The sequence below is a fragment of the Synchiropus splendidus genome, chromosome 2 (assembly GCF_027744825.2).
Source record: "Synchiropus splendidus isolate RoL2022-P1 chromosome 2, RoL_Sspl_1.0, whole genome shotgun sequence".
NCBI lineage: Eukaryota > Metazoa > Chordata > Actinopteri > Syngnathiformes > Callionymidae > Synchiropus > Synchiropus splendidus.
In genome coordinates, this window is record NC_071335.1 from 20,849,225 (window position 1) to 20,921,313 (window position 72,089).

The window sequence follows — 72,089 nt, forward strand, 5'->3', positions numbered from 1 at the left end:
TTGATCCTGCCAGCACTTTTGGTATAATCCACTCTGAAAGTTGTAACGGAGTTAGAAACTAACAAGACGTGACACAAATCCATTCCGGTTGGAGAAACTTGCTCAAGAGCGCTTGGCTTCATGATGTCAGCTCAAGAATGCGGTGTTCTGTTCTTGAACTTGCAGGAGCTTGTAATATCTCACTCTTTTCTTTTTAAATTCTCAAATATGAGCGCGTGGAAAGGGCGGGGGAGTGAGACATGAGCAAGCGGGATCAGATCACGCTCAGTCAAACCCTATGACAATGGACGTCAGTGTCGGTTTCAAAGAGCTCCTCCCAACATATAGCTGTCAGCTGATCCACAGTCACAAGACGACTCAACGACATACAGGCCACTGTGCTGCTGCCCATCTGAGTAAAAACCATCTGGATGATTGATGTAAATATCACACACTATTTATAGATGCCAAACTTTGCATATGTGTGTGAGCGTTCGTTGGATGACGTCGCTGTTGTGGCAGGACAAAAAGGTCCGGAGCCTCACGTTAGGAGCGTGACGTTTATTCTTCTTCTTGACACAATCTTCCAACACGTTTCCCCACACAGCCTCTATATATATACCCTGGGTCAGGTCCCTACCCATCATACCTCTGGGTGAGAGGCCACACCTCCCACCACCAGTGCCCACCACACAGTTTTCATTTTGACGTAATGTAATAAGTATGTTTTTTGATGTGTGAAGTTCGTCGAAATTCCTGCCGTTGCTGTTGGCCATCTATTTTTATTTTGGGGAACTTCATGTTTATACACTAGGCGCAATTTGATTTTGTTCTTGGACTTTTATTTTGAAGGGCGATGCCCTTCAGTTCGCACTCTTTCCCGCTGGAGTCAGTCAGTCGATAGTTGAACTTTGTTTTGGGACCAACAATTCTATATATATATATATATATACAATTTATATATATATATATATATATATATATATATATATATATATATATATATATATATATATATATATATATATATATATATATATATATATATATATATATAAAATCATGTTTTATTTTACTGCTAAATTTGATTAAAAATATTTTTCATCCGCAGTCACCATCATGTTGTTTATTTCTACAAGCATTTAAACGTGGTTAATGAATACTTGTATTGCTTTTTGCTTGAATCTTAATTATTCGTCCTAAAGCAGAGTTCACTCACGTTTAGCAGCAAATTTGTCACACTTATTAAATTTGTTCTTAATGTCACTAGAAGACAGACTTTATCGACATAATATTGCTTTCCTTATGCAAACATTGGTTCACCTCAACAGCCTAACATGACAGATACAGAACATATTTTGAATAACCTCAGAGACAGAAAGCTCTTAGAACCGATACAAAAATCACAATTAATTTGTGATTAACCTTTAGTTTGTCAGCATTTTCTGTCATGATTTTTTTCAATAATTCAGTGGTACCTCAGTTTTCGAACGTCCCGGACTTTGAACAAAAATTTTGAGATTTTTTTGCTCAGATTGCGAACGAAAATTCAGAACTCAAACGCCCCCGAAATAAGCCGGAAAAAACCATAACGTGCGCGGACCGATCAGCTGACCCATGACGCGCTTTGTTATTGTGTATAGCGCAGCCTCTGTATGCAGACGTGTCTTGTTAGCTACATTTACTGGCTGTTTTTTCTTCACACTGAGGTGTAAAACCTTTCCTGTCTCCACACTGGACCGTGGTAGAGTGTCACAGGGGAGGTGCTGGAGCGCTCACTCCAGGGTTTGATGTCCTGTTGTGGGCTGGAGCTGGGACAGGGATGAGGCCAGTCTGGGACAGAGCGTGACTTGGTTTATGACTTTGTCACAGCCAAACTGCACAGAAGCGCACATTCAGAGCTGGACACGCACCGGGCACCTCTTCACTTCTGGAGAGACCTCACTCACTCGGCAACCCCTCCCACATGCAGCGGCCACACACATAGAGGAACAGCCACCTGCAGCACACACTCTACATTCACTCCTACAAAAGCCTATTTTAAGGCTTGGAACGCATTATTGCTTTTTCCATTCATTGTAATGGGAAAAATCAATTCAGATTTCGTCGAGAACCGAGGTACCACTGTACATACCTGTTGCTCACATATTAACATTAGCATTGCAGCTGGCCTCCTCAAAAACAGTGGCTTCTGCCAGGAAATCCTCATGAGTCAACATTTCTTTGATACAGCACCACACACACACCACTTAAGAACCGTACCATAAACCAACCGTGGAGCGCTGAAATGTTTTAATGGTGTTTTTCTGCCTGAGTGGACGTGTAACTGCTGCACTTTTTACCGTCTATCACCTCGATTTTCCTCCCAGCCCACATTGACCCGCCGGCCGCTCTGGAGCCACTAAATCAGCAAGGTTATTGATGAGAAAGCTCTCTGTCCGCCTCCATAAAACACAGGAACACCAGGGAAAGCGCCTCATGACTCACAGCTAAGTGATCTCCTCAGTAATTACATCACACTTCCTGGAAGCCTCTTGTCCAGAACACTGATCTGATTATTTATTTTAAATGTAAACAAAAAAATGTTCAACATACAGACATAAACTTTTAATTCCGTCCAGATCAGAATTGGGGAAAATGTGCGGCCCGGGGGCCATATGCGGCCCGATGCCTGTATTTTCGTGGCCCTTTTGATGTCACATTAAATCTATCACTGATATGTTCTCATTTTTCTGCCTTTTTTTGTTTTTTTTTTCTCTTTCAGTCACCACCACCAGATCAGCAATAAATATAGCAAGTTCTTGTTTAAAGACTTCACATTAAAGACTTATCATTTTTATGTGTTTTTCATGTTCCTCAAAATACATTGAAAGAATACTGAAAATAAATTTTCAAATATTATTTCAATAATTTGAAATAAAAAAGCCTTTTTATCTTGAACGTCTGGTCCGTAGTTATGTTGATTTGTATTCAAATTAAATGCATATAAAAATATTTAAACAGGCTTCATGGCATATTTACACTTCTTAATATCCTTATTTACATTTAATATTTTAGGTTCATTTTGCCCTTGTTACTTATACTTAAGTATATATTTAGGATATTTTTCTGCCATGTTTTCTGTCATGTCTTTCTTTTGATGATGGCCCCTCACAACAGTTACAGTTTCTCATGGGGCTTTTTAAGAAACTGAATTTCTGGTCTAGATTTTTTTTTAAATTTCACTCTCATTTCTGAGTATTATTTTGGGATGCGTGCAGTTATGATGACAAGTGAGCCCCTCTTAAACTTACTGGAGCGTCTCAAAATAAATTTTAAATGAATATTACGTAGGCAGATCTTTTGCTCTCTGTTCAATTATTTAAAACATGAGCACATTCCTCAGAATGACTGGATCACATTTCATAATTTGCAAGAGAAATGCATCATTTTGTACAGTTTATTTCCCGCTGTCCGACTGGTTTGTGTCCCTCCCCCACAGACCTGCCTTTAAGTGCAGCGTGTGCTGATTCAGCCAGGGAAACATGAGCGTGTGAATGTGTGTCAAATGATTGACTAATGTAGACTTCACTATACACCCATCTGCCTCCTCAGCAGCTCGGAGATGCACCGGAGAAGGTGAGGAGGAAAGCGTAAAGTGACATCAGTCATTGATGATGATGATTTCCAGCGAAGGGTTAAGTGCAACGGACTGTGAGAGTTGTTTTAAACTGCGACAATAAATTTAGTTTCACATTCCTGCTAGTCATGTAAACAAATAGGTGCGTGACACCTCAATGAATTGTTGCTCCACTCTCCATTTACAATATCAAACAATGACCACTAAAAAAACGTTGCGTCGTAGCATCCAAATCCAGCGGATGTTACCCTAGTGCCCACTGTCTTCATGGGCATGTGAGTTTCCTCAAATTTCAAACTTCCAAAACCTTCTTTAGTGATTCTCTGGTGGGTTGCAACCTAGACGTGGGAAGGTCGGGAAGCCATTCTTCAGTGGGTCGCCGGCCTTAGTCTGGGGAAAAAAAAATCTGCTGCAGGAATGTTTTATTGATTGATTTATTTATTTCATGGAGTGAGTGAAGTCAGGCGGACAAATCTATAAACAAACAAAGCAGTCTCACTCGATGACTTGGCGATAGTGTTAGGTGGAGGAGGTTTCATAACACCGTACTGAAGGGTCGATGACGTTTCATGAAACAGCGTCCTGATTTCCATGGGCCACCAGATGGCACTGTCAACAACTAATCCTATGAAACCTCACATCATTTCTAAACCAAGAGCGCAATCTAGTGGGCTCGGAAATTGGGACGCTGTTTCATCAGCCCTGCAAAACTGTTTCATGATACCTCATCGACCCATCACTAGGTGCCACCATCCTCCCCAGCACCAGTGGACCATAGGTCTCTTCGATGCCTGAGATTCCTGATGCAGGCAAGACTGCTTGCCCAGGTAAGTTAAATTGAAATTAAGTTAACCCATGATTTAAAATAATTTTACAGGATTTCCACCAAAAAAACTTTCAAAAATAAAAATAAAAATAGTTTTTTCCCCACCTCTGGTAAACTGGGGTTGATTCCAGAATTGAACCATTAATGTTGAGGAAACACAATAGCTTCCTTCCAATCTGTTTTTTCTCCTGGCAAACAGAAGTATATGCAAGAGAAAAGTTGCTGGTTGTTCCTGGCTCACTTTAAACAGGGATCCAAAAAACAGCTACACACCGATATGACGCTGCTGCTGGGTATCTGCAACGGTGTCCGCGCCTTATTAAAATTTTGTTTTTCTTTGGCGCGCACACACCCATTGTATCCGGCAGGATGGCTTATCCAAGAAACCTGATTTCCCAACATGAAAAGTGCTTCCTGCTATTCAGCAATTCCTCACCAAAGCGTCGTCATTCTGTCTCCTCGCACGCCGGCCGGCCTGTTTATGTGTATATGGGGTGGAAATGAGCCTCAGATTGTATCAACCCTGTTCCACGTGTTGTGGTTTGGCGTGTATGGAAATGACTTCTTATGATGTTTAACTCCAGTGGAGACTTCCCCACCTGATCATGAGGCTGTGGTGCCAAGCAAAACTGACTTTATTACAGGTCAGTGATTGCGCCTTTTTTCTTGTGTGTAGCCATTTTTCCTCCGATGTCTACAGCCCATATGTTACCTATGCTTGTGTCGAGTTGGTGGGTCATGAAGTATTCATTTGTTTTTCTCCTGAATAATGCACAAATGTTCCTGTACGCAGAGCTCATGGCCCTCAAGCACAGGCAGCATGGAGCTCATCTCTTTAGAACAAGTTAATGTTAAAGCAAATCTGTAAAAATTCTGGACTCAATTTGCTCCCTGCAGTTAGCTCATGAAAGACAGGCAGTGACGGCGGGAGCCAATGTAAACACGGGAAATCCTGATAAGTGAAGTTAGTAAGTCGCATTCACAGCTTTAAGCTCCGACTGGCTTCCTAGTCCTCACAGCTTTAATGGATGGCGACAGTGTCGGGAAATTGAGAGCCTAACGAGTCAACAGATAACATAATAACTAAATGTTGGGCAATAAAATTAAAGGGAAAAAAATCATGATGTATTTGGAAATGAACGACTGAGGTTCTTCACCTGTAACTAGGGCCGGGACAATATGCATTCAGGCCGATTCATTTTCCCAATTCTTAGTTGCAGATTCAATTCAGGTTTATATTATGATTTTTTTTTCCCAGTTCAATTTTATTTATATCACGATTGTGATTTCTTCATTTAAAAATAAATGATAATAAAAAGCACGTCACAGTTTCCTGCAGAGATTTAGTCAACATGGTGATTGTATTTGTGTGTTTATATTATTTACTGTCACGTTACTTTTAAGTTACTTTTGAATGAAAGTAATCTGTGAAGTAACTCAGTTACTTTTTAAGGGAGTAATCTGTAGTCAGTAGTTATAGGCCTACTTTTATCTAAGTAACTGTGGCAACACTCTTCACTCTTTCTAAATGTACAGAGCAGTTGTTGTGCAATAACAAGGTGCTAGTCTGACAGTAATATTTTGGAGGCTAAACTGTTTCAGCAATTGAGAACCTGCACTATCACAGAGCAAAACGCAGGTGCAGCAGGTGAGAGAGACGCTGTGGGGGCTGGATAAAATAACCAATATCCACCTTCTTGATCCGCAGTTTTACAGACCAGGATGACCATCGCATGGTTAGTGTTATTCCAGTTGCCACAATCCTCCAGAGCAGGGCTGCCGCTTCTCTTGTAACCACTGTAAAACTTTGGCAAAAGAGACTTTAGTCAGGCCAGACTTCCCATTGCATTTCTAGCCAAGTGACGTATATATATATATATATATATATATATATATATATATATATATATATATATATATATATATATATATATATATATATATACACAATGGCGCTGTGGAGTGACAGTTGACAAGCATCAGCTACGTGAATCCTGAAACAAGTCCTTGGTCTACATTTGACAAATGTATAAACCAATTAAAAGTATCGTATTAAAGTAAATAGCATTAAATAAAGTCAATAGTATAAAAGTAAAGTATTAAACTTCTGAGTTTGATCGACTGCTCTGTCGAGTGGGAGAAGTGCTTGAACTCGGCTTCTGTTTAACAGGAAATGAATATGATGTGGCGTCTTGCCGCCGTCATAATGTGGGAAAAAATCGATTCTGGGCAGAAAAAATGAATAAATATTGTCACAAAAAAATCTTGATATATTTGAAAACCGTTCTTTTGGGGGGACTGAATGGAAACAGGTGGGATGAGACAGAGAAGGCACTTGAATGAGGCCGACTAAACGGAGCACTTGCGAATGCCAGAAGACAAATCAATGTCTCGACTGTTTCATGGATCCACACTGACCTTGTGAGCCCCAGATGAATACTAATGGATTTTAATCTGTTTTTAAACCGTCTGTTCCTAGCTGTTCCTCCAACGCAGAGTGGGTGAAAGCATGCAGACACACAAACGTTGGTCAATATAGCTTTTATTTCAGCAAATTATACATACACTGTAAAAAATGCATCAGTATCATAACCTTTGAGCACGATCAGAGGTGTGATGACTGTGGGGTCGGTTCAGAGAGCGGCTACAGTGTCAGAGGTCTTCAAAACAACGTACATCACGCTCATGAAGCAAAACAGATTGAAGAGCTTCAGAAAGCTCAAGTTTGAAAAAGAAAGTAAAAATCCATGGCGAAAAGAAACTATGGAGAATAAAAGTGTTATTGAAGAAGATGGCACTTTTTACATGGATTTTCAAGTGATGTTTAAAAAAAAAGTAAAGCCCAGCAAAGAGACTGTCAAAGAGTGAGCAAATCTGGTCCCAGGTCTGCATGTAAAGTCACAAAAACGCTACAGAATCCACAAATGTGCAACTGAGCTAAAATCCAGGTATAAACCTTATGCAGATCGGGTACAGGCCGACCGAGCAAAATCTCTCACAGCTTTTCTTATTTCCACAGATGGCTGACCAAACCAAAGCCAGTACCCAAACTAGCGACTTGTTTTGCCTCGAGTTTTTCTGTGCTTCTCTACATTCTATGCAACAAATAGGTTTGAACTATAGAACAGTTTTATAAGAGGAACACACAAGCCAAAACAAACCACCCAAGCCTAAAAATACAGCGTGGTGTTTATTCAATTGAGAACCAGCCTTTTTCTTATGAGATAAAAACATGTTTGGACTAAACTCACATTGTTTTTTGCCTATCAGTGCTGTATTAGCTGTTTCTAGTGATGGGTCGACGAGGTTTCACGACACACTATTGAAGGGTCGATGAGGTTTCATGAAACAGTGTCCTGATTTTCAGAGGCCACCAGATGGCGCTGTCTGCTTTAAAATATTTGGACTTGTACAACTAATCCAGTGAAACCTCACATCATTTTGTCTAAACAAAGAGCGCCAACTTGTGGCCTCTGAAAATAAGGACACTGTTTCATCAACCCTGCAGTACTGTTTCATGACGCCTCATCTGCCCATCACTACTGTATCTTTTAAACCCTGCTTTGATACACCTTAACTCAGAGGCTAGAAGCTGCTAAAATGGTGATTCAGGACCAGTTGCACTTGCGTTGGATTCCTCAGGTGATGGAAGTCGCTCTTGATAGGACGCACCTCTCTGAGCACTGATTCTCAATTGCATTTTGAAACCAAACACTGTCCAGCCACCGCGAACAGCCCTGTTTTGTCCAGTTACTGTGCTACTTCCTCTGTGCTCACAATAAAAGGCACACCTTATAACCTCCACCTTTTCCACTGGACCTTCCGAAAAAATTCATGACAGTGCGAGAGGTTTGCTCTGTTCCACTCTGTGCCTCGGTCACGCTAAGCCACCCCGAACACAAGCCTTAACATTTAACTACTCTGCTGATGATGAGGCTTTCTTTAATCTCTCTGACACTGTCAACATCGGTATATATTTTTTTTAGATCACACACATCATGTGGCTCGAGCAGTTTATAGCGATGCAGTTTAAGATTATCTGTACATGCCTGCGGCCGTTGTCGACCTCAAGCTACAATGTTTTTTTTTTTTTTTCAGTTCCACAAGAGTGAAACAACAGCGTTAGACATGCTGCACCCAATCTGTTTCATCGTCCACGTTCGCCCAACAATGGATTAAAATGGAGATAATAATCCGCTCCTGCTATATTTATATATTTGTGCATGAGGAATAATCTGTCGTCTTATCTTTAATAAAAATGCAATCTTGTCGGACTGGAATGTAATCCAACCGTGTAGCATTAATCCTCCTAATGAAGCATGTCTAACTCTTATCTTGTTCGTACACACAATTTTAGTTACAGTAAAAACCTCAGCTCAAACAAAAGCGTGAAATATCGTCTTATCTACATGGCCGGCATCCCACCTATGCAGCGGGCAAGTAGCTGAGGAGCAGGGGACGGGGAGGACGACGGAAGGAGGAGCGGGTCTCTTTAAACTCTTCGCCTCAGGCATCAACATACTCAAGCATCAGAACGCTGCACAAAGACAGGATACTAGGACACATGGGCTGTCCGATGAAAATGTTTGAGACCGTCGGGTCCTTTTCATGTCCTAGATGTTGGGACATGACTCCAAAACTTTTGCCAGGAATATTTTCTTCTTCTTCTTGTTTTAAACTGATGAACAAAGACACAGAGAGTCCGTGGGCTTCAGGTGGAACGGTCGGCCCGGGGAGTCACCTAGAAACGTGCACTTTGAACAAAACAAAGAGTTTCTGCTTTTTTTTTTTTTCCTTTTGTTTTCAAATTATGACAGATATTCATCGTCATCGTCGTCCTCCTCGTCTTCATCGTCCTCATCATCCAGTCCAGCTTGATCGTTAATGACGAAGGAATCCTCATCATCGTCGGTGAAAACGGAGTCGCCGCTAGCCATGTCGCCAGACGACTCCAAAATCACACCTAGAAGCAGAAAAAAACGTCATTTTCTACTTTTGTGCTGTTTATTTTTTCTAGTGAACATCTTTCTGATAAAATAACAGAAGCGCTGACATGGCAGAATTGTATCTTTGGACGGTAAAGACGGCAATACATTATTCACTTTCCATCATACGTGGGTCTCGCTGACACACCACCTTCAGCATTACATCAGCGTGCGTCTCAGTGATGAAGAGGCTGTTAGGCCCGGACAAAACACGCAAGTCAGAAACCCTTCATATTCAAGTCGTGTACAGCCACGTTGCATAAGACAGCAACAGTGATTTAAGTATCCCACTAGACAACAGGAGTAAATTGGAGCTAATTTACAAAGACCCCTGGCTGTGTTACTCAGTGAAATCAGCTCTTCTTCAAGAGCTGCTGCAGACTTCTGTCGGGTTGTTTTCTTCCAAAATACCGTTTAAACAACTTATTTATTGGCCATGGACTGTGGGCGAACACTGTCAACTGAGGCTCACTTTCTTTTAAATAGTGAACTACGCTCTTCAGCAAACAGGTTTCCATTAGTTTCCATAGATGCAAAACCCTATATCTGGTAATAATGGTGTAATTTAAAAATAAATAATATGTTACTACTAAGTTACTTTTATCGAAGTAACTGTGGCAACACCGCTCACTCTTTCTAAATGTACAAAGCAGTTAATGCAATAACAAGGTGCCAGAACAGGTTCTGACAGTAATATTTTGAAGGCTAAACTGTTTCAGAAATTGCGAGCCTGCATTATCACAGACCAAAACGCAGATGCAGCAGGGGAGAGAGACGCCGTGGGAGCTGTGAAACGCGGCTCACTTTCTTTTAAATAGCGAACTACGCTCTTCAGCAAACAGGTTTCCATTAGTTTCCATAGATGCAAAACCATATGTCTGCCTCATGATGTGGAATCCCGCTTGTTTTACACAGTTTTACAAGGATATTTAACAGAATCCTGCTCACCACAGTCGGCCGGTCCGTGGGTACGAGAGCCAGCCACCTCGTTGCCATAGCGATCCACGCACCAGCACTGGCCGCTGCTGCTGTGGCACTGATGGGACCTGTAGAAGCCGTCTTCATCGCATGACGGCAAATACTGACCTGCGCACAGACAGAAGGACGCGATCAGACATGGAGATGTCGAGCAACCATCTGAGGCTCTTACCGAGCAGCTTCTTCCCTGCCTGCTTTCTGTTGATGCTGGAGAGCTCTGCTTTACAAGGGGAGTCTGATGATGAAGCAAAACAGATCGATAGAGATAAACAGAACGTTTTTTGGTTTTGATATTCAATTTTATTTCAGCAAGAAACATTTTAATCTTTCCACTGAAATTCTGAATATGTCACGTGCCGTGCATTGAATGGCAAATCTGCTCAAGATCAAATGTATCTAGATGGAATCAGACACGACTAAAAAGTCTCAGTTATACCTCTGGATAATACTACGCACCTGCGTATCTCTGGAAGCATGTGCACCATTCAGAGCTGCTGATCACTTTGTCGCCGTGTGTGTCACAGGATTTGAAGAAGGCATCCGAACATGGCTCGTTCCGGTCCAGGTAAAGACTCTTGAGTTCTGATTGGTCCAGCTGAAGGTCAAAGTTGGTGTCCAGGCGGGAAAACATCCACCCCAGAGGATCCTTGCACAGCGGTGAGGCGAGCATCTCGAACTCTGGGTGGGAAGATTACGGATCTGTGCTTTAGGATTTGTTGTCATACTTACGGAGAAGGTTGCCGTAACTTACTGTTCTTCTCTGTTTTTTGGATCTTCACCCTCTTGTGGTTGCCGTTCTCATGCAAGACTCGGAACCAGTCTCTCAGTCGGCTCACCACCTCCTTGAGCTCTAACTCGGAGCACACTGCAACAAACAATCGACAGTTATTCACCTTTTTCACAGTCTTCATGATGTCATGCAACCCAAGCCACTGTCACACCTAACATCTCAAATAGCAACGATTTTCATGGCCAACCTTCACCTCAACCTCCATCTTTTTTGCTTCAACAGAGCAAGAATGTGGTAGAGGAAGTACTAAAGTACTGACATAACTACTCTCACAAACACATCGCCTCGCAGTGAAAGTGCAACTTGGCAACAGACTCGTTCTTGAGTGGTTGGTAGTTTCCAGATACTGATGCAAATTCCCCTGCCTCTGAATTCGCAATAAAAAAATCTGGTCTTAAGTTACCGAAAAGTTACCATGGCGGGTCGAAGAGACAGCAAAAGAAGATTCGGACGTTGCTGTCTCTGGGTCCATTAGATACTTCAGAGGTGCTCATAGCTCTTGTCTTGTCAATGAATATTTCCTCTCATCAAATGTCATCGTAACTTCAAACGCGACATGAGTAATGCGTTAAAGCTGCGATCTTGTCGCCCCAAACATGTCGCAACACCTGCTACCATATTCTATATTAATCCCGCATAAACTTTACCTGGAAATCAGTTGCTTTTGTTGCAATTTAATCGCTGCCTTTATCTTTTTAAGCTCCTTCATTTCCATCGCTGACAAGGTTTTTGCTCTCCGCTGATGGATTTTCTATTTTTATTCTCAAACTTTCCCACATGAAAAAAAAAACAAATTGTGAGCTCCCATTTCATCACGCCGTGTAACTCACCTCTCTTTTCTGCACTCCTGTCTTTAGAGCGAGTGGGACAAGGACACATGCCGGGACATTTCACAGCAATCTTCTTTCCGCTGATGCAGGCTTGGTAATCCAACTTGCACTGTGACGGAACGTTGAAGTGAAATTTAAAACGCCGCTGTATCAGGCTGTGGCTTCACTGTTTTCACTGCATCTACCTTGGTGGAGTAGGTGTGGCTGTCGGTTCCACACACGGGAGACGGGTGAACCACCGGGCAGGGGGTGCACCGGGACCTGGGGTTCTGGTACAAGTTGTCGTCTTTAAAACTGCAAAACAAAAACACAATGATACTAATAACAACGAAAGTGAAACACCGTTTCACTGTGCGTATTATCTGCATCGCAATTACGGAAATGAAACCAGGATTTCGGATTTGAAAGTGATTGTTTCCTGATTTGACAGCAACTGTCTATGTGTGAAATGAGGTCAGGCAACAGTTTTCATCGCAACCTCCTTTAAACACACGCACACATACAGGCCCCATTCATTCCAGTTGGCAGGTCTCTGCGAGTCCACTGGAGAGAAGCACCAGTGCTTCTGGTAATTGGACCACACCACAATGTCAAATACAAATCACATGAGTGCCGAGAAACACAAACAGAGCAGCTGGAAACGAGAAAAGATTCCCCGCCAATGATTTAATGTGGCCGCGAGCGACGCAGACCTCATAATTCAGTGGAAAAAAAACAGGACGGAAGGCGATGATATTAGATTGAGCTCCAATGCCTTTCATTTCTGGTGATATTCGAAGGAATGCCAATGAAAAACCAGACAAAAAACACATCCGCTCAGTGTCCAATTTGCACCCAACAGGGAGGCACTGGGATCTTTTTTTTTTTTTGGCGGCAGACTGCTTGAGTTCATTTTGTGTGTTCTCACCCCAAAAACTGAAGCAGTTTGACTTTAACAGTGTTGACCTTTAGCTGTAAATTAAAACAAGTGCATGTTGAAGGAGTGCTAGATCTTGAACAGAACAAAAAAAACGTTGCCCCTTTCCGACCATGACGGAGGTGAGGTTGTCACATTAAAAGTGACCTTTAAAGTTGGGTTGTGCAGATTTTCACAGGTTCAGGTGACAGCCATGAGTGAGAGTTTCAGGTGCTCAGGTCGGATATAAAGTCATTTTAATCCGCAGAAGCAACTATGTTTATTAAACCTGAGAGTAACTTTAAAGGTAGATGTAGTTGTTGATGGCGTGTGTCAAATGTGTGCGTGTGTAATCGCGACAGTCATGAAGGAGGCATCCATCGATGACAGAGGACAACTAGAGTGCATCCATTGATTTTCCACCACAGACAGATCTTTGACACAAAACGGATGTGAAGCTCATCGAGGCACTTCAACTGTCTCTTGTTTGTGATGACAGTAGTCAGAACAGTCCGCCAAAGTGGCAGGTGTTGTAATAAGGATGGACCATTGGCTGACATCTAGTGTCATGTGAACATGAAATATTTATTTATTTATGTTTAACTTCAATTATCTGATGCATTTTTGTTGATGTGAAATTGACCTGCATCGTTCAGCATCCATTGATTTTAGGACTGTGTTGTCAGTGGTGCTTAAGCTAGCCCTGTTAGCTCACGCACTTTATTCTGGACACCAACCATGAAATAGAAATCTGATTCCAACACGTCATTTATAACAAAAACACAACTAAATGACCCCTTTACTTGTTATTTAGCTGAAAAATCATGATAAAAATATTGTGGAATAAAAATACAATTCAATAATCTTAAGAAATCTTCTAAGTATGTACAGTGATACCTGGGTCCTCGACCACAATCCGTTCCAGAAAGCCATTCGAGAAGTGATTTGTTTTTTCCCATTAGACTTAATGGGAAAAGAAACAATGCGTTCCAAGCCTTAAAATAGTCTTTTGTAGGAGTGAATGTAGAGTGTGTGCTGCAGGTGGCTGTTCCTCTATGTGTGTGGCCGCTGCATGTGGGAGGGGTTGCCGAGTGAGTGAGGTCTCTCCAGAAGTGAAGAGGTGCCCGGTGCGTGTCCAGCTCTGAATGTGCGCTTCTGTGCAGTTTGGCTGTGACAAAGTCATAAACCAAGTCACGCTCTGTCCCAGACTCGCCTCATCCCTGTCCCAGCTCCAGCCCACAACAGGACATCAAACCCTGGAGTGAGCGCTCCAGCACCTCCCCTGTGACACTCTACCACGGTCCAGTGTGGAGACAGGAAAGGTTTTACACCTCAATATGAAGAAAAAACAGTCAGTAAATGTAGCAACGGGGTAGTAACGGGACACGTCTGCGTACAGAGGCTGCGTTATACACAATAACAAAGCGCCTCGTGGGTCAGCTGATTGGTCCGCGCACATTTTTTTCCGGCTTTTTTTCGGGGGGGTTCGAGTTCTGGATTTTAGTTCGAAATCCGAAGCAAAAAAATCTCAAAAATTTTTGTTCGAACTCTGATTTGTTCGGAGTCCGGGACATTCTAAAACCGAGGTAGCACTGTACTTACATTCATTTAGCTCTTGTTACAATAGGATGTAAATCCCACAACACGAGGCCAGACATAGAGTCAAAGACAAGATGACAAGATTTATTTGAATTGAATTTGAATTTGAAAAATGATGTTGTGTGATGGAAGTGATGGATGCTGATGCAAAACATGGATAGTATTTAAGTTTGCTGTGACGAATCCTGCATTAATAATGCAGCTAACCAAGTATATTTAGCTAAATAAAAAATAATAATTTAGGAAAAATTCAAGGACAAAATAAAAAACAAAATAAATGGCTTCATTTGTTCACAAAATGAGGAGGTGTTTTTAAAACTAGGGTTGATCTCGTGCCAGTTATATTGCTGTTATATTGCTGTGTACTGTATAACTAGGAACTTCCAGCAGGTGCTTATCAACATATTTGGGATTTGGGGGGATTAGTGTTTCATTTAAACACACAATGGATGCACATTCAACCAGGAAGGAGTCGCACAATGGAACAATTAGAGATTGGGTTTGGAAAATAAAATGCAAACATCAGGGCCAAAAAGGAGACCAGCATGTTGAGTGGGTTAAAAAAAAGCATCGTGTTTCCAGTGAGGCTGAACACTGAAACGGTGACTGTGGCCTTTCAAGGGCTGAGTGTGATTCTTACCTAACTCTCCTCTGGCTGACGCAAGTGGCCGTCTTGTAATCCTCGGACACACACACCTTGTGGCGACTGCATTTGATCTTCTGACAAGGGTCTTTGGTTGGATCGAGGCCTGAAAACACAAGAGAACAAATGACATCCTGCGCGACCCTGAATTCAGCCACTCTGGTCAGAGATTGCAAACACTAATCCACCTCAGTATAAACACAGATTCCATGCTCTTTTCTCTGTTGGCTCGTAGAGAGTTGGGTGTTTTGGTCTGATGTACCTGAGCGACATGTGAGACATATGTCACCATGATGTCAGCTATCTCCTTACAGCACGTTGACAGTCTCACGACAAACTCCAAGCCGTAATACTGCTAAGGACTCTTACAGCTAAAAACAGATGGATCTACTTATAGACCTCTGACTTGACATCAGCCTCAGCCAGGTCTCAGCACGCGGTCTGCACCCGCACACTGCTCTGGGATCAGTGCTACAGATCCCACCGGCCATAAATATAATCCCAATCTGAAGGTGTGATCTGTATATAATCTATAGACTCTTCATCTGTTGTTGGTGTTAAGTCTGTGGCTTGGTCGCTCCACACTCATCTGATGTGAGAACAGTTTCCCAATGACCTCTCCTCCAAAGAACCTTACTGTAATCCCAGAGCAGCTTTGGCAGATTATCCATCCTCCATCCTCCAACGTGCTATCTAATGCTATTGTTTCCCTGACATGTCTGCGTGGGCGTGTGTGTGTGTGTGACTGTGTCCTCGGGTGCCACTAACTGTAACGCAAAAAGGAAATGAAAACGGACTCACAATTTGTCGATGCTATCTATAGGGAATTCAGAAAGCACAATGTTTAGATGTTGCTTCGCACGACAGAGGCAACCTGCCCGTGCTGCTGTTAGAAGCTGCAACAATGTGGAGAATAGCTTGAAATGAAATTCAGCAGAATAATTTCAGGTGATTTTTATTTGTTTACTTATTTTCTAATTCATAACTTAATGTCAACATCAGTGAATAAAAAATAAATTTCATATTACTGAATAACATGGATACTTATAGTTGTGTTTAAGATAATAATATATTGTTTTTATATTGTTTGGTTTTTTTAAACATAGATTGAATGGATAATAATAATAATAATAATAATAATAATAATAATAATAATAATAATAATAATAATAAAACCACCAGGTCATGTAGCGCTTTTATTAGCATTATTTATGAGCATCTTTGCAGTATATCAACATGTGTATATTATCATACTGTGCTCAGATAAGAATTCCTTATCCCTATTAAATATTTTTTGCCTCCTGAGATTTGCTTTCATTTTATTTTTTTTAATTTAATGACTAAAGTTATTGTAGATAAATCAAAGTGAGCAAATTATTTTGATGATTACATTTTACTTGCTATACTATAGATTCTAATTTTTATTTTTCATTCGAGGATGTTCATAATTAATAACCACCACTTCACAGGAAACTATTACATCTCCTTGTTAAACCATGAAGAGTTAAACCGTGAAATGAAAGGAATTTAAGTTCACGACGTCCAGAGCATCTCTGCCTCTTGTCCAATGCACAGGAGGGAACAAGCTTTCTATTCTCTGGCAGCTCACTTTGAAACTTTATTGACAGTCGTAAACTGTCAAAGTTTGCTTCGTTGTTTAAAAGTTGGCTGAAAACTAAAAACAGAACCAAACAAAGTTGCTCAAAAATGTGAAGAGAGAAAGAATAATTGTAGTTTTGAAGCTGGCGGAGGCAAAGAAGAAGGATTTGGCTGGAAATTACCGAAGTTATTTGGCCCAAAATTGTGAGATTTTTGTTTTTCCTTTAGGACTGACACAGACCACAAACTTGTAATTTAGTCTCAGAAATACATGTGAGATTGTGATAATATTTAAATCTACATTTTAAATCAATAAATATGTATATTTTTGTCATATTGTCCACCCATTTCTGGAGACATTTTTAAACAGATACATTTTCTGGTGCAATATGCACCTGCAAATAACATGCCAAAACAGCTGAGTGCCAGTATCTAAACCTTTTCACAAATTAAAATGGATTTGAGAGGAATGAAGGTTAGCCGCAGTAAGACGGAATACATGTGTGTGACCCAAAACAGTGGTGAGGCCAGCAATGTTGTATGGTTTGGTGGCAGTGGCACTGAGGAAAAGACAGGAGGCAGAGCTGGAGGTAGCAGAGATGAAGATGCTGAGCTTCTCTCTGGGAGTGAGCAGGATGATGATAGGATCAGAGGGACAGCACATGTGCTCAGGTGTTTAGGAGGCAAAGTCAGAGACCACACCACACTAGATGGAGATGGTTTGGACATGTACAGAGGAGAGAGAGAGAGCCAGTACATTGGTAGATGAAGATGTTGAGGTTGGAACTGAAGGTGGAGAGGAAGGCCACAGAGGAGATTGATGGAGGTGGTGAAGGAGGACATGAGGTTTGTAGGTTTGAGAGAAGAGGAAGCAGAGGACAGGGTGAGATGGAGGAAGAGGATCCACTGTGGCCACCCCTGAAGGGAGAAGCCAGAAGAGAAAGAAGAAGAAGAAGAAAGGGGATTTTCTACAGGTCTCTTGACAAAGCACAATTGTGCTTTGGCTGAGGTTCCTTTGGTTGTGTGTCTTGAGATTTTTCCAGTGAACCAAGTGTGTCGTGGCTTAAAAAAGTTGAAAAACATGGGCCCTAAACAAACATATAAACAAACTACAAACTTGTTCATAAAAAAAAAAAAAATCCCAGCCAATAGCGTGATATTTAGGTCCGATTTTCCGACCATTGTCTGCCACAGCAAGTCATTTACTGTCAGCTTTTAGTGTCACATAATATGAATGTACACCAAAGAATGAATCCCAGTTTGTCCGCAACAGTGTAAATAAATCCCACGAACAAGTCAGATTAATCCTTCTGTTTGACATCTTCTTAGAAATGACTTTGCTTTCTCTCTTTCACCACAGCGATAGTGAGCTCCGAATCATTCCAAGACAACATTCTGATCTCAGCTGTCATTCATCGCCGCTTATTATCTGTTTCACGCATTGTGTAACTGCAGCCAAATGTCACGCACAGATTGATTCTGAGCCGTCAGTCATTTGACTCATGGGTAGATCTGGTGACCCAATCCATTCATGCACTCATAACCCCGTGAACGCCAGCGGCAGAAGTGGTCAAATACACTGGTTTAACAGGAACCGATGCCCTGTCAAAAGTGAAGCCGGGTGAAGGGAGAACGCACCTTGATCAAAGCTTTTGGTGGGAGTCCATGTTCCGGGCTCCTGGGGGAAACAGAACCTTCGATTAGAGGACAGAGCTCCAGCAAAATAAATGGCAATGAAGCTGTCATACAAACCTCCACTTCCTTTGGCAGAAAGCAAAACAGAGACAGAGAAAAAAAATTGGAAATTAAGAGGTGTTCAAGTACGAGGCTGAGGTCAAACATGTCAAACATTCCATGCTTCTCTTTAGTTTCAGCTGCTTTTGAACAACCATTTCAAAGACGGTTTAAGGACATTCATGGAAATAACATCCAGGAATGATGAGTGATTTTTTTTTTTTATATTATTTGCCCTTGTTCCGTCCGTCTTGGTTGGCCTTTATCAATCGCTTCACTTCCTCTGCACTTTCTGGACTCTCCTCTTAAAGGTCACCGTCTGGGGAAATGTGAACGTAAAGCTACGCTTTCTTTTCTAAAGGAATACCAAACAAGGAAACACATATTTGAGGATTTAATGAAGGCGACGGAGACAAAGTGGGATCACACATGCGAAAGATCGGCCGGTTTGTCGGTGCACTCTGAATAATGAGAACGCTGTTACCGGGACTCCACACACTGGACCCGACAAGACCACAACAGCGCTTGCGGCCTGATTCCTTAATGGACTCAGCACAGACCAGCGCTGCCTAAGCCACATGAGCACACACATTACACTCTACCAACAAACAGACCCAACGTTGGCTGCCAGATTCCAAACAAACATCAAATATCTCGACGAGAGACTGCACACCAAACGGGCCACCCACTCACCGAAACCAGAGGACACCCAATAGTAGGCCGAAAGGCAGCGTGAGCTATTAAAAATAGCAGCTATTCAGTTCATTCCACGAGTCTTTTTACATTCTTGTGAACAAATCGAGGATGAAGATGCCATTCATGATCCATTCCTCTGTTCCTTTAATACGATGACCCAATTTCCACCCTCCACTGACCAGGAGAGGGACTCTCTCTCTCTCTCTCTCTATATATATATATATATATATACCTGTTCTCTCTGTTGCAGCTCCTGCTCAAGCTTGTCACACACCAGAACATACAAAACCACAGTGAGATGCTTTGAAGTGGAAGAAGCCCCAGGCTCTCTACCTCCACATCGCTCGCTCTCCGTGACACAAACAGCACAGGGCGGACGTGCACAATGAAACAGAAGAAAACCGGAGGGATGAGCGGGAAAGAGGTGTAATCTGTGCCGGAAAGTGTTTGTCGGAGCAAAGCGTGATTTCACAGTTCGCTTTCTCGACCGCTAATCATTTGAATGCCGCTGAAAAGCAGCCAGGTCCAGTTGGCAAACAGCCTGCGGATTGAGACGCACCAGCCAAGGGCCCGGGGGCTGTTCCGGCCATTATGGTGGCACGTACAGTAAATCACTGTCAAATGGGTCCGGAGCGCAACATGACAGGACACGACTGCGTACAAATGTCAGATTAAACCAACGCCGCCACTTATGATGGACGAGCAGAGGGAGGCTCGTAAATCAGCGGTTTAGAAAAAACAAAAAACAAAAAGGGATGGAACATGAAAAAACAGTTGGGTTTTTTTTTTTCACAAAGTTCACATAAGAAAATCATTAAGTTGCTCTAAATATCTATCTATCTATCTATCTATCTATCTATCTATCTATCTATCTATCTATCTATCTATCTATCTATCTATCTATCTATATATATACATATATATATATATATATATATATATTCTCCTTTGTGTACCAAGGTGTTTTCACAAATATGCTGTCAATCTACATGTTCTTCAAGATCAACAACCAACTTTTGTTATTTAAATAACAAAAAATTCAGTTTGATGATGGAGGCTCACTCCAACACTAACAATTACACGACCAACACATTAAGGATTCACCCTCACTTCACAGAAAAACAGCGAGAAACAGGAGCTGTTTAGACCTGCGCTGCATGCTGGGACAATCTTAAGAATCAAGGTAGAGGAAAATCAAGTTGTTTGTTTATATGTCGAGATTGTGTGGCTGTTTTTTTTCCTCTTTACTGAGGTAATGAATTTATATTATATTATATTATATTATATTATAGTGGGGAAAATCAACAGGACACTAAGTCTAACTCTATTTAAGCTACTCCAACAGAAGTTTAAATCCAAAACAAAAAAAAAAAAATCAGATTATTAATGTTGATCTACAACATTTCACTGTCCACACAACTCAATAAAAATGCCTGCAACGGAAAATATATTGCACTATTGAAGAGGACAACTTTCCATGTTGAAACAACTCTTACTATTGAGTTCCCCATCGCCGTATTAGTGATTTCATTTCTTCTCACATTGGACTCTCCATCTCTTCAAGTTACCACTTTACTAGCCAGTTCTTGATCGTCACTTGTTTCGCTTAATGATTTAACTTGCTCTTCATTTCAGCCATTTTATAAGTCTGTCGTATGTAAGATGGAAGAGTGCTCATTTTGATAATATAATCCTTTCTGTGCTGCCTCCTCACATGGGTCCCACACGGGGCTATTTTCCAGGGGCCTGTGGAGCAGCACTGGTTCAATGGTCAAAGTGTTGACAGCAAACACACATTTTAGGTCAACACACCTGAGCGTAGAGTGAAAGAATTTCTCAGATAAATCAAGAGTTCTGCCTTTCGGCTCCATTCTGTCTTTCATTGTGTGGAAATATATAAAGGAAAGAATATTTCATTGTGTTTCACTGAGAACATATGTACCAAACTCAAGGCCTGGGGGCCAAATCTGGCCGGCCAACGTTACATGTGGCCTGCAAGAGATTTCATAGGGTGTAGTTTTGCCCTTCGACTGCCAACTTTTCGAACAGTTGTATAAAGGAGATGTGCTAAAAACCAATATGGGAACTTCCTCTCAACCTTCCACCCCAAAAAAGGTTGTGTGTGGGGCGGGGTTGATGCAAATGTTAAATCAAAAAATTGAGACCAGTTTTTGGGTTCCAGTTCACTGCCCTCGACTTTCTGGTCCAGATGTTCTACTTAGACTGTGTTTAAGATTTTGGCCCCTTCACTGTGACTGAGTTTGACACTCCACCCCATTTCACAAAGCACCAGAAACCAAACCGAAGCGCGTCTCGAGCCCATTTCAACAAGGCTTCAAATGAGACAGATCAGGGCTGTGAGCTGAAGGTCCACCGCTCAAACATACTTAAGATCCACCGAGTTATTGTTGACAAGAGGCTTGCTTGTTAGGACGTATCAAAGGTTTGTGTTTACATGGACGACGGCAAGATTTTGAGGCAATCAGGTCAAAATTGAAACAGAAATAGATACAAAACAAATAAATGTAAAGCCCATGAATGTGTTTTGCTCATCAGTGCAGTTCAGTGTGTTGATAACAGGATTTGTTGAGACTAAACTAACTAATTCTAAAAAGACCAAAAGAAAAGGAAGGAAGACAGACACATACAACACAATTATTTTCAGGAGAAAAAAAATATATAATTCTGTGAAATTGTCTGTGACATTGCAAAGCTAACATTTTCAAAGGAATTTCAACAGCGTGACAAAAGAGTGTGTGTGACCTATTGTCATGCCCCTGTAGCTTTACAGAGAGGAGTATTCTTCAGATCCAAATGTGGTTCTGGTTTGCCTGCAGTTGCCAGGAAACATGAAAAACAGCTTCCATCATGTAAACAAGATGCTAACATTGCATTACACAGTCACACGCCAGACTCAACTTTCTACACCATCTTCGTATTCTTGGTTCCATTACAAAGGCCTGTGCAGAGGTTTCTTGTGTTGGCATGGTCGTATGGATTTTCCGTGAAGCCAGTTGAGACCACACAATATTCAGTTCCGTTTTCACACCCTGTGCCTTTGATCTCAACGACAAAGTTGGACTGCTAATCCTCTGTGCTAACGCACTTTGAAGGAGACAGTAGCTCTGAAGTTAAGAGGTCAGCAGATGGATACGATCCACACATCCAACTTATATCGTGATGTAATAATCTCCACACACACACGAGTGACGCCCCAGTATAGGCGTTAATACAAAGTGAATGTTTCACACAAATTAGCATAATGCTTCCTAAGACGCAGCGCCGTGGCTTCAGTGCTAAACAGCGCTGGAGAATGCCGAAGGGCTCAATGCCATGTGTAATCTTTTCAGCCTCACCTTCTCACTGCAAGGCGTCTGCGAAACGCCTCTGTCGCCCAGTGATTGTGTTGTTGTTGTTGAGACGAAAATCTGATCTCATTGTGTATCTACATATACTGGACTTGTTTTGCTAAATGGCTCTCTATCATATTGGAGGGAGAGAAAAAATAAATCACATGACTTGAGCCGTTTATAATACAATCTGACGTTGGAAGCATGAAAAAGCACAAGGAATGTTTTGTTTGACTTCCACTTCCCTCTGGCGTCAAATATGTTGAAAGATCCAGATCTGTATTTCATGCTGCGAGCTCCCGGAAAAACTTTGAAGCCAGACTCTTATCTCGCAATTCCACGTGTTATCTGAGGGGCCTGTAAAAGAATTAAACCTCATAAACTATTTTTAGTATTCAGAGTCAATAAAGACTGTGTCGTGCTGTGTGTGTGTGTGTGTATCTCTGAATGTTGAAATAATGATGATAATTGTTCGCAGTACGTGTCCAATAAATGCCTTCGTCATTTTTCTAGTGGCATCAAGGGACGGATCGAGTCCTGTGCGTCACAAACGCAGTGCTTGTTCAATACTCAATTGCCATAAGAGGTGATGAAACCATGTGATCGAGGCTCTCCAATCGGTTGCTTCATTGGTACAAAGCATTGCGGTCGTGTCACAAGTGGAACTCTGCCATTTAACAACATCAGAAAATACGAATAAAGAGCAGGGTGGTTGAACAGTTGACCATGAACTTCATAGTTTCACTCCTGCCTCTTGCATCAGCTGCATGTTGACCCCACACTTTGCTCAAGTCATGTGTTACTGGATGAGAATATGTGAAATAAAATGATATTTCTGAGCTGTAAACGGTGTCATTTTAAGGATGAACTTGTCAGTCAAGACGTGCATTTGAGAAGTACACATTGTTGTGTGTCTTTGCCAGAGAAAGTTTTGCATGTTTTGTGTATATAACATGTAGTGGATCCTCCTCTTCAGATGTGATTTACAGTCATGGTTCTGTTTCAACCTTGTGGCCTCAGCTCTACGCCCCCTCACCCCCCCCCCCTTCTTTCTGTCTCACCTGCCTATAATTAGGCCCCCTTTTTTGGAGACCGACTGGAGCCTTGCTGTGATGTTCTGAATGCCTTTTATCTCTGTCGAAGGAGGGAAGAAACCATCGCTCAGTGCTTCCACTGCCTCGCTCCACTCAACAACAATGGGGCCCGACAAACGCGTGATCACAAACCACCGAAGGGAAGTCATGCACCGCAAGACACAAGGAGGAGGGGGCGGGAGAGGACCGTGTTATGGATGGAGTCGCTTATACGCCACTTACATCTCTGAATTTGTCCCATCTCCCCGCGGGCCACTTATCATCCAAAAAATTCCCGCTGTCCGAGCGCGCGGAGACGCAGCCGAAGGCGCACACGCAGAGCAAGGCGACGCACAGCATCTGCGGACACATGAAGCGCACGTCAGTGTTCATCGATGCTGAACAACAACAACATCACATGCAGATATCGGCTCAGAGAAGACAGAAAGAAGGAGAAGGGGCTTTCGCTCTTCCTACCTTGTCGCATCCGCTCCTCTCCATAGACGAGCTCGCTGCCGTTTACTGTCACTAGTGATAGCAGAGTCCTCACTCGCTCTCTCCCTCCTTCCTTCCCTCTCTCTCTCTCTCTCTCTCGTCCTGCACCGGCTGTCTGCGCAGGAGGCCGGGAACGCGCGTATCGGCGTGCCCGCGCCCAGTCCTCCTCCCCTCCCTGGCATTGCAACGGTGACGAGCCAGTGACTTGGCCGCGCGGAAGACATCAGGCAGACCTGTTTTCATGTTCGAGATTTGTTGTCGACTGTATTACCTCCGGCAAGGAGCTGATGTGTTAGACTGCGTTGGTCTTCCAAATAAGTTACACACGGATCTGGATGAAATGTTGATCATATATATATATATATATATATATATATATATATATATATATATATATATATATATATATATATATATATATATATATATATATATATATAGAGAGAGAGAGAGAGAGAGAGAGAGAGAGAGAGAGAGAGAGAGAGATTTTTTTGATTTTTCAAACGCACTTTATTTACATTTTAGTTATATAACAAATTTCATAAAGTGCGAAGTACAAGTTAAAATCAGTTCACATTAAAACCAGATTAATTCAAAAAGTGTGCAAAATGCAGTTTTTCATTCTCAATATTGCACAGTATATTTTTAAAACACCATATGGATTTAAAACCATTAAGACCATTCACATGTTTATAAAACCTGTACTCCAGCCAAAGCCTTGCCCTGATGTTAATGAGCCAGATTGCCTCGGCCTCCTGACCTTCCCTGTTCTCCAGCTTGTTTTTCCTGCTTTTATAAATTGCCATTTTTGCTTCTCCTGAGATAAAATTTAACAGTTGGAATTTTTCTTTGTCTTTCACATTGTACCCCGCTCCCATGATAAAAATTCCCTCAGTAAAATTTACATTAAAGAGACTAAAAACATGCTTTAAAAGAGAGAAGAAAACCCTGAGTCTCTCGCACTCTATAAAAACATGATAAATAGTCTCCCGTTGGTGGCAAAAAGGGCAATCATTAAGAGCAGTAGGATTAATAACAGAGATAAAAGCATTGGAAGCAATTGCACCATGTAAAATTCTCCACTGGAGGTCACCTGTCTGTTTCCTTATGGGGGGTTTATATAGTACCCTCCACTGTGGGCTACATCCATCTCCTAGTTTCTTGGACCACACAGTGGAGGCTCTGCTGCTCAGTCCGACCCTGTGGATGATCTTCACACAGTTGCTGTATATGGTCTTCTTCTTTGCTTTGTGTAATGTCAGCTTGTCTCGCTCCGTAACTTTTAAAAGGGGGCCGGTGTGTTCTCCAAGCCCTGGGCTGAGGACGATGTCTGGGAAGGGGTCTGCTGGGTCCGGGGCTTTTGTTTGTTCTTTGTATTCTTTGAGGAGGCGTTTTTCTTTATCTGTGATCCTCCTGGCCCAGAGCTCCAGGATTCTCTGGGCCACCCGGGCAGACTTTAGCCTCAGCAGGGAGCCCAGGGCCTGGACATCCTTCAGCTCCGGCCCCACCGCCTCCACCAGATCTTTCAGGGTGAGGGTTCCAGACTGGACCAGCGCTGCCGTCAGGCCGGGAGTGGTGTCGTTGGTGATGTCCAGTCTGGCCCCGTGGATGAGCGGTTCTTTGAGCAACCAGTGCAGAGAGTCGGCTGAGGAACACCTTTTTTGATAAAACAGATTCCATGATTTAAAAACACTTCTATAAAAAGGAGGTAGCCCAGTTAAATTTAGCAATTTAGAATCAGTTAAAAACAGAACATCATCCAACCCCAGGTGATTGGCACGCCTCAGGATGCAGCTGGTCACACCTCTCCACACCAGATCTGCCGGGCCGCTCAGGTACCTCTGTAAAAACTGGATTCTAAAAGTAGCAGCCCGACTGGCCAGGTGGACAAGGCCCTGTCCCCCCTCCTCTCTGGCTAAAAACAGCACCCCCTGTGACACCCAGTGTAGACCGTCCCAAAAGAAATTTAACATTTTACGCTGTATGACTGCCAGCAGCCCTGGGGGAGGGTCTACACACGCTAGTTTGTGCCACAGTTGGGATGCTACCAAGTTGTTTAAAACCAGCGCTCTGCCTCTAAAAGACATCTGAGGGAGCAGCCATTTCCATTTCTGCATTTTGTCTTCAAGTTTTTCCGTGACGTTCTCCCAGTTCTTCTTGACTATATTTTCCTTCCCTAAAAATATGCCTAAATATTTAAAACCATCTCTGCCCCACTGCAGATTTTGGGGGAGAACCGGGAGACCGCCACGCCATTCGCCGACAGCGAGGGCTTCGCTTTTGCTCCAGTTGACCCTCGCTGCCGACGCTATGTTAAAATCTTTGACTATTTTTTCTAAAAGGTCTGCATCCCTCTGAGTTCTAATAAAAACCACGAGGTCGTCCGCGTACGCAGATAAAACCATGTCTTCATTAAAACCCGGTAAAACCACACCTTGGAGGCTGGAGCGTATCTTGTGGAGGAGGGGTTCGAGGGAGAGTGCGTAGAGCATCCCCGACAGAGCGCAGCCCTGGCGGACCCCTCTGCACACTCGAAAAGGAGCACACAGACTGCCGTTGACCTTCAGGACGCTCTCAATGTCACTATACAACACCTTGATCTTAGCTATGAAACCGGCGCTGAACCCAAAACTCTCCAGAACTTTCCAGAGGAATTGGTGTTCAACGCGGTCAAAAGCTTTTTCCTGGTCCAGGGAAATCAGACCAGTATCTAATCCCAGTGAACTGGAGACGTCCAAAACATCCCGAATGAGGTGGACATTGTCCACCATTGACCTGCCGGGCACACTGTATGTCTGATCCCGGTGGACGAGATGCTCCATGAGTCCCCCCAGCCTGGAGGCTAGGACCTTGGACAGGAGTCTGTAATCCACACACAGCACCGACACAGGCCGCCAGTTCCTGATGTCCTGCAGGTTGCCCCTCTTCGGGAGAAGGGCGAGCACTGCCCTCCTGCAGGACACTGGCAAGGAACCAGAGGCCAGACTCTCGTTCAGGACCTCCAGGACGTCTGGTGCCAAGACATCCCAGAAGGCCCTGTAAAATTCGGCGGTGAGTCCATCTATGCCAGGAGCCCGCCCGCCCTGCATGTTCTGCAGGGCGGCTTCCAGTTCCTCCATCCGGAGGGGTCGCTCGAGGTGGGAGTTCTGCTCCGCCGACACCTGAGGCAGTTCTTGACAGAACCCCTCCAGTGGTGTGGGCCCCTGAGCATGCTCGCTGGTGTACAGTGACGAGAAGAAGCTCACCGCCCGCTCCCGAATCTGGCGTGGTTCCGTGAGTTCCTGGCCCGTGTCGGATAAGAGTGCGTGGATCACTTTCCCCTGCCCGTTCCTCCTCTCCAGGCCGAAGAAGAAGCTCGTCGGAGCATCCATCTCCTTGATGGTTTGGAACCGGGACCTGACAAGTGCACCCTGTACTTTCCTGTCTAACAGGCTGGCTAAGGCCATCTTTTTGATTTTGAGGCTTTCAATGTATCCTCGATTTCCTGTGGATTCCTCAACTTGCTTTTGTAGCTCCACTATATCGGTCTCCAGATCTTGAATAGATCTGGTGATGTCACCTGTGACATTTAGGGTGTGCTGCTGGCATAACAACTTTATTAGTGTCTTACCATGGTCCCACCACTGCCTAAGATGACTAAAATCACTCTTTTGTTGTCTAAAAATGTCCCAGAAATAAATAAATGCTTCTTTAAAACTCTTATCATGGGTTAAAGCAGAGTTAAAATGCCAGTACGCGCTTCTTGGTAAAACATTTCTGATAAAAACGTCACATAAAAGCAAGCAATGGTCAGTAAAAACAGCAGGTAAGATGCGGGACGAGTTAAACACATTAAAATGGTGTTTAAAACAATAAATACGATCGAGTCTGGCTGAGGAGATCCGGCTCTCTCTGAGGTGGGACCAGGTATACTGTCGGCAGTCTGGGTGCATCCTTCGCCACACGTCCACCAGGCCGTGGGAGCGGACCAGCTGCTTGAAGGCGTGCTGTGAGGCTGGGTGAGGTTCTGCATGATTTCGATCTAAGATCGCATTTTCTGTGCAGTTAAAATCCCCACCCAAGAATAAAAAATCCTCCGTACTGCAGTTTTTTAAAACATCATTAACATTCATAAAAAACTGCCTCCTCTCTGCACCGGTTGCTGGAGCGTAGACGTTGATAAAAACAGCCTTAAAATGGTCGAACTGAGCTTTGATAAGGAGCAACCTCCCCTGGATGACATTTTGGACCTCCAGCGAGTTGGGTTTAAAAGCCCTGGAGAAGAGGAAGCCTACTCCTCCACTAAGAGAAGTGTTGTGACTTAAAATGGCTTCCCCTTCCCACTCCCTCCTCCAGTCTGCTTCGTTGCTAAAATCACTGTGCGTTTCTTGAAGTAAAAGGACGTCTATTTTTTTCAGTTTCATAGTCTCATAAATGTTTGCTCTTTTTTTAATTTCTCTCGCTCCATTTATGTTTAAAACTCCCACTTTGAAACCATTCATGATGTGGTGTGAGATGTTAAAAACGAGAGTAAAAGCAAATAATTTATGTAAAAAGTCCATAGTTATTTTTCTCTTCTTCACACAGTTCTTTCTTTGCTTTTAAAACCAGTTTCTTCAATCTAAAGATTTCCTGGTCAGTGAGGCCGGACTCTGCTCTTTGGCTCATGTGGGCTTTGGCTGAAGTATAAAACAGACCGAGGTCTGGGAAGTGCTCAACAATTTTTACCCCGTGTTGATTTTTTGTCTGTTGTAAAAAAGTTTTGATTTTTTCTGCACTGTATAATTTGGTTTGGCTGTTAAAATTGGGGATGTCACTGTTATCTGATACACATTCATCGCTGCTTTCATCCGTGTTTGTTCTCATTTTAGGTTCAGTTCTGCTGTTTTTTGTTTCAGTTGTGTTTCTGCTTTTCTTTCTACGTTTTGCCCTCACTCTGGGTTTGATGAATTCTCCCCCATCTTCCTCCATCTGTTCGGTTACTGTCATTTCTGTTTGGTTACTTTCACTGTATCTGTCTGTCTTTTCTGCCTCTTGATTTTCTTCCCCTCCCACCTCCACCAAAACACCCTCTAGTGCGCCCTGCTCCCCTTCATTTTTTTTATTTATTTTTTCATGATGACCCTCTTTCCTTCCTCCCACCACCTGTTCAACCCCCAGTAACCCCCCTGTTTCTACCTGCTCCCCCCCTTCTGGTGCCCCCACTTGCGCTGTTATTTCACTTCCTCCTTCGTTCACCTCATCAGTGTTTACAATATCATTCACTCCACTTTCATTCCCCTCCCGAATCAATCCCCCCGTTTTAGTCCCCTTCCCATTCGCAACGTTCACCCATTCACCCTCTGTGTCACACTTACTCACCCCCTTATCCCGGTCCCGGTCGGACACAGCCGCTGACGTTCCCCGGAGTGTCCGGGGAGCCGCAACCGGCTGCCCGGATGACGCGGCTCTCCCGGCGGCGGCCGGAGCGCCGGCCGAGCGGGCCGCGCGTGTTGGACCAGGTGTGTGTGGCTCACCGCGGTTCGGACAGGAGCCCACCGTGTGTCCCTCCTCTCCGCAACCAAAACACTTCATCACCGCCGAACTGGCATAGATCGTGTAGTCGTAATCATCTACTCTCACCAGGAATCGGAGGTTGAGCTCCTCTCCCCGGTTATTGAGTATCATGTAGAGCTGTCGGCGGTGAGACACGACGTGTTTCAGCAGCGGAGACTTACATCCAGACAGGATCTTACGGATCGGTGACACCACTTTCCCATGTCTGGACAGCTCCTTGGTCAGAAACTCATCAGTGATGAAGGGAGGGACGTTGGAAAGAACTATCTTCGTGGCCGGCAGCGCAAGCGGCTGCACGGTCACGAAGCAGCCGTTGACGGCGACTCCCGACTCCACCACACGGTTCACCTTATCCACCCGGTCCAGGAATATAACCACGCCACTGTTCATCCGAGCAGCCGATCTTATGCTGCTGTGCCCGACCTTCTCCCCCACAGCCAGACTAATGTCCTCCACGCTGCAGGGGAAAGTGGCAGTGACTTTTATCCCGTGTTTGCGGGTTAGAGATCTGAACTCCGGGCTAGCCATGGCGTGAGCCACGCGGCCGGCGAGACGCCCACACCAGGAGTTCAAACCCGTAACCCACCAAACAGCCCACAGAAAGACACCAAAGTGAAACGCTAATGTGATCTATAAACAATACACCCGTGAATTTACTATTTATTGATGAATACAAAATGAAATAAAGTACGAGAAATCCACTCGCTCACGACACCCACTCACGCACCTCGCTCCCAGCATGCACTCCGAGAGAGAGAGAGAGAGAGAGAGAGAGAGAGACATACATATATATATATATATAGAGGAACGTGAAATGAGGATATTGAAATGATTGACTTTTGGGGGTCTGGATCCACAATATTTTTGAAAGGACTCTTTGATTCTGAGAGACAGGACCATTTCTGGCAGTGCTAAGCTCTTTTCTAGTTTAAGATTAGAATTTAATTCCAAGGAAAATCATCAGCAACAAAACATGGATGAGTGTAGAACTGTGGAATGCTTTGACCTGAGGCTCCTCCAAGTGACTCCACTGTGTTTCGTTCCTGTGTTGGTTGGAGTTAGATGCAGACAAGACCACATCATCAGCAAAACGGAAGAAACTTCATAGCGTAAAGACAACGTGTCATCGGCTGCCGTGCTGTGTTTTGTTTCCTGCATATCAAGGGTTGGACACATTTTGGAAATGCCAGCTCCAACGCTTTTGCAACCTCTTGAATTGACGCTGATCATCTCACTTGGTTTGGGGAACCAACAGGGAAAAAATGGGCGGAGCCGAAGCCAGTTGCACCGCTATGTTGCGGTGATAGATCTGTATGATGATGTTAACGTTAGCCTGGATGCTAGCCGACTGTTTGTTAAGAAGAAATAAAAACATAGTGTTGTACGTACATGTTGTATTGTTCATGTTGTCAGTAACGTGTAACATGTGATATGAGAGAAAGTAAACAGAAGACTTGTCCTCATTGCTAAAATGTCCCTGTTGTCCTATCCAACATTGTTTTTAAACAAAGTACTTTGGTATTCTGCAAATCTATTCACACTTCATATTCCCACTTCATTTCAAGTCAGCTCTGGAGCGTTTTGAGGGATCATTTCAAGTGGTGAACAGCGAGTGCCCTCAGTCTTAGGAGACTTGGGACACACTATACTTAGACGTGAATGCGCAAAACCCAGTGTTAGGGTCAAAAAACAGTGTTGGGGTGAGAAATGGGACACAGCCGTAGAGGTGACCGACACTTGGAGACCACGTCCTTACAGTACACATTCAGACAGGAGGAAGAAGATGCCTGAGTTGCTCACTACTGAATGAGACTGGCAACTTCAAGATGGCTTAAATTCCCAGAGCACATCGCAGCCACTTCACGCTGCTGAGACATGGTGTTGACATCGGAGTCAACATAGCATGTGGACCCTTCGGGGAAGATGGGATTGGAGAAGATGATGAGCACAGAACAGATGCACAACTGGTGATGGGAGGGGGTAGTGATGGGTCGACAAGGGTTCATGACACAGTACTGAAGTTTTAATGACACAATGTTGGGTTGTTTCATGAAACACTGTCCTGATTTTCTGAAGCCACTAGATGGTGCTGTCTGCTGTAAAATGTTTGGACTTGAACGCGTCAATGAAACCTCACATCATTTCTAAAGCAATAGCTCCATCTAGTGGCTCCTGAAAATGAGGACAGTGTTTCATCAACCCTGCAATACAGTTTCATGATACCTCATCTGCCCATTGCTTCTTGTAGCTGGATGGCTGTTCCAATCAGATCAGATCACCTCCAAGTAGTGATGGGTAGGTGATAAGGTATCATGAAACATCAACCCTTCACTAGCTACAACAAGTACGTTTACAACCCGAACTTGTACAGTTGTTTAGTGTAAGTCTCATATTTATGTATTTCCATTTGTCAACCACGGAGGGAAGGCTAAAGCATATGCATTTTTCAAGAGGCACTTCAGTACAAAGACAAGTGGTCGGCGGGGTCAGGCCACTATTATGCAGTTGCTATAGAAACCATCCTTGACCTCTTCCTTCACAGCATCCTTTTCATGAGAGTGTAAATGAACGTGAAGATGACGGAGTTCAGATATCTGAAAGTCAAATTAGTCACACCCGAGCGCAATAATCGGAGCAGATGACTGAGCGGAGCCGGTGGTCACCACTATCAGGCGCATCTATTGAGTTTGGAGCGACAGGATGTGTGCGGCCGGTGGACAGGAAGTAGGTGTGAGAGCTGACTTTGTGCTTCACAGACAGAGGGAACCAGCATTTTGGAAGCCAGTTTGGTGCCGCAGATAAGATGGCGGTGGCATAGTGGACCTGAGGAAAGTGTGCTGACGGTTCGGCCTGCTGTTCAAGACCTATGTGAAAATGGAAGCAGTAAATAGGTGATCTGCGAATATGCCACGTCTTCCATCCCAGGGGCTCATATATTATTCAGTCCCGGGCATTAAAGATGTAGATATGGTCAGAGACTTACGAAGCAGAATGACGCACAGAACACTTCAACATACACACGGCAGCCTATGAAAGGCTGATATAACAATGGTGGCTGTTGCAGGGAAAAGAGGGACAAGTGTTGAAGTGGAACTTGTGTGTGTTTGTGTCTGCGCCGCCTGTGTGTTTGAGAGGCAAGAAACATTTCTCAAGGAGCCATGATTTCACAGCTCACTGATTCTGTCAGCGTGCACCTGCTCACTGAGGTGGTGGGAGGAGAGCTGAGGGGATTTGGGGTAGAAGGAAGTCTGAAATCCATCAAATGCAAATCAGGGTGGCTTACTTTACAGAATTCTCAAATTAGCAAAGAGAAATGACCTAAAAATGAGGTGCTGAACTGAAGATTGTATCAGAGACCAGCCGGAGAAGACTCTTGCTGATCCTCTGAACTGTATTTTATATTTGATATGTATTTTAGAGCCACAAAATAGAGATTAGATTAGATTAAACTAGATGTCCTTTGTTAGTCCCACAGTGGGGAAATTCAGCAAGTCACAACAGCCAATGACAACAAAGAGACTGATACGTACCGACATCAAAGGCACACAAGAAACATCAAAGACGTCCACAAAGCATCAGCATACATTAATAAAAACATGAAGACAAATAATATATATAATATATAATACATATATATAATGACAATATAATGAACTATGAGTACTTATGTGTAAATAGACATTAGAATTTAAAGAATTTATAATGTAAGATATGATATCATCATCTCCAAAGTATCACACTTTATTTCATGACAATTTGTTACTTGATATAAACATACAAAAGCCTCCAAATTACAGTGTATTATATACATTGTAAACATATAGAGTTGTCATTATTTTTTGACACTTTGAGACTGCAACCATGAAAAGATACATTGATATTCCATGTGTTTTCTCTGCTTCACATCCACAGACTCAAACTGCAGTTTTCAGTACAATATTTTAGCATGACTGAGTCGTAAATTCACTCTTAATTGAGAAGTGTTTTTTTTTTTTTTTTTTTTTTGTCTTAAGGAAACACATTAAAAAAAGAGGGAGCGGCGCTAGTGTGGTGCTGTTATCTTACAAATACAGATGTTTGGATTGTAGCAGCCAGTGCAAGGTCAGTGTGAGCCCAGTGTTTTAGCTCCAGGATGAAACACTAATGGCAAAGTAATGACAGAGAGGGAAACTGCAAAGTAGCGATAACGCAGGCGACACAAAACGCACAGAGCACAGAGTGGTGATTACAGAGCTGAAGAAGCTCTGAGATACGGTGGAGAGCGGCAACAGAATGAGCGTTTTGGATAAGAATATGATGAGTTTTTTTTTTTTTTTTTTTTTTAACTCTTTACCTGTGGCTTTATTTCTAGGAGGATACCCACAAACACCCTGACAATTATGGAGGTTTTACATGGGCCTCGGATTAATGCTTATTGAGATCAGTTGCTACTGATGAATTCCAGTTGGGAAATGTGCATATGCATATTACAAGGTCAATATTGCATGACACTTCACAGTAAGATTCTCAAGAAAAAAACCTTAGGCGCACCGCAACAGTGTAGTCAGAAATAATATGTTTTGTAGTTTGTCTCCCTCTGGTGTTCAGAAGTTATTACACCATTTCAAGTAACTACTTAAGGGTCTTTAATAGTTTTCGGCACAATAAATCAATAAATAAATGACCACATATTTCAGACTGAACCAGTGAAACAAGCAAAACAATAATCATAATCATAATAAATGTTGCCCAATTTAACCTTCGGTAGGTTGTCAAATAACTGCTCATTTTAGAGATACTAAAAATAGTCATAAAAGATCCCAATGGCGCAGATCAGTAAGTTTCTTGATAAAATATCAATCGTCGTGCAGTAGAGATCGATAATCTCCGCCCACTGCACCTGCTGCCATGATGGCCGGGCGCAAACCACGCCCCTTCATCGTAATTGGTTAAAGGAGAAGCGTTCAAAGTTCAATGCGGAAGTGTGGCGACATCACGACAAATACCTGGATCGCTCTTGATAAATCAACTAGACACTTGGTTATATTATTTGTGAGATTCGAGCAATACTAAAAGAAATAAAATAGAGAGAGTGAGGACAAATTATTTTTGTCATTTTTTCCAGTTATTTTTATAATTTGTTTTTTTTTAAATTATATTGTATTAAAAAACAAAGCAAAAGAAGTAAATAAATACTAAACAAAGAGTTTAAAAATGGAACTAGATGGCTTTCTTTGCCCATTACATTGTCCATCAAATGAATAATTTCCACTGCTTAACCAGGAAATCTAGAAATCGGCATCATATATGCACTTGTGAATGTATATATATATATATATATATATATATATATATATATATATATATATATATATATATATATATATATATATATATATATATATACACACACTTTTAGATAGCATGCATTACAATGAAGGGGTTTTTGGCACATTTTCTGTTCTTTGCATTTGTTGCACATTGTTTTCTAAGCTCTTTTTTTTGCACTTTATAATATTATTTCTTTTTAATTTATTGTGATATGTTGTGTACAGACCGTATTACAAACACAATTTCCCTTGGGATTAATAAAGTTTTTCTGATTCTGATAACAGAAAAAGTCAGTTTAGCATTCGAGTGTCAGACAAATGTGTTTCCAAAATAAATTGACTTAAGCTTATGTCGTAACATAAACCAGCTGAGACGCTTTATTTCATTATTCCATTCTAAGCGTTTGCTTGTGTGTATTGTAAATATACGTATATATGAACCAACAGCTCTAAGGGTCACACTTCCAACCTCTGCACTGACTGATCGCCCCATTGTGCTTCCCACGCCAGTCCACTAGATGGCGGTGTATAAGGCTGATTCAGAGTCCACTTAAAAGTGTTGCTAAAACACATTTTTGGAATATCGTCCCACAGCACACGCACAAATTTTGGAAACCAATATATTAGCATCGTACATTGATACATTTTTTCCCCCCACGATATCGATCCCCCGTCATCCTTTCAAACTTCTCTTCTTTCCCTTCTGATCGAGCAAATTATGCTTCCTCATCTATGTTCCTGTCTCTCACACACACATTTTCTGCCAGACACACAAAAGGCTAACACCACATGGGAGGATTCTGTCTTGCGGTGTAGATTGGGTGTCCCAGGGTGATAAACAATTAATACGGAGCTCAGGTAACACACCTGATATGTGGCGGGGGTGGAGGTAGAACGGAAAGGCAAAGTAGCTTTGAGGGAGACGGCGCTTCATCAAGATGGGGGGAGGAAAGGAGAGAGTGAAACAAATACAAAAAGTGCAAATGGATCGGGGGAAAAAAGACATGTACCAGCTGAAAAAAATGTGAGTGACACCTGTTGGAGTTCCAGTCTTTTTTTGTTTTTAGAGACTGAGCGAGTTTGTGTTGTCATGTAAACACTGTTATTGTGTGCTTGTTTGGTGCCAGTGTCAGCAGAGGCACACCAAACCACCGCCCTTAGTTCTTTATTTTGAGTTTTTTTTTTTTTCTTTTTAACCTGATAATCACATGGGGACGAGGACTAGGTATTGTTCTCTTGCAATATCCTTTTGGTGTCCTCATCCTTTACAGGTGAGCCAAACGATTTTAAGGTCAACACCGGCTTGTGGCACAACAAGCTGACGGAGGGAGTCAGGTGCAATCCATCTAGTTGATGTTTAAAAAAAGAATTTAAAAAGTTGAATCAGATACACGAGTTGTGCGCGACTCAATCTGTCCCACCGAAGTTTCTTTTTTTTTTTTACTCGATTAAAGGCAGCTTTGAGACTCGGGAGCTATGATATTTGCATCACGAAGGTGCAGACATGAGTTTCAGTATTTCTTCGACCTTGTTTGTACAGTATAAAGGCAGCTGCAATAGATAGCTGTGATTGAAGTTCACACAATGTTGCTTCCCAGCACCAGAGTCATGGGCAGCACCGGCTCACGTTTCAGAAAGGGGATATAAATACAATGCACTTTGTAGTTTAATGGGGCATTTATTGTTTTGCTTTTTTCACAGAATTTTACCGCTATTCTTCTTGCCACATCTCCACCTTTACCTGTCCTGCTCATCCTCCCGAGTCACGCCTATTCTCCTCCACTACCTCCTCATCGACTTCCACGTCTTCATTCATCTCAGGATCCTGCGGTTCGCTCTCTGAACCAGGGGTCTGAAACTCACTTGACTCAGGGGTCACCAGCCTTCTCATCTTGACTCTAAGACTTGGCTGCACCATGACATCAGTCGGACAACAAGTGGCGGGCTGAAGAAAAACACCCCAGGGGTTACAAATGGCTGCCTGTTTTGAGCTGGAGACCCCCTTTTCCAAACACCAAGACACGTCTCCATTTACAACTTGAAATATAACCCAAGAGTTCCTGGTCTACCTCCAATTGATCCCTCAGTTAACTTTGGACGGGTCTGCTTGGGGCCCAAAAATATATATTCCCATCCAGTTTACAGAACTCTCTGAGTTACTCTTATAGCTTGTCATTAGACACTGTTCATGCTTAGTGATCATCGTTGGTCACTATATCAACAGCCGCTTGAGTCAACCATTACTTTTAAGCTCTCACCTAAAGGTGTGTTGTGGGCGTGATTCCCCCCCCCCAACCATGAGTTTGGCTGTGTGGGAATGATGGTACCAGATCAGGTCCCACAAGTCCTCGGTTTGTTTCATGTGTAAATACACTTGGTCATATGAGTATTTCCGCCAGCGTCTTTGATGGATGTGATCCAGGCCCCTGGTGAACAAACGCTGTTTGTTGTTGTTTATAAACAAATTAAGAATGATATTCTGTACGTACATTGAGAAACATATTAGCGTCACCTTCTTCTGCCGCTTATCCGGGGTCAGGTCGCAGAGGCAGCATTCGGAGCAGGGAAGCCCAAACTTCCCGATCCGCACAAACCTCCTCCTGCTCGATCCCGAGGCGTTCCCAGGCCAGACCGGAGACATCATCTCTCCAGCGAGTCCTGGGTCTTCCCCGGGGTCTCCTCCCGGTAGGACATGCCCGGAACACCTCCCCAGGGAGGCGTCCAGGGGGCATCCGGATCTGAGAAACATATCAGTGAGCCTTTATTGAAGTGGATACCTCCATAGAAATACATCCTAATGATCGAATCAGACCTGGTAAGAACTCGCCAAATGCCACTGAGGAGTCAAGTGTTGAGTGAAATATTATTTTTACTTAGTTTGCACAGTTCTTTTGGTGTTTGAGGGTCCTCTAACTACTATGTTGTTTCCAACATTTGAAGAGTTTATTTAGTTTCAACACAAATACAGAAAGAGGACTCGACATATCCTGTGGACTTTCAATATTTAATACATTTTAAAGACGCACACATATGTCTGTTTTATATGTTATCGCACTGGGGCTAATTTTATAGGCTTCGTCGTGTTCCAGACTGTTTTTTTCTTTGGCAGGAAAGGGAACAAGTCGTCTCATTTTATTGTACATGTTGCCGACCCGTGACCTATAGGAACAAGCGCCAGTGGCTCGCGTCCTGCCTCCTCTCCTGGTTCGCTGAGTTCCCTGCCACTCAAAGGGCTCTAGTCCCGCCTCGCATCGAGCCCGCTCCACTCCCTGCAGCTCATCTGTTCCCTGTGGCCACCTTCCTCTCGCGGGGACCCACGTCGTTTTCGGGTCAGCTAGTTGCTCTGAAACTTTTCATTTTTTAAGGGACATCACAGGGGACGTGGGGGACTTTTCGAGCACAAATCTTCTGTCCCCTCTGCGGAGCTCACCTGGCCAAGGTAAGAAGTCAAGTGCGTCTGTGCCTGACGCCATGCGCAGCGGACAGCGACGCGTCCTTCACAGTTTGCAATATATGGACCACTAACGGTCTGATTTGTTCAGAATATAGAGTCGAACTAGTTCGTCTAGTTGGGCTGTTTCTTCATCAATACTCCAGAGACCAACCGCTGTGTCAGGTGTCAGTGGTGCGTTCAGGTCCGCTGTGACTTCATCAAAAACCTCAACACACAGTTGGTTTATTCTCTGTCGGCTTTTCTTTCGTCGAATAACCGCGCGTTTTCAATGTATCACGAAGTGGCGCGGTGCTATCCATGCCTCCATTCATAAACTCACCATCGTCTCAGACCGGGTTAAAGTTCACCCCCAAACCGTTTTGTTGTCTTCAAACAAAATATCACCTTCTTATTCTTATACACGAGTAGAATACAAATATTTTACCCCAAACTGATTCTACTGTGTGTGAAAGATGAGCCATTTCTGTTCGCCTGAAACGCCATGTACATAAATCTGACTTTTATGACTTTTTAATCTTTGACCACTGGGTCGAGAGCAAGTTTGTGTCCTGTTTCTATTTCTGGTGTTGTTTCTTGTTTTGTTTTCTGCACTTGAACTACGCTAATAGAAGTTTTTTTATTGTTAAGGAAAAAAATACACTTTTGCACATGTGAAGATTTTCTTGTCATATTTATCTTCAGGGTAGTGTTACACCTGGGGACCAATATTAAAGTGAAATCTGAGACAGTACAATATTTGGCAAGTTAGGAGGACGGCGAGGTAATATTTGATTTATTCTGGATTTAAAAAATCAATGAATACACACTTGTTAACAATGTAGTATATTGCTTTTTTCATTGGCAAGGCACCTTATTATTGTATTACAGTGTAATCCAAACAGTCCAGAGCATAATCCGATATTGATCCTTGCCATCAGAAAATATCCAAACCTGCCTTGCACCTGTCATGAACTGCACGCGACTCTTAAGCAACGCGAAGTTTCACTTTTTCAACGTGTTTGTTTTTCTTATCAATATTTAGAAAATTGTCGATTGCGAACCAAGACCTTTGTTTGAAACATGAACACAGAGGTCTGTTATTTGCACGTCTGCAGTTTAATCATTTCTCAACAGCCAAGAATTCCGTTTCTTAAGAAATGAGCCGTAAAACAAACTCACTCTCAGAAGGCTGCCGCTCAACATGGAGTGATGCAATATTAAACAATTTTGGATTCGTGTTTTATGTATTTATATTGAACCCAATATTTTTGATCTTATTTTACACTGTTATAATCCAGATTATTGACTCCACTGAAAATGGACGATTTTACTCACCAGCTGAGTTGAGAGTAACCAGACCCCATTGTTAGTAATTTAAGTCATGACGCATCTAAGTCCGGAGACAGTGCTGAGTTACTGTGGTTACCATCAACATTCTGGGCGGAGATGTATTTGCGATCATCTGGACAATGGAGCAGAGTGGCGTCCACCTTGGGCTATCAGCCAGGAGCCAGCTGTTTTAGGACAGACAGGTGGTCAGCACAGCATCTGATCTTGTCGGATGGTATCAGTGGGAGGTCAAGTGACCCAATATGGGTCAGGCCATATGATAGACTGGGGCGTTACCACAGCAACGGTAAGCTAAGTGAATGGGAATTTTACACGTTTGTCTGTAAATGGGGAAAAAAACTCATCTGGAATGTGAACCACAAGTTCCCTCATCTAGAGCTGAGCCCCTAAACTCAGAGAGTCAGTTCAGGAGGTTTGGGTACAACTGAGGCCTGGATACCTTGGTCGACTACTCCGCAACTTTCAGTTGCGATGACAGAAAAACAACTGATCTATTGAAGCTTTCTTAAAGCTAAAACCAGATTAAAGAATTTACGCATTTTCTCATCAAATATTCAGCGAAACTTGCCTGTGAGTTGTCATGGTTTGGCTCACCCGTGACCACTGAGGACACTCGTAACACCATGAAAACTGTTCAACTAGGGTGGAGGAAGCTGTGAGGTGACAGCGGCTGTCAGCGGTGACCTTCCCTGTGATGTCATCACCTTGGAGACCCCTCCTCACACAGACACAGGAAGCAATGCTCTGGCGTGTCTTGAGAGCTAAAAGGATTTTCCTGCAATTCTGCCCCCAAGTAGGCGTTTAACTCAGTTTTCTCATTTGTTTTCAACAAATGAACATATGCATTTCATATACGCCTTTGTTCCTCACAACCTTTGAATCTTTTTATATCCTTTTATATGACTATAAATCGCAACCCATTAAGCAGGCAGTATAGATGTCGAGCTTGCCCTTGTCCCCGATCACATGTTCCGCCGATGGTCAGCACATTCCCCCAAGAGTCACGCCCTGATAGAAGAGTGCTCAGGTTAGTCATTGTGTGGAGAGTATGGATAACAAGGCTCAAACAGGTCTCCTGTGTTAATGATTAATCCCAGTTAGAGTGCAGGCTTATTGGACTCGGGCTGTGGCACGGTGGCATGATAAGGCCTCTTTGTCAGACGTTTGTGAATAGAGGCTGGAGGTTTTGAATGACGTCCGTGCAACCCACGTCATGTCAGGGATGGCAGGACAGTGTGGGAGACATGGGGGAGTGTTGAAATGCGACGAAAGAAAGGAACAATGTCGATTAATAAAGATGAATAGTACTAAATATCCCTCGGCCGCGAGGAAGCAGGCGGCAAAGAGCCGATAGAGTAAGACCTTGCAAAGTCAGTCCAGTGTTTTTTATTTCCTGTCCTTTCTTTGCCAGTTAGAAGCAGCTATGTTTAATAGAAATGTACACCCATAAGCTTCCACAACCCATAATGACAACTTCCTGTTTTCAGAAAAACTTCCTAAGAACTGACTTGTGAACTCACGTGTCTTGTAACATAACTGAGTAGAAGCGAATGGCAGGCCGCTGGCTTCCTCCCACCCGACAGAGAGTTTCTGAAACACTTGTAAACGTGTCTTAAATCTTTTCGTTTCAGCCATGCGACCCTCGACACTGCTGCCTCTTCTTGGGCTACTGACCTGGACCCCCGGCGTGTCGTGGGCCGCTAAAGTCATCGTCGTCCCCCCCATTATGTTTGAATCCCACCTCTATATCTTCAAGACTTTGGCCACAGCTCTGCACCAGGAGGGCCACGACACCCATTTCCTAGTATCCGAGGGCCGCGACGTGCCATCGTCTCCGCACTACACTCTACAGCGATACCCAGGGATCTTTAACAGCACCACCGCTGACAACTTCCTCCAGTCAAAAGTCAGCAACATCTTCTCAGGACGCCTGACGTTTTTGGAACTCTTTGACATTCTTGACCATTACTCTCAGAACTGCGACGCTGTGGTCGGCAGCACTGAGGTCATGACGCGCCTCAAGGAAGCCAAGTTCGACCTCTTGTTAGTAGACCCCAATGAAATGTGCGGCTTTGTGATTGCCCACATCCTGGGTGTCAAATATGCCGTCTTCAGCACAGGTCTGTGGTACCCTGCTGAGGTCGGGGCCCCTGCGCCGCTGTCCTACGTTCCCGAGTTCAACTCCTTGCTCACAGACCGCATGTCTTTGTTCCAGAGGATCACAAACACAGCCGTTTACCTGGTGCAGCGCTTTGGAGTGCATTATATTGCGTTGCCCAAATATGACCGGATTATGAAAAAGTATGGAGTGACGCCTCAAGTGGCCATGGCTGACCTGGTACAGGGCAGTCGGATGTGGATGCTTTGCACGGACATGGCTCTGGAGTTCCCCCGGCCCACACTTCCGCATGTAGTCTACATCGGAGGGATCCTCACCAAACCGCCCAACCCACTGCCCAAGGTCAGTACGGGAACATCTCAGAGCCCAAGCCACGTTGGGCAAGAAAAGTCACCTAGTTTTTTTATTTTTTTATTTACTGTTTTGTTCTTATTTTGATGAACTCAATTCCGAATGGGAGCAAAGTTCAAAATAATAAAGCAGAGAGGTGGTCAAGAGGCAACGAAAAACAAAATATCTTGCAATTAAGTATATTAATACATGGAAAAATATAAAATGAATTATTTGATAGTATATTATAGTATAGGCTCAAAATATTTTATATTTACTTCTTGTATTTCCTCAGTTTATAAAGGTACTCACAAAAAAGCGGAATGAAAAAAAGAAAAAAATGATCCAAAACAAACAACTTCAATAACTTGTATGTTGCGTTTTGAGTTATGGCTGGTTAAAAAGTCAAAAACAAACTAGCAAAGTTTCATTTTTACCTCACGGGGTCCCTGGCTCTCGTCTGGTGTTTAACCTGGAACCTGTACTTGATAGTCTTAATAGTAATAAGTGGCAGAGGAGGTTGGAGTGTGACATGGTAAATTTACATCAGGGCCATTTGTAGTGACATCATTGAACGGATGTTGCTGTCTTAAAGGAGTCATGTTCAGCTGTAAAAAAGGGTGCACAAGCGTTTATAAAAGCCCCAAGTGTATTCGTCATCTTCTTAAATACCCACCAATAATACAGAAAAAAAGTTTTTATTTATTTTTAACTGTTACTACACTGTAATTACCTGGTTCATGGACATTCAGTGATGCGCATTCTTATTCAATTCTAACTTAATGTTCAATCGGACAGTAGTACAGTGTGCAGGCTAAGCTGTGCAAATGATTATTTGTCGCAGATTTAGAGAGACATATTACATTTATTACATTACATGTAGAAAGATTATCTTTCGATCCTATGTTGCTGGTTCAGCGTGTAATTACAGTGAAAATTCATCTTTAAAAATGGTGAAGCGACATGAATTTAGTTTTTCATGATGTGGAAAAGTCTCAAGTGAAACATTACTTTCACCAAATTGACGCATTCACCACCAAAATCATGACAGAGACAATTGTGTGTCTTCACTGTGAAATGATTCTAGTCAGTGGAAGCATTTGTAATAAAAATAAATGGACAAATGTATGATGGAGCACTAGAGCCACATAAAGAAGAAGAAAAAAATGAATTTACTACGCGATTAATCTTGTAATATTGTGACCGTAATACATGCTTTACAAATGCATATGTATTGCTGAAAAACGGCCCAATATTTTGAGCCAGGAGTGTAGTTTTTCAAAAACACTGCAGGCCTGTCAGAAGATGGAGTTGCGCAGCGAAACACTTGTTCTTTGTTCACGGGGCTACAACTCTGAAATGTTGCTAATGGAGGATTTACACGACACAAAAGGTGTCAAATTGTTCAATGGAGCAGAAGCCTTTAGGGTCAAGATTGGATGGTGATAACTCTCAGTCGCGCTCTTGGACAGCCAGAGCCTTGACTGTTGGCGTGTACAGCGGGTGGATTTGGAATGTTTCCTCGGCCAATAGGGAGCATTGTACGATGTGGAGGGAGTTAGAATGGAAGCGGAGAGAGAACAAGGACATTGTTCTCCGCAGAGCGCCGGGGACACTGAGACGCTCTTCATGGGGTCACTGAGGCAGACTTGTAGTGACAGTAGGGTCCAGCAGCTCGGACACTGAGGCCAGTGTGTCTCTGAGGCTGCTCCGTGCCAGGGCCAGCCTCGGCAGCCACAGCTGGACCACTGACCTCCCCCTCCCACCCACACCTTTGTCTGCTGTTTGGATCATGCCTGCTTCCAAATCTCTCCGACCCCACTGTCTCTTTAGACTCAAGTTCATGTCGACGCTAAAACTCTGTCAGCTCTGAATTCACAGTGACAATAAAATAGCAATATTAATAACAATAGATAAAAAAGTATTTCAGTTAGTGCTGTCAATAGATTACAATTTTTAACCTCAGGCTGAGTAAACAAATGGAAAATTATTCCCACACTTTGTATGTGTTCGAAATGTAGAATTTTCAACACAATAATTAATAAATAAATTAATTCCTCGTACAACATTTGTTTACTAGCAACAACCCAACATAAGAGATACTGTCAAGAAGATTCATAACTATATAATATAATATAATATAATATAATATAATATAATATAATATAATATAATATAATATAATATAATATAATATAATATAATATATTATATTATATTATATTATATTATATTATATTATATTATATTATATTATATTATATTATATAGCAGCCAATGACACAAAGACACTGACACATATCAAAGACATTAGGTCTTTCAAAACTGGGAAATTATATATACATTTTTGTGATATTGATTTTAAATGTAAGAAAGTGCCCACTTACAACTGCCTGCTGTACATTGACAGTTATTGAAATCCTGAGTTCAGATGCTCCTGAGCCAGAGTCAAGATCGTGGTGCTCCGGTCACACAAAGAGAGCGGTCTGTGCCGTTGTTTAGTCCGAGCGCCAACATAGTTGCGGCAAATCTTTGAAAAAAATGCGTTTTATTCACAACCCAAGTCAAGCTCTTTCACTGACATTTCAGGCGAATGATAGAAATAGAACAAGCTGAAGGTCTTTTTCCGCAAGGTTCAAGAAAGCTCATGTTTTTTGCCCCGCAGGATTTCGAAGCCTGGGTCAATGACACAGCAGAACATGGCTTCATTGTCGTCTCGTTCGGAGCCGGCGTGAAGTATCTCTCCCACGACATCGCGCATAAGCTCGCCGGGGCTTTCGCCAGGCTTCCCCAAAGGGTCATATGGAGGTAACTTTCACTCAGCGTGTCGACAAACATTCGTAATGTTTGCTGGGAAACTGAACTGTGCTCTGTCATTCTGATGTGCTGGATTTCCCACTGGTGTTTATTTCCATCCCGGTCACTGGACTTTTGGACCCACTCACTCTTCCCGGATGGTTATTTGAAGACCGTATACCTTCTGTTTTATTGCCTGGCTAAATACACAACACTATCTCTTCATACTTAAACAACCATTCTCAGGTCACTCAAGCTCTTCTCAAGTCAAGCGACACAGAAAACAACCACATGCGTCTGGGGGGACTTGAATTGACAATATGTAGCCTGAGAGCGAGAATATATCATTAACTTGTCCATAAAACCTCACCTTTCATTTGTCAATAATTGTACTGGACGTGACATCTTCATCTGCCCCGTGACACCTTTGAACAATCTTTGAAAATGGAATGTTTTCAATGAATGAATGACAGGAATATCTCTGCTGACTGAGGGCACTGAGGGAAGGTTCGACACGTAGACACCATCTACATCAGCGATTTCCTGGCTGAAATCCAACTTTAGTCGTAACATGCACTGTTCTCCCTCCTGCCATCCGGCAGACGGTTCCGTAGCATCCGATGCAGAACCAGCAGATTCAGAAATAGTTTCGTTCCTGGTGCTGTCAGGTTGCTGAGCGTCGCAGCTGCAGTACTGTTTATTTGTTTATATTTAGTATATATATGTTATTATTATTTATTTATTTGTTATTATTTTTATTTATTTTAATTTTTTTGTTAGTATTTATCTAATATTTATTTATTTTAAGTCTAAGTCTAACATAATGCCATAATGTTTTTTTTCCACATATTATATTATATTATATTATATTATATTATATTATATTATATTATATTATATTATATTATATTATATTATATTATAGCAGCCAATAACAACAAAGGCACTGACACATATCAAAGACATTAGAGACACACACCAAACATCAAAGGTGCCCACTTATAATGTAACAACTAAACTGTAGATCCTCAATGAGGTTTTTCAAAACTGAGAAATTATATATACTTACATATTATATATTATATATACTGCTGTTTTGAGTGTTCCGAGTGCACGACATGTCATCAAAGGGGCACTTTTCTGCAGTGCCCCAAGTTTTGCTGGGAAAACGCCCCATAAATTCACGAAGCGCTCTTCTCCTGCTTCCAACAATTGCCAATAATTATGAAATCATTTTCAGCAGCTGCCACTGGCGGTGACATCATCATGGTCTGTCCTTCCCAGTTCCTTTTTGGGGGAGCTCTGCGAGAGAGAAGCCGCTTTGTGCTCTGTAACAAGCAGAAGTGCGACTGTCAAGCGCAGCGTGTCGGATTCAAAACGTAGGATGATAAAAATGTCCTCAATATCAGAGGGGAAATTCGTAATATCAGGAAGTGACAGTGAATACGGGAGCACTCATAATAAACGCGCTTCTGAACTGAAACGTTTCACCAGTGAAGGGGTTGTGTGCTTGATCTAGGAATATAAAGCATCAGCCTGACATGAGCAAAAAGGATCCAAGGACTCTGAAGCAAGATGTATTTTCACATAAATAAACAAACTATGTTATGTCTGTTGACAGCAGCAGTGTTGTTGGGATTTTATCATTGGAGTTTCCTCTTTCTGTCGGTGGTCTGCAAAACAAGGATTAGTCACTTGGCATCTGTTTTCATTCAGTAGGAAGGACAAAGTTGTTTCTTTACCCGGCAGTCAGTGTTAGAACATTGAGTTTTTGACATCTCAGGGAGCTGGGTTTAGTTGCACATGAGTTCCTCCCTTGTAAATCATTACTGACTGTACTCGGCCGAGGTTATTAAGAAGCGCCAGGTCGAAACCGAACCATATTCTCGGTCAAGCCTCTGAGCCTCATGACCAATACTCATCGGCGAAAATGTTCACGATCAGGGCAACGACCAAAATGTCAGTAATTCAAATTCACCTTTGACTTTAGGCAATATGAAAGCAGCATTGTTACAGCTCACAAAAAGTGCAAGGATGCACCATGACAGTAGATAAAAGATGAACTGATAAGAGGATTCATAAGATGCAACGTGTGAAGCAAAGAAGCTGGATCACCTTTAGCAGGAACACTGGCACCGGATGTTATCGCACGGACATTTGTAACACAGTACTGAAATGACCCCTTTTTCAAGCCCACGACAGTCATCGGTACTGGTGTACTGCAACAGGCCGAGTCCGGTGGTGTACTGCTGTAGACATACGGACACACCCGGCTAAAAACACGCCAACAATCTGTGATCGCAACAGTGTGACACAGAAAACCAAAGTGACATTTGAAAGCTCTGTTAACTCGTGATGGGCAGGTGAGGTATCATGAAACAGTGTTGTAGGGTTGATGAAACAGTGTCCTGGTGGCCTCTGAAAATCAGGACACTGTTTCACGAAACCTCATCGACCCTTCAATACTGTTAATGTTTATCCTCCCACAGCCGTGTGCTTGTTGCTGTCACTGACATAAATAACTTGAACGTGTCTATATCAGCAAAAAAATGTTCTCCATGTGTAAAGTTTAGCGCCTATTTTGCAGTCCACCTGCCAGTGGTTAGTTAGTCTCCATGGAGCTTTCATGTCTGGCGTTAGACTTTTATTACATTGATGCATGGAACTGATGACTGCGTAACTTTTTTCCCTTTGTTTTTTTTTTTTTTTGTTGTGTCATTGTGTGAGAAACGTAGCCCGTATTTTTTTTTACTGACCAAATGCTGGTTGTCACCATTTTCTAAAACATCTTCAAAAGCCCTTCACATTCTTTTCTTCTTCTTCTTTCTTCGTCAAGCGAACTGCGAAGGGTATCTACGAAGAACATCCATTATTTATGCTCAGGTTTTTGTTGGAAGTGATGAGCAAGGACAGGGTTAGAAACGCGTACATCATACATTTCGTGTAGGAGAGCTTAGGAGGCCAGTGCTGGGTAAATGGATGGTGTAAAGAAAGACATGAAGAGAGGTATGACCAGGGAGGATGCACACGATAGGTTAAGGTTGAGGAGGAAGACCTGTAGTTCCTCTCTGTTGAATCAATAAATGTGTATTCGAGCCATTGCTGAACAAAAATGTAAAAACATCGGCATCGAACATGAGTCACGGTCCATGGTCCATCAAGCTGCCTTCATCCTGGTCTGCATGTGGACTGAATTGACCATTAGCAATCATTAATGACAATATCTTTCCTCCCTCAGGTTCTCAGGAGAGCCGCCCAGTAACCTTGGAAACAACACCAAGCTCGTGGACTGGATGCCTCAGAATGACCTGTTAGGTGAGTGTCACTACCTCACTACCTACTGTGTTACCACCTGCCTCGACAAGTACGAGACAGCGGATGCAAATACATAAATAATGTTATTGACACACATTGCTAACAAAATGTTGCAAATTCTGAGCATTTTTCTTTTGTGCCACAGAATAGTTGCTACATTAAATGGTGTCATTTTTATTTTTATTTATTTTTATGAAGTTTTATCTAATGTTGACTGCACTTTTTGTGAACTTAAAGCAGCTGTAGGCAGGATTGAAAATATCTGCTTTTGGCGGCGCCACATGTAAATAAATGAGTGTAATTGCAGGCTGTCGTATAGCTGGGACTCCAGTCCCGCCCCCCATCGCCCCACGTGACGAAACAGCGAAAAATATAATCACAGATGGCAATATACACAACACTGTCCAGCTTATACTTACAAAGGCAACTTCTAGAAGCATCTATCACTGCGGAGACGGGAACGGTTTTACATGAGAGTTCCACGAGCCACGGACATCCGTCGTTGTTTCTTACGGGATTCTTCCGTGATAACCTGCTGAAAACATCATCGGCTCTCATCTGTTTACAGCGCTGTAGAATAATGAAGACGAAGGAGCAGCGTTTTTCCTCTGGCTTCATTACTTCATTAGGCAGCAGAAGCAGAAGAAAATCCTTTGGTAGCTCTCAGTTCTCTCCAGGCTGTGAATGCACCTCCTATATTGACTCTTGTCAGAGATCTTACTCTGTTGGTTTCACACTTTCTCTTCTTGGACTCCTCACTACGAACTCTTGCTTCTGCCATGGTGTAAACTGAACTGAGCTCGCTGCCGAGGTAGCCCGGCCCCTTTGCCGTAAAGTATTGCGGTGGGGGTGGAGTTGGGGCTGTGACGCCACTCTCACATCGCACCTCTAGCTACCCGCCAGGGGAAAGTTACATACTCCAAAGGAGCGTTTGACAGACAGATGGAGAGTCTGACTCCGGGACTTTGCACTGCTCAAAATGAAACCTGTCATCTCAGGAAATCTGAAAATAATCTATTTAAGTCCAAATACTACACGTTGTTACTTTAAAAGTAGAGTGCTGTAGTTTCAAGTTTCCACATGGATGACTGGAGTTTTTGCTCCACACAGATCTGATGGTTTGACTCAGTGACCAATATTTATTTTTCTGCGTCAGTGTGATGCATGTCCGCCGATCTCAGCTATAAAATGATGTCAGGCAAACTCTTCAGTGGAGTAACTGGTGTGTGTCAATAATCCACGGCGAGTGGATGGATGATCCTTTCTCATTGTGACTCCCCTTTCACTGAGGTAACCTTCTCTCTCCAAGGTCACGTCAACACCAGGGCTTTCCTTAGCCACGGTGGTCTGAACAGCATCTATGAAGCCATGTATCACGGGGTGCCGGTGGTCGGGGTCCCCCTCTTCGGTGACCACTATGACACCATGACCCGCGTCGCAGCCAAAGGGATGGGAATAATGCTTCACTGGAAGACCATGACTGAGGACGACCTCTACACTGCTCTCACCTCTGTGATTAAAGACTCCAGGTACAACATATGGAAATGAATGACAGTGACGGTCGAGGCCTCCACTCGACGCTCGTCTTGTCAGGGATGGACGAGTTGGAACCTTATGCTTCATTCAAATCTAGTGCAAATATGGGCCACGGTTGACAACGCTCCTCTGGAAGATTTGACTGTACTTATGCACTACATCATGGATGTGTGTTTTTATGGAGCAGGGGTTTGAACATGAGGGCGTTTGAGCTGTCACCTTCTCTTCAGGGTGAATCCAGAGTTTGGTGTGTCTCGCCATGGTTGACACATGCAGTGGCAGTGTGTATCTGTTAAAGGAGACTCTGTTATTGCCTTGTGTTACTGATCGTGTTGCTGATGCGGCTTCAGGAACAAAACTGTTCAGCAGTTTCTTGGTGCTCGGTGCTCTGAGGGTTGGGTTGGAGTTGCCTACCTTGATGTAACCATGCCATTTCCCTGAGTCCCAGAGGAAGGGCAGTCGAGTTCAGGTGATCCTCTCTGCAGCTCCCACAGTCGACTGAAAGACACGGGCAACGTGTTGCGCCAAGCAACATCGCTGCATTTAAACAATCCAGGGTGTAGTAACTACAAACCCAGACCACAGTGAATGGAGAACAAACCACCAGTATGTGAAAGCATTTCACTTCTTTATTCCAAAAATAAAAAATGACGATTGCTCCTTCTATGGGAAAAAAATGAATGTTTTTGTCCTTCAGACTTATGCACTTATGTATCATGTATTCAGTTCGGTCTGGGTCTCACTTTCCCCGTTGGTCGTGGTCTCAAAGTTGGTTGTGGAGATTAGGTGCCGAAAGAGTGCAATTCAGTCGTCCAGTAAGACATCAGCTCCGGCCTTTTAAAAGATTGATCTGAAATTAAAATGTTTTTTTCATAATTAATAATTTTTTTCAATATTTTATGTATATTTTTTATTCACTTTAAGAGTCAAAAATATGGTTAAAATGACACCCTAATAATAACACCCTAATAGTTATCAATGATATGTTTAGAACTTGTGCTCTGTGGTTAGTGCTCTGACACGAGGGCCGCATGTTTACAGGCAGCGGACCACATGAGGCCCACGACCCACAACCTGCCAAACCCTGGCCTAAAGGGTTGAAATTTGTAACGGGTCAAAGAGGTTTCTTAACACAGTATTGAAGGGTCGATGAGGTTTCATGAAACAGTGTCCTGATTTTCAGAGGCCACCAGATGGCACTGTCTACCTCAGTGAAACTTCACATCATTTCTAAACCTAGAGCGCCATCTAGTGGCCTATGAAAATTAGAACACTGTTTCATTGAGCCTGCAATAGTGTTTCACGATACCGCATCGATTCATTACTCCAGACCACTAAAAAGTGAAGGCTAAATCTGTGCCTCCTTCTGTTGTAGGTACCGCCAGCAAGCCACACTTCTCTCCAACATTCACAAAGACCAGCCGGGCCACCCGGTCACCCGGGCCGTCTACTGGATCAGCTACCTCCTCCGTCACAATGGTGCCAATCACCTTCGCTCTGCTGTATATGAGGTGTCGCCCTACCAGTACTTCCTGCTGGATGTGGTGGTCACCGTCGGGGCGCTCGTCGCTGTGACGCTCTTCTCCCTCAGACATTTGTCACGACTGTTGAGGGCGAAGTTGAGCGAGAAGCGCGTGGAGAACGGCACAAGCCGGGATGAGGGTAGCATAATCAACGGACATTGCCATCGCGAGAGCTTGGTCAATGGAGACCACAAGCGCAACGGCTCCTTAAAAAGCGAGAAGAAGATCAACTGATCCGCCAAGACACCCGCAAACAGGATAGGGAAGCGTAATGGATGCTCCGGGGCGTATTTAACGGACACTCTAACAGCACATGGAATACCAAAATATGAAGGCCAACCTCGTATCTTTAGGAGGCAAATCAACACCAGAATGAAGTACAACACACCGCTACACAAGATGAATTGTACATAGGAGCAAATCTATTTATTTCTGTATAAATGGACCTGTATGTGTCTTATTTTAATTTATTTGACAGGTAGCTGTTCTGGTTGTGTTGTGGTGGATTTGCACTCCCGCTGAGCTACCATCCGCACGCCTTATTTCCAAAAACAGGCTTCTATCATTTCATCAGTAGAACCGCAGTATTTGCAGTCATTTTACCATTGTTTTGACACTTCCCTTTTCACCGTGCTGTGCAGTAGAACAAACAGAACATCCAGTCCAATCTATTTTTTCAGTTTTATTTTATATGACCTTTCTTTTTGTTTATGACTGAGAACTTTGCAGGAGAAGACAGTAACATATATATATATATATATATATATATATATATATATATATATATATATATATATACATACAGGTAGAGGTTCAGAAAGAGCATGTCAGCTTTCATGCACACACAGCATGTTTGTGCAGGTTGTTGGTTGTGATTGTGTTGCTAAGCAGTGCGTCAACAGGAATCACAGTATTAGATTAATCATTAGCTTTTTCTTTTGAAATACTTCTCATTCATTCTTTTCCGTGGAAACAGGAACAAACCAAGCCCTACCTTTTAAAACTGAAAGGTTATGAAGAATGGATGAACGCGTGGAACGCACCGTTTCCCTTTAAAAAAAAAACACATTTTTATTGATATTCACCTGTTAAAGTCAGTGGAAAGTATAACCAAAGTAAAACGTTCAGCAATGCGTGTTTTTAACTGTGTATGAAGTGTATCTTTTTCACGTTAATCGGGAAAAGGCAGGAAGGTGAATGAGATAAAGGAAATGGTCACAACCAACTTTCACAACAGCCAAAAATATCTGTCCTCGAAACCCAATATTTAGATTGAAGTACAGGTGAATTATTGACGGATGTTGCTGGCAGACATTTCAGACCGAACATCTTGTTGTGTTACCAGACCAGACCACCATGGTTTTCTTCTTTTATTTTCTTCTCAAAGCTGTCTAAATCCCCTTATTTCTTTTTATTTCCGTTGTCATGCTCTCCACCAAACATGGGTAACTTTGTTCTTTTCCTCTCTCTGTGAGCTGCGATGTCACCGGTGCCGCCGGAACCCGACCCGGAACGCTCATACTTGAATTATCAGTTTGGGTTTCAGAGCCAGCAGGTGCAACATTATGCTATGAACAGAGTCCGGAACGGTCAACGTAATATAACATTTTTATTATCAATATTTCAGTATTAATGTTATAACCAGCGGCGTTTAATATTCATGTCTTTCAAACCTTTTATTGTACTTTCTTGTTTTGATCTGCTTAAATGTCTTTGTACTCAATCTAATATTCATTGTTTATTCCCCTTTAATACGTTTTTTTTGTTTCATTCTTTGTCGTTTTTGAAATGTCCCTAGACGTTTCACTGGCTCCTTTTGGTTCTGTTTTTGTCTGTCACGTGTGTCCACATTGTAAATACTAAATGTAAACACTAATGGTGAATAAATTTACATCTTTGTTTGCAGAAATAAGTGTTGACTTTGCATGGACTTTGGATTGAGAGGTTACACACTTATGCTTTTCACCACTCCACAAACACCCTTTTGCTCCTTTGAGTCATGTTGGTGAAGTCACTGCTTACGTATTGTCCTGACGGCACCTAAAGTCCAGGACCACTGTGCTCATATCTTGGAAGTTCGAGACAAACAGACTTCGACCCCCGGCCTGAGTCCGTTCTGCAAACTACCCCTTAATGTCATGATGATGTTTAACCTTCAAGTTTGCTGGAATCAGCTAAGTTTTCACAAGTGTTGTTTTGTTGTCAATAAAAAAAAAGAATTATCAGTTATTTAAAATAGTCATTGTTCAGCCAATTTGGTAACATCACACATTTGTAGTATTATATTATATATTGTAGTAATATATTCGTATATTGTAGTATTAAAAGCTCACAAATTTGAAGTGTCAAAATATAATGGAAAAAATAAAATAAAATAAAAAACGAAACGAGCGAAGTCGCATAGTATTGCGTCATCATCAGGTGCTGAAGGTGCACATTTTGCAAGTCCAATTCATTTTGACTTGTTCAAGAGGTCAGCTCCCTTCTTAAACCTGTGATGTGGAACCTGTGGAAGCTCTCATTTTGAATGATTTTATTCTAAAAGGCATTTGCTATACTTGCCGAACCCAATAGATGGCGCACTCTTGTCTGTTTTTACGAGGTTTGAAGCTTGTAGAGTTTGATTTCAATTGTATCACGTCGAAAATTTGCGTCTACTATTCATTATTCATATATATATATATATATATATATATATATATATATATATATATATATATATATATATATATATATATATATATATTTTGTTGTCAAAAATGACAACAAAAAAGAAGAATCAAAAAAGAAGAATATATATATATATATATATATATATATATATATATATATATATATATTCTTCTTTTTTGTTGTCATTTTTGGAACGTTTTCCTTCAGTTTGTGATCGAGTCGCATCATGGAAATAGTTTTCCCTTCTTTTCTTCAGCGAAATAAAAGCCGACCCAAACATCCATCTCACCTTGCCGTGCGCCAGCGGACGCTGTGTTCCACACATGTGAACAGATCCATCTGAATCTCCTGACAGGTTGTCAACTGACAGCAACAAATGATCCGCTGCAGGACATTACTCAACATGTCGAGCGTTCATGAAACATTTCCCCTCTCTGGCATTGCCACGGCGCCACTGCTGAGCAGCCTTCGAGCAGGCTTCCCACGGCAGCCATGCTGCTCACGGCCTCTGAGGCTTCTTTGATAGGAGACGTGTAGTTTGGAATTGTTACCGAGCAGCGAGAGCTTTAGCAGGTATCAAGTGGTACAATCATCTAAAGTAGCCGTCTTCGACACACGCGCACGGAGGGGGTTAGCTGACGGCGTGTGCCCGTGCTGAGTGAGGCCTGGGTAACCAAACACCCGAGTGGTGCCCAGCTTCACTCTGGAGCAGCGTTAATTATTCACACTGCCTGCAGGGGCCTCCGTTTTGGTGCTCGCAGGAGTCTGAGCTGCACTCTGATGCGTCAGGATCTTGGAATCCTCAAGGCCGAGTCTGGTTCCTTAAGTGAGACGTGAGATTTTCTAACACAGCAGGCGACTTTGACAACGACCTCCATCCTTCTCTGGACTTGCCCGCGCCACTTATCCATGCAACATCGCCCCACTTCAGAGAGCAACTAGTCACGTGGCGTGGGGCCAATAAGAGCTGCTCACTGATGTGAAGTATGAGATCGAATAAAAGATCCAGGGATCTGATGAGTGGGAGAGACCAGGTCGCCATGCCACGACAGACAAGTAATACTTCATTACGCTCAAACCTTTGAGCAAGTAAATGCATACGTTTTGTCCTGTTCATTTTAATATTAGCAATATTGTGTTAAATTCAAATTAAATCAAATTATGAGGTGAAGAAATGTGGTACATATCAAGCACAGAAAATGTAGTAATAGCCACTGTATATTAAAGCATTAAAGTAGCTTTCTGTGATGGCTTTTGACCCATCGACACCAATGAGGAAAATACATAAATAAATAATAAAAGCATGGCCTAATATTAAAACTAAATAAATAAATAAAAAATAAATTCGAAGACGTGCATGACACAAAAAGCACAGAAATAATTCCAATCCATCTCAATTGTAATACAAAAAATGCATAACAAATGACATGAGCGTAAGTGAAATGAAGTATGACTATAATAAAGAGTGGCTAAGAATGTATAGTTGCTAATATATAGCATCCAACTGTTTTTTTTTTTTTAATAACACAGAACTGTGGCTCTGTATTGGTGAATTGAGATTCAGTTTGTGGAATTCGGCATGAGTTAACATCTAATTCTCAGCGAAATTAACATTATTTGGACAGTCATGCAAAGGAAACAAAAAAGTAAGATCGCAGAAAGAGAAAAAAATCTGACAGAACCTTACTTAAAAATGAAGTGAACATTTTTTACCCCTCAAAGGCCAACAGATGGCGCCATCTGTATTGTAAATGTAAAAAAAAATATGCGCATAAACAACAAACACAAACAAATCGTCTCTGGTTGGGCGAGAATGAAACAGGTGAGTGGCTACATCGAACAGAAATAAACCAAACAATGCCATTTAACGAGACGATTTTGGTCCAGTTTCCAATAAAACAATGAAAGATAAGACTTGATTCTGCCTCTTGACAATAGTTCTCAACAGCCTTCATGTTCTGAACGACCTACATGTCACGTGACTTGCACCAGGGTCAGGAAATCTTGTTCCTCATGACTTTCTTAACAATTCCAGACACTTTTGCGGCTCTTGTATCTGAGGTTCCCCTGTCCTCCACTAGAGGGCAGTGGTGCTTCGGATACAATAAAAGACAGAGCTGGAAACCAGATGGATTCAGAGAGATTATTCAGTGCAATTAGGTTGGAGCTGATCTGAGCGACTGTTTTGGGTTCAATAAAACACTTCAGAAAGAAGTGTTTTATTGCGCAACACACGCACGGGTGAATTTGAATTTGAGGGAAGCACATTGAAATCGTTTTTTTAAATAAGAAAAAACAAAATGTGTTGTTTAAATGAAACACGAACACACAAAAATAAAGTTCCTTCTTTATTTGAAGCTAAATCTTTGACGCTCTCTCACCTCTCTAACGTCCTTTCTCTCTTCCATTCTTCATTTCTCCAACCAAATGAGATCCAGCGTGGAGCGCCGCTTGCGAGCTGATGCGGCGCAACTGTGAGAAATTGGGAAATCATTTGGAGAAAATCAGGCTTTGGTCTTCTCAGACTGCTATTTAATTATGGACCTGAAGTGAATTTGTTCCGCTGTTCGCCGCAGACAGGTGATGCGGGCGATGACTCACAGACGTGCCATTCTATTGTCCTAAACATCTCCGTGGCCGGGTGGCTGCCAAACAGTTTCATTTGCCTGCTGTGTCTGCTGAAGGACATGGACGTGGTGTTTCTTCAATCATCTCGCACGATCACAACAGGACTGTTCTGGTTCTGGACAAACTAGTGTCCAGCTAAGAAGCGACAGAAATACGATTTGAAATACAGGTCAATTAAAATGTCTTTTGATTTAATTTTTACACATCGAGTTTTTCACTGAGACTAAAATGTTTTGCAAGGAATCAAATATAGTGGAACCGCGGTTTTCAAACGTCTCGGACTTCAAAGAAAAAATTTGAGATTTTTTTGCTTCGGATTTCGAACAAAAATCCAGAACTCGAACGCTCCCTAAAAAAGCCGGAAAAACCATCACGTGCTGACCCACGACGCGCTTTGTTATTGTGTATAGCGCGGCCTCTGTATGCAGACGTGTCCCGTTAGCTCCATTTACTGACTGTTTTTTCTTCATATTGAGGTGTAAAACCTTTCCTGTCTCCACACTGGACCGTGGTAGAGTGTCACAGGGGAGGTGCTGGAGCGCTCACTCCAGGGTTTGATGTCCTGTTGTGGGCTGGAGCTGGGACAGGGATGAGGCCAGTCTGGGACAGAGCGTGACTTGGTTTATGACTTTGTCACAGCCAAACTGCACAGAAGCGCACATTCAGAGCTGGACACGCACCGGGCACCTCTTCCCTTCTGGAGAGACGTCACTCACTCAGCAACCCCTCCCACATGCAGCGGCCACACACATAGAGGAACAGCCACCTGCAGCAGACGCTCTACATTCTTGCCACTTGCCTTCAGAATTCCTCATATTAGATATTAACTAGCATGTGATCAAACGCATTAAAACAAAGTGGAAACAACATGATGACGTTGGTTTCCGGAAAAATCCAGATAGAAACAATGTAATAACTGATCTTTTTTGCTTGCGGAACTAAAGTCAGACAAGTGAGGAGATAGACTAGGTGAAGACAGTAGCAACGGACTCAAGAGAGATTTACCTCTCTTCATTAAAACTAGCTTTTTTTTATTGTCATCAATTTAAAAAGTGTCAGGTTGCTTTGCTTCTTGATCGACAATTTCCCTTTGACTAAAACTAACAAAAATGATCTGTAAATGTGACGCAGACTAAGAATAAACTATGGCTCAAGACTAAGGCTAAATTGAAAAATGGGCGACAATATTAACATGAAACTAATTCAAGTTGAAAGAAGCTCAATGCAGAGTGGTGGTTGGCAACACAATAGGAGTAACTGACAAACTCATGCTGGCATGACAGCTAATTCAGCATCCTTTTGAATTCCGCTGGGGCAAAAATGCATAGTTCACATCAGGTAACATCAGGGCATTTGATCGCAATGCTCCGAGTCACCTCCCCGAGGCTGAGAGCGATTATGTGCGGCGAGTCATTGACAGCCATCTACAGTATATAGAGTGATAACTCTCCGTCAGTTTGACGCCTGTGGAGATTTGGTTCTCTCTCCTGAAAACCTCATCTGGTGTCAAATAAGTGCGCTAGCCGACTTGTCAAATATCAGCTATCGCTCCTGTCAAACATAACTCATTTTCGGTCCGACTTTAAAGGGAGGATAAGGTGGTTATCTGCTCTTACACTGTATATCTGCTGCACGCAGGCAGACAAACACTCACTCACACCTCCATCGAGTCAGTCAGCGAGCTCTCCATCATCGCCTGCTGCTCTTTGGTTGGTTGCGGGTTGATGGATGAGGCTCCCTTGAGCAGCTCTGCTAAGCGCCTCTCTATCAGGCTGCAGCCGCATGGGCCCTCACATTTGATTAGATCCCAATGGAAGCCAGTTGCTCCTTGTCATCACTCATACACATTCGGCCTGAGACGCGGCACCCACGGCTGGCGGAGCGTGACGCGCTGAGGAAGCCATTTCACCGCAAAAAAAAGAGGATATTATGTGACTCGTGTACAAGTCTGTCTCGTCTGGGTGGTGCCGCTCCTGGCTGCAGATGGAGAGCGCTACTCTCAAAGTGCAGAGTTATTCTTTATTGGATTGAGTCAGAAGCATGGCCATCGCCAAAACCCATAAATCAAAATTGATCAACCATTAATATTTGAATTGTGTGTTTGGAGCAGCAGGTTGGTGCAGCCGGAGGCAACTGTCTGAAGCGAACCTGTGTTCGCACGGAGGCCGTGCAGTTCCAACCAATCTCCATGAAACCGAGTGGATACCTTTTTTAAAAAAAAAAAAATCATAATTTCTTGGGAAATTCAAAAGAGGTTAGCAAGACAACGATTTTGAGCACAACCAGCAAGCGAAGTCACAAGTTGTTGGAGAGCGACTGATCCTTCAGGATTCATAGATCCAAACCAATTGTCACCGCTAAGGCGCCACACTTCAGCCAAGTGGTCTTTATGCCCAGTGCTGATGCAGAAGTTCGATATCATCCAATTGCAGCCACAATGCTGGTGTCAACATTGAGGTTTCATCCCAGGTGAGGTGAAGACCCATTTCTGCTCAACCTTTCGGACAGATCTGGGTACGGACGAGGCCTTCTGTCTGTGCTCTGCCTTTATATTCTCTGTATTTTTGCAGGCTTCCACAAAGCTTACAGATACGGAGCAGTACCACCGTAAGCTATTGGGACAGTGTTGCTCTTGCTACCCGATACGTAGCTCTACCGAGACACGATGACGTCATCACAATTGTCCGTCCTCCAGCGGCCATATATTTAACCACCTCCTACAACGCTGCCTCGGTTTCTTCTTTTGTGCAAGAGGTACGTTGTCAATGCACAGTCTCCATGTTTGTTTTGGAGTTTGTTGTTGTCAGAAACTTTTTTAGCTCTCCACTGCTCCCCCTGGTGGATATTTTGGTGAACCCATGGTAACGTGATCAGTGACGGCAACATTGTTTGAAAAGGACAGGTAGATAAAGGGAAGAGAAATGGACCTTAAGGGTTAAAGCAACACACTATAAACCAGCATAAGACACTTAGTCCCAATACCAGAAGAGGAAATGACATCATACCTATTTGCAAATAGTCAATAAAGCACGACGGAAACACACCTGGTGTTGCTATGTTGTGACCCAGCTGCAGCTGGACCCTTCTCCGGAAGTCTGCACTGCACCGTATCACATTGACATATAGCTGTTCAAATGGACTTTGAATGGAACTTCCTCCACATTCTGTTCACGCTACTTTGTTCCCAAGTTTTTCCACTCGTGTGCAGCTGCCCTTCCTTAAACGCAAATCATGTGCACAGTGCCCCTACTGGCCAGGTGGAAAATTGATTCAGAGCAACCACCCCAGTATGTAATAAACGTTTCTGTTTTTTCACAAACAGACCTCCTTAACAGAGTCACTTATCCTACAATAGACCAAAGGAAACCCGCCAGAACAGATGCCCATCTTTCATCAACGGTCACGCTGTTGACGTGCGTCAGAAGTGGTCTAGATTTGCTCAATTTCAAGGCGGCATTGAAATTAATTCAAGATGTTTAAAGCTCTTGTGGGCCACGTAAGGTGAGTGGCCTGGCCGGATTTGGCCCCAGGGCCTTGACTTTGTCATTCAAGAAAAATGAATCATGAGATAAATGGATGAGTAATTTACTCTTCAAACCAACAAATTCCTTATATTTTAAAAAACACCTTAAGGAAGGGTCCGTTTAATAAACTTTTTCCTAAAATTTGACTGCAATTACTCCCTGCTTTTTTGTGTCTTCGGCGACGTGTGTTGTACAGAAATGATATGGAAAAAAAAGCCCCCCCCGTCACTTTCAGTTTGTGTGCTTCACCCCCGTCTGTATTCACATCTCAATGAATTCGGCGTAAGTGGCTCCGATCTCTTTATTCTTTGTCTCCTATTTACATGTCAGTGGCTTTCACTGCTCGATGGTGCTGCGCCGAATTGAAAGTAATTTGCTCGGTGACACTCCAGCCATTTTACCAGCTATTACGCTCATCCATTCTGGTCACTGAATACTGATGACAATGGAAGCAGGGGGCTGTGAAGAAACCCTCGTGTTTGTGACGCTGGTATGGACTCCGTCTCCTGGCACGGATTCACGTCCGACATCTTTTAATGCGGCATATTCTCTTTCATGAATGACTTCATAGAAACAGCTGACCCAACTCACAGAAGTGAAGCAGTTCTGCTGCAGGTTTATGATCGGCATGACGCTCTTTATGAGCGACACAATGTGCTGTCACGCTCTCAGCAAATTGCTTGGAAATCTGAAAAAAAAAAAAGAAGCTATTTCAGCACTGAATCATAATGCTACCCAACAGGGGCTTTGAGATAAGTTTCAACCGATGCTGTGGTTTAAAAATAAAGACTAATTTCCTTTTAATCAGACTGTGACGCCCTGAGAATAAGATCAGTGCCGCAGAAGTAATTTGAGGATTGTAGCCCACAAATCATGGAGAGTGATGAGCCGGGGATGTTGGGGGTGGCAGCGTGCCCAGGGTTAACATCTGGATGGACACAAACACACGGAGCAACACGCGCACAGACACCACAACCTCCCTGTTGTTTTTAAGAGTTCCGCCGGGCATGAATGATTTATCCTTACAGGCAGGACTGAAATACGGCTGCTTATGTCTGAAATATTGATGCGTCAGCGTGCATTATTAATGCGGCTGATTTCGGGCATAAAGATGCAGTTGACCTACAGTAGAGGAGGGTGAGCGACGGTGGCCTGACGCCGTGTGTGTGCGGGTCACCTCCAAGAGTTTGACAAAGTGTGTGCACTTGTTTTCTTGTGTCTGCTTGTCGGGGGAAATGTGGAAAATGTGTTCTGCCCTGTGGCTCCGAGAGCGGACGGCAAACACTCATCTGTTCCCTAAGATATGCATGTATAAATGAAGAGTCTGCTCTGCTGCCGTGTTTATTCTTTAAACAACCAAATGTTTGGAAGGCCACTTTGAAACCTCCCTGCACGGATTATAGACATGAATGACAATGTTTCCAAAAAACCTATGTTCATGTTTGAATCTGTTAAAAATAACCCAGATTTTAATTTGTTTGTGTGTTTTTTTGTGTTTTTGGCTGACCACATTTCTGTGTGCATAACAGAGTGAACCACTGATTCGATCGATGCCATGTTGCAACACATCTGCACTCCTCAGGCACAACATTTTGTCCATTGTCAAGTGGACTTGGTTCACTGCTGTTGCAGAAGTCTGTCTTCCGCAATGCATGTTGACACATTAGGCTTTCAGTTGAGTCATACGTTTCCCTTCTTTATGCCCCAAGAGAATATATCTCTAGCAAATTGAGTTTCAAGAGTGGAATGTTACAGTGCACTGCCCCACAACTTCATCTTGGTCCCATTTTTTTTAACGTTTATTATTAATTAATTTATTTTATTTTACTTTTAATTTTGTCTTCTTTTTCTTCTTCTTATTTTTTGAGTGTTCTGCAGCCCAGTGATGCACAGCCAATGGTGTCAATGTGGGAGGGGAAACATGATTCAACACAACACAGAATCCTCCCGAACTGACTAGCACAACCCACGCTCACTCTCACCGCACAATACATTGACGTTGTGAACGGGAACTTTTACATACTGTGATGATGTGAAAGTTCACCTTTCGCATTGCATGTTGACTCTTAGGTTTTTCCATTAAGGGACGGGGTTGAAGTTGTTGAAGTCACTGTGACTGAAAGGGGCTTTTAGGGGCTTGTGACGGATTATTAAATGGAAGGTGAACGGCGTGTCATCCCATGTTTCACCCTAACCCCAACCGCTGGCTCTCTTTTAAGCAATGTGCTAGCGACATCAACAACCATGCTTCAATTGAAAGCTTGATGTCGAAGTCAGCGTGTAATCGCTAAACTCCACTTTCCCAACGTCAGTGTTGTGGGTAGGGATGCTCCGATCAGGGTTTTTGCTGCCGATCACCGATATCGATTACCGATACCGATCACATGGATTAACAATGAATTTGTAATCAAAATGAAGAGACCTTCTGTGTACGGGACGTGAAAACACGAACCATTAAATCATTTTAATTCTGTCTGATTTTAATGCGCCTCTTCAAGAAGGCAAAAAACCTATTCTGTCAAAAGGACACCTGAAAAACATTTAATTCAACGTGAGATGTTGCAGTTTTGAGACTTTGCTATACCGTGAAATATTTACATACTGGCCGCTTGTAGCGGGACTCCGAGACTGAGAGCACTGCTTTCATGAAAGTTTCCACTCCGGACGTTTCAGGTTCAAGTAGGTCACGAACGCTGCATCCGACTCCAAAATAACGTCGGATCCAGTTGTTTCACCTGAGAAAGGCTGCTCATCTAGCTCGGTGAAGTGAATGATTATTTCTTGGGCAAGTAGCATAGCGTTCCGAATGCCACGCTCGGACCAGCGGTTGTTGCTAAGCGTTACTGAGGATCCAGCGATCTCACTTTCGCTAACTTTCGACAAGCACATTGTGTTGTGCCAAGTGCTGGTGCTTTTAATGGTACATTTAATTTTAACGCGCTTCGCTGCACAGCATTTTTCCGTGCATGTGCTGCAAACTTCAAATGACAGATTGAAAGAATCTTCACGGCGGACATGCCGCTGCTGAGTGAGCAGCAGGTAGGGAGGATCAGACGTGCCACAACCATGGAGGCTTTGTCTGAGCGCCAGCTGTCACACGTGATCACGCTGTAATCGGTACGGAAAAGTCCATTTGATGATTGAGAATATGCAAGTGCGTCGCAACATAGATTGCGCTGGAGACCGACCAGCGCCTTTGTCCCATAATACATGCGACAAGAAGAAGAGGTGGCGCTAAGTCTACTTCCAATAATGGGGCAATAAATCCGACTCATTCAGAGGAAGATAAAACCTCTGGCTCCAGGTTCCTTGGTTGTGATTGCTAACTATAGGGAACTTCCAAGAGGACAAAGTGTATGAACTAGAAAAGCATTTATTTGGTGATCACTTGTAAAAGCTGGCATGGCCCTCCAGCCTCACCACTGCACATCGGCTGAAGAGACCCAGATAAAGCAAATTCAATTTATGCTACAATCTGAAGCACGGCACGTTCCCATGGGTCCTCCAGCGGTGATGTCACTCCTCATCGATGAAGTCACGTCTTCCTCCTCTCCACTGTGGTTTAACATGACCTGAGTCGTATTCCAGTGAGCAATATAGCTGCCACGTTGTTGATACCATTTCCTTAAAGAAATACATCCTGTTTCATACGTCATGTGAGAACTAAAACCACAAAAGCCAAAGCAACACAGCTACAAAGGAAAGACCTCCCAGCGTGGTCCTAGTCGAGCTAACGCATAGATGGATACTCGAAGAAGCTTAAGCGTACTGAGAAAAATTCAGATTTCTTCTCCATAGTCGGACAAACGTCTGGATCAGGCAATGGTTCTCTCAGTGGTCATGATCAGTACACAGAGCTGATAAGCTAATGTATTGCTATTGATCACTGTGCGAGGAAATTCAGTTGCTGTACAGCAGATAAAGGGCAGTGTATGACCGTGGTATTGAATAATCCATTCAGTATCGATTGTGGCTAACTGATCCCAACACATTTTCCAAAAAAAAAAAAAAAAAAAAAAAAAAAGGGGAGGATCTGAAACAACCTATGCATTCTTTATTCTAAAAATGCGATTTTATTTCTTACACAAACAAACAAAAAATGAGTTCCATTTTGTTCATTTAATGATCTTTTTAGTATCGATGGATGTGGACCCCTGTACTTTAATACAAGCTAATGCAACAATTGTCCCCTCGAGCTGGAGGGACTTTTTTTTTTCGTTTTTCATGGAGAGCAAATGTGGGAGAATCATTCTTTAAACATTCAGCACTCTGATACATTTCCAGGCTTGGGCCGTTTTGTCCTTCACACAGGTCAGCTGGACCAGTGGAGAGGGAAGGAGGGAGTCAGGGGGGAGGGAAAAGATAACATCTCCCTCCTTAAGGGATGGAGGGAGTCAGAGGGGATAGTGAGGTAAGCGCTGGGAGGAAATGGAAAGATGGAGGGATGGAGATAGGAGCGAGTGGAGAGGAGAGGCTATAGATTGGGATAGCTCTAGATGGAAAGATTTAAAAGCAAAGAGGGAGGGAGGTGTATATTTCGCCCCAGTGGAGGAAGAGCACTGGACAAATGTGAGTCTGACTCTGGTTACATTTGTTTCCCAAACATGCACTGAGGACATGTAATGCACAAGGATCTGATTCCCAACGCTGAAGACCAGAGATTAAATGGCGGCTAGTGATGGAACAAGTAAAATATACACTATTACAGCGATCAGCTTTGGTTAGAGGGTGATGATAAGAAGGTGCAATTCATCTAGTGAGTAAAGTGAGTAAAGATTTCTTGGCAGTATTGTGGGTACCACCTCTAGTTTTGGACCCGTGGATGTACTTATATGTGCACTTGTTGATGAGTGACCAGTTTAAATGAGTGAAACACAGATATTTATACGTCCTTCAAATAGTAACAGTCATCCAACAGATTAAAAGACGTGGTGGAAAACAGGCGCGAGGAACGAAACGCGACACTTGTCACAGCGGTTCCCAGCGACTTACCCCTGTCTCTCAAGAAGTCAATCAAACTGCCAGGGGGCTTGTGGAAAGTCAAAATGACAGATCGGAGAGTTCTTTATTTACTTCAGAAGTATAGCAAAAAGCACATTTGGACACTTCCGTCTGTGGGTTGGATCCATCAAAGGCGCTATCAGCTTGGAGAGCCATGAATGCCAACACAGGGTGTCAGCCAGGATTTTTTGGAAACTGTAGCGGAGCCTTCCACCACTTTCCCGCTGCCGACATTTACTGAATTGAAAATAAAAATGCTAGTATTTAATCGTGAGAAGTAAATCTCTCTCCAATAAGTGGCGGTCCATCTCTTCGTATGCCCAGTCGTGAATGCACGACTTGAGTTCCTCCAGACTTCAGTCAGATTTCAGTCAGATTTCAGTCATTACGATGCTTCTTTTGGGATTTTTCCATGAAAAACATGCCGAAAACCATCATGTTCATATCCACCTCCATGATGTGTTACATGTTACAGATTTGTTTTTCGATGTTTCCACTTTGTTTCAATACATTTGATCGCACGAAACATCATCTTTAAAATGAAATTATTTTTCTGAAGGCATGGCAGGTCTCTTTTTGCCACCATTGCTTATTTGTAGCGGAAACCCTGCAACAGATGCTACTTTTAGCTTCTCAACCATGCAGTTTCTTCATCCCGAATATGTCACTGTGACATCAACTTCAGGGTCCGATGTCACCTAAAAACGTGTTGTTTGAAATGCACATAAGCAGCAACAGTTTCCAAACCCCAGCTTCCATATCAAGTTCCAGTTGGTCAGTCGCATGGGTCCATCCCACTGAAAATCCAAGAAAACTGCATTTACATTGTGCAGATCAACTGCCCAGGTGACCTTCGCTGCAAGATGGGATTTCACACTTAAAAGCTTTTATTGTAGCTAGTTTTCTTTGCACATTTTTGTAGCGCTACTAACAGGGGACCTTGATTCATCCACCACAGCAGCCTGACTGAGCTCGAACAACTGTTCTTACACACAGATGGTTTCATCAACTACGTGTTTGTATCAGAGCGATTCTGACTCATAACACTACACGAGCGTCTGCTGCTGTCTCCCAGTGCCGTCGCCACAAGTCGCCACTTTTGGGTCACATATTCAAAAGTCGTATGATCTGAATCACAAACTTACATCTGAGAAAAAACACAGGTGGATTTTAGTGCTCTTCTTGTCGTGCAACCGAGGCCTAACGTGTTCCGGAAGCTGACAACGAAAAGTGAATCACTGCCTCACAAAATGGAAATGGAACTTTTTGACACCTTTGACATTTGACTGAGATGCTGAGCAGATTTTCCTTGTAGAAAGCAGGCAGTTTTAGGAACTCAGCCTCCTTCCATTGAGATTTCCTGGGCCCTAAACAGCAGTGCGGAACTGGAACAGAGAGAAGAAACAAGAGTGTTAAAAGAATAAATAATAGTTTGAATGACTTTATAAATACATGCCAGGAACGTCTGAGCGATGACTAAAGCGCGGCGAGTTTGACTGCGGGGTATTAGATCCTTGCTAAATCACCACCTGTGAAATCACAGCGCTGATCATTTGAAGCCTTTGGGCAGAAGTCCCCGTCTCACCAGCGAGCGTGTTTTCAAAACAAGCCAACTGGGAGGAGATCTAAAGAGAGAAGTGGCAGCAGGAATCAATCGCAGGGGCTGAGTCCATGTCAAACAGCAAATGAACAAACGCACCGTTGTTCGGATTCTGCGCTCTAGGAAATCTGCAAATGCACAGCCAGATGGACAAAAAAAAAAGAAAAAAAAAAGTGCTCGCTGTCGTGCTATCAATAAAAAATTGAGTGTTAGTGTGCATGACTGCGTTCCAGGACACAAAGCTATCAGCTCCTGCGAGCATTAAGTGGGATGTGTGCGTTAACTATTCAAATCCAGTGTCTGCGCGCTCATCTATCATTTAATTTCTGCGGAGTTGGGTTGAAAAATGAAAGGCTTGATCCGAGTGTGGCTGCTGTAAACACTGATATTACGTTATTGATCCCCCTCCCGTATCTGCCGGCGGTTAGATGGCCCAGGAGCATGTCACCGTGTGTGAGCGCATTAATGTGATTGGTCCCTCACCCGCGTGTGTGTGTGTGTGTTGAAGTTTGTTCTGTCGGCGAAGCGACAGAGGAGAAGTGCTATTGATTTTTCGGCCCTGCCATGTTGCAGAGAGATGTGTTGGGGCGGCGGCGTGATTACCTCGCTTCCTTCGCTCCTCACTTGGCATAAACGAATCGCACCATCCGACGTGTCGCCCGTCTCGATCGCTAGGCCTAAAGACGTCGCGTGAGGAACTTTCAACGCCTTCTATTTTGGGACGGTGGCACATCTGGGAGACGAGCGTCTCTGTACATGAGTAACAAGCGTATGTTTGCACTTTTGTCTGAACGGAGACAAACATTTGAGCAAGCCGAGTGGAAGACTGAGTGATACTTGTGTATGGAGCTGACACAGCAAACTGATCTTCCCTGAGATCACATTCCCCCTCAGGAAGACCTTCAGCTTGCTTTACTGTCGTCTTATCAGACGTTATTTATAGAAATATATATCAGATTATATTATGTATGACCTTTTCACTGTACTCACGTGTGGCCCAACACGTTTACTAAGCTTATTTGGGCTGTATTCCGTTCCTCACCCTCACTTAACACGAGCACTTGGTTCTGAGTGCCCTCCACTATAAAGTGCCCTCCGACGACCAAGTGAAGTGATTGACGTCCGTAACAATTGGGGTAATGCTTCATGACGTCACACGTAAAGACAACGTGCTGCGTTTTGTTTCCTGCATATCGAGTGCGGGAGACGTTTTGTAAATGCCAGCTCCAACGTTTTTGCAACCTCTTTCATCGACGCTGATAATCTCACTGGGTTTGGTGAACCAAAGCCGGCTTCAACACTATGTTGCAGTGATAGATCTGTTAGCTTTATGACGATGTTAACGTGAGCCTGGATGCTAGTCGACTGTTGTTTGCTAAGAAGAAATAAAAACATACTGTTGTACGTACATGTTGGATAGTTCATCTTGTCGGACTCAGTAGACCACTTGGGTCACTAACATGTGATACGAGAGACACACTCACACAGGCAGCGCTAATGCGACGTCATCAGTTAGGGACCATCAACAAATTCTAAAGCGGTCAAAGTATTAGTGACATCTTCAATAAGACAATGAAAAGCAACTATTTTAGGCAGGAGAATTGTGAAAAGGTTTTTCATCACACAAGACAAAGGACTGACGGTTTGTATAAAGATTTGGAGAATGGAATGTGACTAAATGATCATTTATTCACTATTTCTAGTATTTCATCAATAGCATCGAGGAAATGTGTCCAGACTGGTCCATAGTTAAAGTCGAGACACAGCAGACAGATGGCTCAATTTAACCCCTAAATAAAGCTGACTGTCTTTCAGACACGTCCATGAAAGAAGACATGAAGATGTGAAACATTGCATTTCTCATCTCTACACTTAATTAACTATTATATTTAATCATAAACTAATGATGATGTTGACATGATGAGACAAACTCCACTTCAGTTTGATCATAAAACAGTTTCAAGAGAGACTGTAGTGTCATTTACAACACATGTAAAAGACCGAAAATTATTGTGATAATTATTGTTATCGTCGAAATTTCAACATTTATCGTGATAACCTTTTTGTCCCTATCGCCCATCCCTACTCTCCACTTTGCCTACAACTTTCAAAGTAGGGTCGATGAGGTTTCATGACACAGTATTGAAAGGTTAATGAGGTTTCATGAAACACTGTCCTGATTTTCAGAGGCCACCAGATGGCGCTGTCTGCTGTAAAAATGTTTGGACTTGTACAACTAATCCAATGAAACCTCACATTGTGTCTAAGCCTCTGGAAATTCTGACCCTGTTTCATCAACCCTGGAATACTGTTTCATGATACCTCATCGACTCGTCGCTAGGTTCCACACATGCGCGAGGGAATCGAGGACAGTTGTGCGTCAACATGATTTGAGCTTGTGTCTGTATATGAATTTTCAAATTTTGATTAAGATGCGGCATGATTCTGAAATGAATTTGGATGTGTTGGATATGAAGAGATGAAGTGCAAATCGATTCATGATCTGCCACTTGTGGTCCAATATGGCCGGTCAGACTGGTGAGAGCAGATTTGCATGCGTCTGTCCCCTTGTGCGTCGCTGTGACTCCGCTAAGCAGCCTGTCCGTCCTCCTCCTGTCTCATCTGCATCAGTGTTTCTGTCCGCATCATGACCGAGACTGATTGATAATGATAGAGGGGATTGGGATTAAAAGAGCAGCATTGTGTCGGACAGATTGTGGGCCGAGTGTGCGTGTGGGTTTGGCTGCTTTTCTCGTTACGGGATTAAAGAGCATCTGGTTCAGGGCTCCGGTTCGACCCTGCTATTCCAAATCTTGAGGGAAATAACACACTGCTGTGGAACCTAAAGGTGCCCTGCATCTACTTGTCCGTGTCTATTTTTGTCCACCGTGTCTCCTGACAGTGCAGGGGGAAAAAAAACAAAAAAACACTTATGGGTTCCAAGTCAACGGCAATAGAGCTGCTCTTGTGGAGAATAGAATCTTTCCTCAACCTATTTCTGGTTGTGTATCGAAAGGATGACTGTGAGGGATTTATCTGAGCAGCAGCCAAGGAAGTGATGGTGGAGATCCTGTAGGTCAACGGAGGGAGACGGGAGGTCAGGGAGGCTTGGAATATCGGTATTTTTGAAGTAAAATTGATCAAATATAATCAATGACCAATGTGAGTCTTACAATTATTATTACATTTTGTATTTTCTCAGTTCTGCTAGACTCTTTCCTCTAGATAAGGCAAGGAGTTCTGTCATCTAGTAACAGCTGCTCCAGTTGAGGTGGTTTGGCACCTTTTTACCATGCCTCCATGGTGAGCTCTCGGAGGTCTCTGGGGACAGGAAAATCTTTTTGCTCCGACTAGAAACCTCGATTAAGATCGACGCAGGCCACTGTAGTGTGTGCTGCTGCTTTTACTCAACTTTGTTTTCCTTCCTTATTATGTGGTTCATATTGAAAATGGTGTCTGTTTTTCCTTTACATTTACACTCTTTTTTTCTACTTTGTTTAGTATTTTTCGAGATGAATAAGTTTATCTTTCTTATATAAGTTTTGCAGGCAGGATGGAATCATTGGAGAAAAGTGTCAGGTGTGATGTGTGACAAGAGGGTGTTGTATGGTTTGGAAACAGTGGCACTGAGGAAAAGACAGGAGGCAGAGCTGGAGGGAGCAGAGATGAAGATGCTGAGCTTCTCTCTGGGAGTGAGCAGGATGATGATAGGATCAGAGGGACAGCACATGTGCTCAGGTGTTTAGGAGACCAAGTCAGAGAGGCTAGATGGAGATGGTTTGGACATGTACAGAGGAGAGAGAGCCAGTACATTGGTAGATGAAGATGTTGAGGTTGGAACTGCCAGGCAGAAGGTGGAGAGGAAGGCCACAGAGGAGAGTGATGGAGGTGGTGAAGGAGGACATGAGGTTTGGAGGTTTGAGAGAAGAGGAAGGTAGAAGCCGAAAGAGAAGAAGAAGACCTTTCTATTTTCTAACCGAACTCGAGTTGCATGCCAGCAAATCTTTTTCTGTCTGAAAGGAATCTGTTCCAATCTGGCGTGACTCTAAAGTTACATTTCTTCATTAATTCTTCAATCAATAGTCCATTTCACACCCTATTCTAAAGTAATGTGTATTTCATTTGAATGCACACACGCCACTGCTGCATGAATTATTGCATTACTATATTAAGTCTGCTTCTATTTGCGACCCAAAAAGTAATAACTACGCTGTTGATGGCACTGCAGGACTAATAAGAGACGGTGTCAGTATCCTTGTGGGTCTGTGTGGAGGCGTGTGTGTGTGTGTGTGCACGCTTGTTGCCGCCTCCTTCATTAATCAGAACCTTTCACTTGTGTCTAATGGAGATAGATTATCAAGCAAAAAGACGTGACTGTCCCCAGAGAATCATGTCTGTGTGTCTACGTCTCGCTAAATGTGTGTGTGGACAAGCACATATCTCCACAAATGTGCGATTTTATGCTTGACTACTTGAGCCAGACCTGTTAGTGTTTCTCGCCCCCAGCAGGGCGGAGAGGGGTGTGTTTCTGGGGGCAAAGGTTAAGTACACTCATTTATTTATTTCAGTGGGAGCCAGGCACACGTTTGTCGGCCACAGTCAACACTCACCCAGACCCAACAGGACTTAACAGCAGCAGTAAAATGTTCTTAAACAAGCCTGGAGCTAGAAAAATGATTTGCACTGAACATAGCAGAAGGCATTAGTCCCCCAGATACCTGTAATATCCTCTCCGCGGCAGCACAACCACCAGCAACATACTAACATTTCTCACTGTCTTTAAAGCAAAAACACGTCCTCGCACAGCTCCTGGGATCTTTGGTGGGCATAGATCTCATAAATGTTCCAGGTGTATCACGGCGAGTGAAATTACCACATCGAGAAGCCATAAATGGAATGGTAAGTGAATAGAGTGGGCATGATGGACGCGGTTTAGCGACACATAATGGAGCTAAACAAACCTTCACAGATCCATTCAGCCACATAATCCCATCCCAACATGCTCATGCAAGGATTCATAGACTTGCATAAACCCATTCTAGTTTCATTAAGTATCACTCAAAAGGGATAAGAGCCCTCTTTTCTCTTCATTATGGACGCACACATGCACACACGCACACACACACACACACACACACTCATGAGTGTTTGTCGGCCTGACACTGGTGCTTGTAGGAAGATTAATCCTTATACTGCAGTTATAGTTTATTTAACTGGGTTCATCTTAACTAACACAGTAAAAAGCTGATAAAAAGGCATAAAAATTAGGGGTTTGATTCGATAAAAAATATCTAATAAATTAGAGAATTTGTGATTAATTAATCTC

General features: G+C 43.0%; 2 protein-coding genes across 2 annotated transcripts; one reads left to right on the forward strand and one right to left on the reverse strand.

The window, feature by feature from the left end:
• Window positions 1-6,949: 6,949 nt before the first annotated feature.
• Window positions 6,950-24,242, reverse strand: spock3 (SPARC (osteonectin), cwcv and kazal like domains proteoglycan 3). Its single transcript, XM_053857023.1, has 11 exons — window positions 24,074-24,242; window positions 23,840-23,956; window positions 18,382-18,421; window positions 15,142-15,250; window positions 12,193-12,301; window positions 12,008-12,116; window positions 11,139-11,252; window positions 10,844-11,065; window positions 10,560-10,622; window positions 10,358-10,495; window positions 6,950-9,387 (listed from the first exon to the last, which is right to left on the reverse strand). Exons 1-11 carry the CDS (start codon window positions 24,095-24,097, stop codon window positions 9,233-9,235), a joined length of 1,200 nt encoding a protein of 399 aa, XP_053712998.1. The 5' UTR covers window positions 24,098-24,242; the 3' UTR covers window positions 6,950-9,232.
• Window positions 24,243-38,218: 13,976 nt separating this feature from the next.
• Window positions 38,219-53,236, forward strand: ugt8 (UDP glycosyltransferase 8). The gene is made up of 6 exons (XM_053856431.1): window positions 38,219-38,374; window positions 41,350-42,179; window positions 44,833-44,975; window positions 48,202-48,278; window positions 49,588-49,807; window positions 51,190-53,236. Exons 2-6 carry the CDS (start codon window positions 41,352-41,354, stop codon window positions 51,569-51,571), a joined length of 1,650 nt encoding a protein of 549 aa, XP_053712406.1. The 5' UTR covers window positions 38,219-38,374; window positions 41,350-41,351; the 3' UTR covers window positions 51,572-53,236.
• Window positions 53,237-72,089: the final 18,853 nt, after the last annotated feature.

What these genes read in the sequence shown, in the direction of transcription:
- spock3 (XM_053857023.1), bottom strand. Translation starts at nt 24,097, where the DNA reads ATGGAGAGGAGCGGATGCGACAAG. An exon ending in ATGCTTCCAGAGATACGCAG is followed by an intron (nt 10,623 to 10,843) that starts GTGCGTAGTATT and finishes CTTCATCATCAG; the next exon opens with ACTCCCCTTGTAAAGCAGAG. An exon ending in CCACGGACCGGCCGACTGTG is followed by an intron (nt 9,388 to 10,357) that starts GTGAGCAGGATT and finishes TTCTGCTTCTAG; the next exon opens with GTGTGATTTTGGAGTCGTCT.
- ugt8 (XM_053856431.1), top strand. Translation starts at nt 41,352, where the DNA reads ATGCGACCCTCGACACTGCTGCCTCTTCTTGGGCTACTGACCTGGACC. An exon ending in GCCTCAGAATGACCTGTTAG is followed by an intron (nt 48,279 to 49,587) that starts GTGAGTGTCACT and finishes TCTCTCTCCAAG; the next exon opens with GTCACGTCAACACCAGGGCT. An exon ending in TCTGTGATTAAAGACTCCAG is followed by an intron (nt 49,808 to 51,189) that starts GTACAACATATG and finishes CTTCTGTTGTAG; the next exon opens with GTACCGCCAGCAAGCCACAC.